We start from the raw sequence: 72,089 nt of genomic DNA, 5'->3' as shown, positions 1-72,089 counted from the left end.
TCCTCGCATTTGGCCCAACGATCTTCAACACTCAACTACCTCCGGCATTAGGCCCAACGATATTTACAGTGTTAACTTGGCATTTGGCCCAACGTTTTCAACACTTAACAACTACTGGCATTTTGCCCAACGATATTCACAGTGTTAATACTTATATCTCTGAGATTTTGTACGTGTATTCAGTTAATAAATTCAGTGACTATTGAACATTGAGTTTCTCAATCAAACTCCTGGACTGCAACCTCCATCCCGAACTGTCACTGAGGTAGACGGTATCCAGCGGAAGGAAGCAGCATCCACTCATCAGCCTAGTGAAGGGAAGCAGCCTTCACACACTAAGACATTTCAGACACTGGTAAATATCCGGCCACTTGTCATTAATCTAACCTTTAATTTCTACTAACAACTAAATTCAGTGAAACAGTGCGCGACAATTCGGGAACCTTACCTTTGATTACCCGTATCCCTTAATCCAATTATTCAACTTAGTAAATATCATTTCCAATTGGAAAATTTATCTGGGACTTATCTCTTTGATAAGACGACGCGATAGACAGTGAGCGAGTGCGAAACTGCAGCGGCAGGTCGAACCCAAGTCTGGCTCGGTGGAAAAATAATTATCTTGAGGAATTTATTCCCATGATAGAGGTTCTTTCTCAACCTAGAGCTGGTGAGGCAATAGAAAAAATAAGCGGCCTCCTGTCAATCGACGTCCGAGTAGGCGAAAATACAGTTTTCGATTAATAGGCAATTATCTTGAGGGATTTATCCCAATGATAGAAGTTGACCTTTTGATCTTGGATTGAATTTAGCCTTAACTTCAAAATACGAGATACATCCCAGGATTTAGAGACAATACACTGGCTTAGTTTTGAATCATTATCACTACTTGCAATTATAACCTAACCTTACGAGGTTAATACTAAGCCAGCCGTATGATAGGTGGATACCTTGTCAGCGTATCCAAACTCCTGATTTTTCCTCGAATCCTCTTTCGATTTTCAGAGAATCAAAATAAAATAAGAATCTTTTTGAAACCAAGATAACACATTAACATTTCAAACAAATAAATTCTCGATAATCCTAATTTACCATCAGTTGGTAATTTTTCCAATAGTCGTCAATCAAAACTTACCATCGGTCGATAACTTACCATCAGTCGATAACTTACCATCGGTCGGTAAAACAGAAAGTGACGCTAACCATCGGTCGGTAAAACAGAAAGCTAACTTACCATCGGTCGGTAAAACAGAAAGTGCCGCTAACCATCGGTCGGTAAAACAGAAACCTAACTTACCATCGGTCGGTAAAACAGAAATCTACATTACCGACGGTCGGTAATTTTCGGGAGTCAACGTTACCAACAATAAAATTTTTTATACTAATCTTTCTATTTCTGCCGGTCTATACTTCTATCAACTTTGGGGACATCTATCTGACTATACTCGGGATAACAATTATAAATTGAACATTCATATGGAATTCCCTTTTTCTTTTTTTTTATTAACAGGTATCGGGTATTCTTAAATTCAACTTTACGCAAAAGTAAGTGACTTCAAAATCACCAAAGTCTTAAATATTAAATAGACAGGTTTATAATTGGTTAATTAAACGACAGATGGTCCGAGTGAGACAAGGTAACTTCAATACCCGTCGAAATATTCTACGCCGTGTGAGACGAAATAGGCAAACGCGACGTACCTTCTTCCCTATCATCACTCTTGAGAATGAAATCATTGCACCAGTTCCCGAGATCATCGACTTAGAACCTCAGTCACCTATTCCCATAATCACTATTGAGGAAGAAAGCCACGAAATTATCCCAGTCCCACATAATCAATATTCTCCCTCCAATCTAGTAGAAAGAATTACCGAAGATAGAAGCAACTGTTCAACCATCTCGCTAAACTCCGACCAGGCATCCATCCCCGGACCTTCAGTGGATTGGAGTCAGAGTCCAGCGACTGCTTCCATCTCGGGGACATTCCAACATCTTGACACCGTACCCCTATACAACTACTATCCCGAGGAAAACAGCCTATATAGTCCTCCTAGCTATTCCCCCGTGGCATATGAAGACCCAGACCCCTTTGAGCCCTTAGAGATTTCCCTAGCTTCCCCAGAAAGACCCATCTCAACCATAAACATCGAATATTCTTACTTTCTACCAGAATTGTACGGTTACCCGAGGGAGGAATAAAAGGATATTCAAATTTGTAAAATAAAAATATATATATATACTTTGAACAAAATAAAATAAACTTATAAAATTTAGTATGAATGTTTATTCACTCTCCACCTAGAATCCTCTCTAAGCACAATAGACCTTCAATCTCTCGGCGTCCCAGGGTATAGCCGGCCTAGCAGGTTGCCCTAAAACAAATTGAGAGATTAATTGCGCCCAACTGGGAAAGTAAGACTTCCAGACCAGTCCTGAGGAACTGGGGACGTAACACATGCCAATTTTACCAGAAGAATGTAAAGGAACGCACAAGAGGCTATAAGACCAGTTACCGACGGATTTGTTCGTATACCAATTTATACGAAGTCTTGTTGCAAATGATTTGCTAAGAGTTTTTCTTGATAATAAAATTTCGAATAAATTTCTTTTCTTAGTAAGGTTAGTTATTAAGATTAATATCATTATATACGACCAGTACCAGTACTGCTAATTCATTGTAATATCTTTCTGGCTATATACCACATCAATCAATGTATTGTATTAATATGAGATTATGGCGAATATATATATAAATATATATATATATATATATATAGTATTTTACTATTGATTTATGAAATTTCATAAGCGATTTTAAGGTGATTGTGTGGGGCTTTTGCAGCTTTATTAAAATTGCATAAATAATAATTATATTTATATCGAAATTCTTTTACGATTATTATAAATGACTGTTTCAAAGAGCCTATTACTTTTTCTTGATTGATCGATGTGTATAAGTCCAGCTTTCGGTTAGTACTGGTGGTTACTAGTATTTTGACTACATGAGAACTGATTATTATTAAATTGATATATATATATATTGATTATATATAATATTATGGCGCAAATATATAGTGATTATATATAGTATCGCGCAAAGATTATATAGGATGAGAGAATAGGTAGGGATTATATTTTTATAAATAAGATTTTAAATTTTTTCGTTGCGGGACGTAACACGCAACTCAGTCTTCCGCGCATTTGACCAGGAGCTCTCTGAAGAACAAGAACAGTAGCAGTCACGAACCATTTAAAATCGAAATAAAGACTTAGTCTCAAAACATTATTCGACTTAAAAACTTAGTCGCGAGAGCTGTAAGACAGTAGTATACTTGAACAATAAAAGTGTTTTATCTGAACATCATCGCGGTCTTCTGCCATTTATTTACTACCGGCTCCTTCGACTCTCCTGCCAAGGCATCACTGAGGTCGACAGTCCACAGCGGAGGTTCGACGAGCACTTCCAACCGCAGTACTTTTGGGTAAGTACTCGTTTTAATTATTCAATATTTTCCTTTTTCATCTCTCGTGATCTGCAACCATCACCCGAATATTATTATTATTTTTGCATGACATATTGAAGAATTTTATTACACATATTAGTCAACAACTTACCTTCATACAATTCCAACGTCTTCTCCTTCCGATAACACGAGTACGTTGATTGCCTTTGAACGTTAAACGCTCAGTCTGTCTTTGGTTTTATCCACAAGAGTGAATCGTCGCTTTCGACTTGTCAATCGATGTGCATTGGGTAGTCTACTCTACCCCTCTGCCGTTTCCGCGAAGAATTTTCTTTAGAGGAAATTTCTTTACGGACTCTGTGCCGCTGTGACGTGACGTCTTGCACATCGAAACTCGTCGTAGAGCATGGGACGCGCTCTTTAAGGACCGACTGACACATAGTATGATAACTCTGGTTTAGTATCATATATTAGAAGAATTATTTAATAATAATAAAACTAAACCAGTAGGTACGGTATCCATCTTATATTCAAACATTCCTACACCCCCTTCCTTACCACGTCACTGCATGTGAGGTAACTAACTAATAATTTTCTCTTATAATAAATTAGGAGTCGCGATTTCAGAATCTGTCCTGTCTCTTTCTCTAAACCGGTTACGAAACTTTAGATTTACGCGGTACATTCTTTTTTGACAGGTGACCCCTCAAAATTTCCATCGTAAGTATTAGATGCCGCGAAATAATTTCAAATTATTCTTTCGATAAAACAAATTTTAAAACTTAAATTATTTCAATAATAGATGGTAAACGCATTACGCATCGATCCAGTTCTCCGTCGCGAGATCCCCTTCCATCGGGCGGGTATAAGGCGTCGCGAGTATTTCCGACAGCGTCTGTTGAGAGACCGACGTACTGTTCCTTACCATTTATACATAGACCGAGATGAAATTCCGAGCGAGATAATTCGGGCAGTCAATGATCGTGAAAACACCCCACACGACCTTTCATTTGCCCCTTTGCCCTCCGAACTAAACCCCGAGAACAGCAGACAACCCCAAGCGATACCGGCTGGAGAAGAACCGGAAGAAGAACAGGAATCATCAGATAGTTGCTCTGTCAGCTCAACAGCTTCCACGATTGTCCTCGACCCGGATGACCTTACTGCTGGAATACCACGGGGATTACTCCGAGCTTGGGAGGCCAACGCCGAAATAAGACGGGACAGGCAGGTCCAAACGTCTCCCCGTCGCCCCGATAGCCCGGCCTCATTTTCAGATTATTCAACCCCAGATTATTCCCCGGTTAGACCCGGAGAATTCGGGTTTGACCCCGTGGATATCTCCCCAGCAGAAGAAGGCTTGGTGGACCAAGCGGTTAATCATTTTCTGGATTATCTGAACAGCGAAGAATTCTTAGATACAGTCGATGACATATATCATACATAATTTGATTTCGCTAAAATTACCTTACAAACTAATGTAGAAGAACGAGGAAGGATAAAATAAATAAAAGGAAAAAATAGAAATTTATAACATAAAAATCTACATATTTATTTGTCAACCCTAAAATACCTCCGAAAAGAAGCGTCCTATAGATCCTAATCTCTCGGCGTCCCAGGGTATAGCCGGCGTGGCAGGTTGCCCTGAAAAACAAAATAGAGAGATATAATATTGTTCGTCCCTGCACGGTGCGCCCTGCAGAATCGTTGAATAAACGATCGAATAGTACGTAACAGCAGGATCAAAACGCTCGGGTCCATTCAAGTTTACTACTCGGGTCACCCTCTAGAGCTGCACGTAGTAAACGACAATTTTCCGATACCGCAAGAAGGTATCCTAGGCAACGATTTCCTCCGCGACGCGTCGAATATACACCTGCAGGAAAGATACGTCGCATGGCAAGGAATCCGAATACCCTTCACCGATCACGACACCGTCGTGATACCTGCTAGATCACGCGCAACCTTCTATATCAAAGTACCAAATCTAGATATCACGGTAGGCTACGTCCCGCGACTTAGCGTCGGTAAGGACATCTACCTAGGGGAAGCAGTGGTTGAGAACCGGAATGGCAGAGCATACCTACACGCGATAAACTCCGGTGATACCGACAGGGAACTGATCGTACCGACAGTAGAACTGCTGGAAATAGAAACCACATTAAGCGACCCACCCACTGAATCCGAAGCCAAACAGGCAGCAACCGGCCAAGCACTGGCAATCTCCACTGAATCGACCCCAGACAACTACGAACGCCTACAAGCCATCCGAGACGCACTCCGACTAGAACACTTAAACCCTGAGGAACACAGCCACGTGTCACGACTTATACAGAGACATAATGATTTATTTAGATTACCGGCGGACAAATTAGAACACACGACTATTATATCTCGTAAAATCCCCACGACCGACGAACAACCAATTAACACTAAACAATACCGCTTCCCACCGATCCACAAAGAGGAAATAGATAAACAAATCGGAGAACTTCTAAACAACGACGTCATTAAACCCTCAGATTCCCCCTATAACTCCCCCTTATGGATCGTCCCTAAGAAACCCGATTCCAAGGGCAACAAAAGATGGCGCATGGTAATAGATTATCGCGCTCTAAACGAAAAAACCATAGGCGACGCGTATCCCCTCCTGAACATTACGGAAATACTAGACCAACTGGGAAGTGCGAAGTACTTTAGTGTGTTTGACCTTGCATCAGGATTCCACCAAATACCAATGCACGAAGCACACGCGAAAAAGACCGCGTTCTCCACCCCTCACGGACATTACGAATTCAACCGTATGCCCTTCGGTCTAAAAAACGCGCCCGCGACATTCCAACGCCTGATGGATCAGGTATTATCGGGACTACAAGGCATAGAGCTCTTCGTGTATCTCGATGATATCGTACTATACGCGAGCTCCCTGCGTGAATACGAGCTCAAGTTCGATAAATTAGCGGAAAGATTGAAGAGAGCTAACCTAAGATTACAGCCCGATAAGTGCGAATTCCTAAGAAAAGAAGTCGGCTATCTAGGGCACATTATCAGCGATAAGGGAGTGAAACCGGACCCCGAGAAAGTCCGCGCGGTTAAAGAATTCCCCAGGCCGAGACATGCAAAAAACATTAAACAATTCCTAGGCCTCGCGGGATACTACCGTCGTTTCATCCCGAATTTTTCCAAACTCGCGCACCCCCTCACGGAATTATTAAAAAAGGACAAGGAATTTAATTGGAATCCAGAACAAGAGCAATCATTCATAACCCTCCGTGACTCCCTTTGCACACAACCCATCCTACAATATCCCGACTTCACCAAAGCATTCGTGCTCACGACAGACGCCTCGGGATACGCCATAGGCGGAATCCTGAGCCAAGGTGTCGTCGGAAAAGATCTACCCATCGCGTACGCATCGCGTTTACTCAACAACGCAGAGCAAAATTATTCCACGATAGAAAAGGAACTCCTCGCCATCGTGTACTGTGTCAATCACTTCCGACCCTATCTGTATGGACGGAAGTTCGTGTTAGTAACGGACCACAAACCGCTCGTGTGGTTACATTCGGTAAAAGACCCCACTTCGCGACTCGTACGCTGGCGTTTAAAACTAGCGGAATACGAATACGAGGTAATGTACAAAGCGGAAAAAACCAATGTAAACGCGGACGCACTCTCGCGAAATCCGACCCCCACACCTGCCGCGAAAACCCAACAAATCCTAATCCTCGAAAACGATCCTATATCATCCGACTCAGATGAATCTTTATTTTCCGCAGTGCCAAAACCAGGCACTAGAGAGACCGGCACGCCAATCAATGCGGAGGGAACGCCCTCGACCTTACCCTGCAACCAGCTAAACGAAGCTGAAGAGTACGCGAACAGCGAAAGCGAGGCTAACGCCGAAAGCGACGCGGAATCCGAAAGTAGCACAGAGTCCGATGACGACGAACGACCGTTTGAAAATCCAAATGAACCCGCTATCATACGAAACCCAGTGGGACCTAACGTAATAACGATACCTGATAACTTCACGACACGACGCGACAACTTAGTTATTTTTACCACGCAACAAGGCATTCCGATCGACCAAGGGGCTCGCATGCTTGCAGACACTAAGTCGCTCCCTCTAATTAAAAATGCGACGCTAGGCAGAGCCCGAGTCGACCGGAATGGCTCGCGACGCATTATATCACTAATCATTAAAGATAGAGTATCAGGAATCACGGAAAAAGAAATCGTGAAGGAAACGATGCATTCCTTGCTAGACGTCGTCACCGAACTTGGCCTACAATCTATCTCTATCGCCAGAGGTAACGTCGACAATGTACCTTGGGAAACGGTGTATATGCAACTCACCCGAACCCTAAGCGAAACTAGTATTAGAATCTTTATTTGTAAGAATGAAATTACGATACCCCCAGAAGAGAGTAGGCAACAGATCCTGTCGGAAAATCACTGTTCTGCCGTCGGCGGACACAAGGGCGTCACGAAAACATATAGACGAGTAAAGAAAAAGTATTTTTGGTCGGGAATGAAAGCCGACGTCCAATCATTCATAAAAAACTGCCGTGCTTGTCAACTAAAAAAGTTAGTAAGAACAAAAACTCGGCAACCCATGGTGCTTACGGACACCCCTGACTCCGCCTTCGACAAAATCTCCATGGATATCATGGGCCCATTACCAACGACACAGTCAAAAAACTGTTATATACTTACTATACAGGACCTCCTAACTAAGTACTCGCTCGCGATACCGCTCCAACACGCCGGAGCCATAGAAGTAGCCGACGCGCTCACCAACGAGTTTATATGCACATTCGGTGCTCCCAAAGCAATCCTAACCGACCAAGGATCGCATTTCTTAAATAGCCTTATGCGAAACATAGCACGTAAGTTTAGAATTAAGCACTACAGAACCACAGCGTATAGACCACAAGCCAATGGCTCGGTCGAAAGATCGCACCAAGTCTTGTGGGAATACCTGAAGCAGTTCGTGGATAAAAATAACGAATGGGATAAGTGCCTAAAGTTAGCGTCCCTCTCTTACAACACTAGCGTCCACGAAGGCACTCAGTACACACCGCATGAACTCGTGTTCGGTAAAACCGCGCGGACCCCTGCGAGCGATCCCGTTACTGCGGATACGACCAACGAGAGTTACGCGGAATATCTTACAACACTTTTCAACAGCATCAAAGACGCACAAACTATCGCACGCGAAAACCTAATGCGCGCCAAAGAAAAATCCAAAAGATACTATGATCGTAGAATTAGGACGCGTAATTTTAAGACAGGCGATAACGTATACCTCCTTAAAGAACCCTCGAAAGGGAAGCTAGGGGACCAGTACGTAGGCCCCTACAAAATATTAGAGGTTCTCAAGAGCCACAATGTAAGACTAGCAATAAGCGCTACCAGGACCCGTGTAGTACACGCAGACAAGCTCAAACACTCACCGCATCGCGCCCCCACTACGGAGGCCTCCCCCACTCCAGAGCCGCTATATCAAAGGAAGTCGGACGGAGGACCGACCACAACTCAATCAAACGCAGCACCATGAACATCGCCACCGTCACCATGGAAATCTTAGCGCATGCCATTGCCCTAATCCTGTTGTTACCTGCCGCATCATACTGTCTAATCGGATACGACTGCGGGGGACAAGGATTAAATATAACGTCATTATCGCTCCTAGACATCGGTAAATGCGCCGTCGACAACATAGAACCTAAGAGGGAAGCCACCTACGTACAGCTGTTACAAATGTCAACCCATGACCACACACACGTGATGCAGTGCAAAGTCGAAGTCGACCGCACGATATACTATTGTGGAATGCACTCGCACGTCTCGATAGTCCGAGGAGGACGCCGCCAATACACAATAGAACTCACCGAATCCATCTGCAAAAAGCTGCAAGACACGGGAACCATCGACATAGGAACAGGTCAACGAAGCATCCTCCAGTCATTCAAGAGGAACAGCACGGACGTGCGAAGCGTCACCCTCGCCGGCACCACCAGCATGGACGGAAGTTGCACCGGAACTCAATACGGAGATGCCTATGGAACATGGGAAAGTGCTGTCGTCCAGGCCGTCGTAAAAGTAACTCTTCGGAACTTCGACGCGGTCATCGATAGAAACACTAACGAGTTGATCCTACCATCCGGGGTGCACTACAAAGCACTCACGGGAGAATGCATGGACCACGACGGCTCGGAGACCTACTGGACTATCACGCCAAGGGACAGCTGCCACTTCGACCAATACGACGTGCTATACGAGGGCCCAGCCGATAAACTCACGGCACAGACAAACACCGAGACGCCAACCGTTTACACAGTGACAACGAAGGAAACGACCTTCGCCCTCACCAAAACCACTGAGATGACACTGTGTGGCTACAAACTCATGCTGACGGAACACCCAAAATTATTCGTACTAGAAACAGAAAAGGGAAGAACATTCAAAATCCGCACAAGAATATCCGTCAGTAACTTAGACATTTTCTCGTATGTAAATTCTAAATTTATATACGTAGAAAAACATATTAAAACACAACTGACGCGACTCTACCGCGACATAATGGAACAAAAATGCGCGCTCGAAAAAGAAATATTACAAAACGCGCTCTCGCTCGCCAGTTTCGCCCCTGACGAAATGGCGCATCGAATAATGAAGGCACCTGGATACACCGCAGTCATGGCGGGAGAAGCCCTACACCTGGTCAAATGTCTAGCTGTAGAATGCCGAGTACGACCAACGGACGTCTGCTATAACGAAATCCCGGTAACGTACAAAAATCAATCATTATTCATGCTACCGAGGACAAGGATACTCACCAAAAAAGGAACGCCGAGGGACTGCAACGAATTCCTGCCAGTTATGTACAACATACACGGCAGCTGGTACCGCCTGATGCCACGACCACAAGAGGCGGCGGCACCTTCGATCATCCAACCGCTCACGAAACCCACCTGGAAATACGTGAGCCCCTCCTCTCTCGCCACCAGCGGCATCTATACCAGCGAAGATCTAGACAGACTCCGCGACCACATAATGTTCCCTATGGAAAAACCTTCGATGCTGAATACAATAGCAAGAGGGGCCATGGGACGAGAAATACCAGCAGGAAGTATATCCATGCTAAACCTGCTAGACGAAAAATCCTTGGACCAGATCGCGGAGAACGCAGGGCAAAAATTGTGGACAGGATTTATCACATTCGGATCGGCCAGCGCAGGTGTGATCGGAATTTTCATAATAATCCGATTAATAAAGCTAATCGTGGACACCATCATCCACGGATACGCATTGCATTCGATATACGGATGGAGCCTGCATCTACTGGGAGCGGTATGGACTTCAATGACGAACCTGCTCCTGTACACAGGATCACCAAGACGACGAATGGACGACGAGAATCAGCGATCCTCCAAACCCCTTTCGACGCCAGAAAATCAGCCCCCTAAAGCCCTCCCAATAACCGAAGACATTCGACCAACCCCCATAGAGCCCCCAATAAGTGAAGTGCGTGACTACCGAGAACTTCGAAAACTTTTGAACGAAAACGTGTAGTGCACACAAAATAGTTCTAAGCATATTATACATAGAATATAAGAGCGTGCGAAATAATTTACATTACTTTAGATTATACATGGAAAATGTTGGAACATCGTCCAACATTTTCATCTAAGGGGGGAGGTGTTACATCCCGCGCCTGATTTTTCCACAAACTTTCATGTAAATCTTCTAAGTTTCTTTCAGCGCATTTGAAAAGCGCGCCAAGGCGCGCTATGACACCGAACTCTGACTAGCGGCCAAGCGCGGCACTGCGTTAGATTTAAGCCTCCGCCAAGCGCCCAGAGATGGCGCTCAGCTAGGGCCCCTCTCTCTCCAAGCTCCCCACTTTCGACCGCCGCAGCAGTCGAGCCGCCGAAATCGAGGGACCTCGGAGCGGGCCCAGACTCAAGCAGTCTAACTCGCGACACCGAACCGACAAGTCCTAAGCTGGACTCTAACTCTAATTCCATATCATAATCTTAACTCAAATTCCAAGTTCATTATAAATTCATTCTCGAATCTAAGTGCTAGTTTAAATATATTACATTTTGTGTATTAATTTAGAAATATATACTAGAGTGTGCTAAACTTCGTGATCATTCAAAAGAATCCTAATTCTATAAATCCACATCCCACGCGACGCGACGTTAATATACAGATATTCTTAACCAGGCACGTGCTACTAAATTATAACAACTAAATCGAGTTTTCGTATTTGAAGTGACGACAGAGAGGACAAGCCGCTCGTCGCCTACAGAAAATACGAAGCAAAATTGATTACTTCTGATTCAAAGTGACGACTCAGAGAGGACAAGCCGCTCGACGTCTACAGAAAATCCGAAGCATAATCAATCATTTCTGATTTGAAGTGACGGCTCAGAGAGGACAAGCCGCTCGACGCCTACAGAAAATCCGAATATGACTTTAATTTTCTACAATGCCTAAAACACGCCGTGCCGGTAGGAAAAATCAACTCCGTCGGATGATAGTGAGACATTACTACGCCGCGTCCACCAATTATATCGATATCGTAGAAACAAACCACTACGATAAAGAATACGAACAATTATTCGCGAGTGCAAATAAAACCACGTGCTTAATAAAGTGGCCAGAACGACTCATCTCCATCGACGTTGATAACCAGCCGCATCAACCCGCTTCCGTTCATCCCGGAGACCCGCGTGGAGCGCCGCGATCCCCGCCTACCAGTGCAGCCTGATTAATCAACGCGGCCAGGCCACGTGGAAATTAATCTTTGAAAGGAAATGAAGCGAAGCCATCTTGGAGGTAAGTGACGGTTGAAAATTCCTGTTTGTGCAAGTCACGACTTTTTGCCAGGCCCATCGTGTTTTTGTATAAGGTTTCACTTTTACGATCTTAGCCCGACCCTTCGGCGCCGCGGTACATTCCAGTGGTCAATCGAGTCTCTCTGTATTAAATCCCCGGCCTTATCTCCGCGAATTACCGCGAATACCGGCTCTATTCCGCGAATAATAGCCAAATATTAATAATAATAATAACAACAATTCGAATTCATAGTGATAAATGACCGCGGTCCTCTCCTTAAGCTGTAATTAACGAAATTATGAATTGGGATTTAATCCGACGCTTGGGATTTAACGCAACGACCTACTAACCTATTTTCAACTTTGGGATTTAACGCGATGACCCACTGACCCAGTGACCTAATTTTTATTTTGGGATTTAACGCGATGACCCACTGACCCAGTGACCTAATTTTATTTTGGGATTTAATGCGATGACCCAGTGACCTACATAAATTGACCCAATTACCCCGTGACCTACTTTCCCGAATCCCTTTAAACCGACGCTGCGTTAAAGGGACTTAGTCCCAACCGAGACCTACTTTCAAGAAAATCCCTGGAAAATCGGATTTCACCCGATAAAATCGCTCTCCCCCGATGCGATCCCGCGTGTTTCGTGATCGGATCACTCAAGCCCCCCTTAATACCCCCGATCTCTCCCTGAGCTTTTGCCAGAAAGCTTGCAGTTTCGCGAATAATCAAACTAGAGCCGCTCTGTGCGCATTCTGTTATTATTCCCTGCCCGCTGAAGAGCGTCTACGGTATAATTACGTGACGAAACATAGACTTATAATTGGCGAACCCATCGGATTCGGGTGTTACTCCTGTGGAAGTAGATTAAGCAGCATCAGAATTAGCGACGAATGCCCCGAGTGCCCTGAGCGACTTCTAGACTATTGGCTACACCCTGCCAATCATCCAGTAACTCAAGACGGTAATATAGTCATCCCTATCGTGTACCCCAACGAAGAGTCCACTGACTCCGAACCCGAACAATAATTCCGAGCGCTTCAGATCGCACGTATCCCCGGGAAGAGCCGCATAGGTTCGCTTGACCCGAAAAAGCGATCGAGCCCCGCGACGTCCGAATTCTCTTTTAGAGCCGCGACATCCCGGGACGTAACATTATCGGGGATTCTGTTGGTATACCAGAATCTTTTGTGATACATCGAAAATTCTTCTATATGAATAATGTTAGTATTGAATACATGTTTTTTTCTAAATCAAATTTTGTCGAATACATATATATTATGTATATAATATTTTTATTTCATTTTCAGTTTTTATTATAAATCTATTCATATTGAAACTACAGTTATACTTATAATTAATGGAAGAAAATTAGATGAAGAATAAAAAACCAAAAGTTAGATGTTAACGTATCCAGATTATAAATCAACATTGATGTATGCAGATAATATTATCTTTTATTTATATTGTATGTAAATATTAAACAAACAGTAGGAAATATTAAATAGTAAATATTGGATAAACAATAGTAGTACATATTCGACAACAGAATATTGAATTGTCCAGGTAAAAAATTCTTTATATATATATATATATAATTATACAATACTACATGTGTGTGTGTGTGTGTGTGTGTGTGCGTGTGCGCGTGTGTGTGTGTGCGTGTGTGCGTGTGTGCGTGTGTGTGTGCGTGTGTGCGCGTGTGTGCGCGTGTGTGCGCGTGTGTGCGCGTGTGTGCGCGTGTGTGCGCGTGTGTGCGCGTGTGCGCGCGTGTGCGCGCGTGTGCGCGCGTGTGCGCGCGTGTGCGCGCGTGTGCGCGCGTGTGCGCGTGTGTGCGCGTGTGTGTGTGCGCGCGCGCGCGCGCGCGCGTGTGTGTGTGTGTGTGTGTGTGTGTGTGTGTGTGTGTGTGTGAGTAAGTGAGAGAGAGAAATCTGTTCATATATAATTAGATATAATTATATTCCATAGAATATAGAAAGATTGCAAACATAATTAAAATGTTACAGTGTGATGCAACATATTATAAAGTATAGTCTTGTATATGATATATAACCTATAATTATATATGAGATCATTTTACAATATGTAAATTGCATCACTAACATTTTAATTATGTCTGCAATCTTTCTGTGTTATATGGAATATAATTATATCCAATTATATATATATATATATATATATATATATATATATATATGGATAGATTTTATATATAGTTTTGTATAAATTATATATTAATCAATTTATATATGATTATATATAATCAAAGGATCAATTAAATAATGTATTCGACCAAACTAGCCAGAAATTTTTGTTTATTAATACGACGTTTCGACCATATGGTTGTGGTCCTTATCAAGTATATACTGGAATAAAGATTTATAATTAATTAATTAACGGTTAGAATACATAGTACGCTCACGAAATTAGGGTGTGAACAATTCTCATACCGATCAGGAGACAGGCATAGACGATAATTTTGTGAACTACACAAGTCACATTTGCGAAACAAACGTTAACTAGATTTTGAACTTTAGAGACAAATTGGTGTGTCCATGTGAGACTTCATCAAGAAACTAAATACATCGGGAGGAAAAACGAAACTAAGTGACCTTTATTATTTTGTCGTAAATGTTGTTTAAACTCTCTGTGTCTTTCTGTAGGTTAATTAAATTATTGAGTTTCTTGATATAGAATATCTCAGCAATTTCCCTCTTTCGAACATATTTTTCATTATGCAAAATATTAGGATTCAACCAGTCAAAATCATGTCCAGCTTCCAATCTATGTTTGCTTATAACCGAGTGATTGGTTTCATGTAACTTTATATTATTACAATGTTCTTTCACTCGCGTACGTAAATGTCTTTTTGTTTGCCCAATGTATGATAAATTACAATTCTTACAGTTTAATTTGTATACAACACTTGTCTTATCATTGTTATGTAAGCTGTCTTTCCCGCGTCTTATTAAATTATTTAGTTTTTTTGTCATTTTGTAGACGACATTAAAGCCACTATTTCGCAATAGACGGTACAGGTCGTGACTCGTATTATCTACGTATGGTATTGTAATAAAATGAGTCTTGTCTAAACGAGTGGGATTCACGTCAACAGTATCATTATGGTCGCGATTTTTAAAAAAATTGATTCTTTTTTGAATGTGTCTGTGTATGATATGTTCTGGAAAGCAATTATTGATTAAGGTGTCATGTAAGCAAGAAAATATCAAGCTAGTACATTAATTAATTAATTATTAATTAATTAATTATAAATCTTTATTTCAGTATATACTTGATAAGGACCACAACCATATGGTCGAAACGTCGTATTAATAAACAAAAATTTCTGGCTAGTTTGGTCAAATACATTATTTTAATTGATCCTTTGATTAATTGACTAGCGATATTAAGACATTTTATATTTTTATTATATATAATAAATTATTTACGTGTAAAACACAACGTATTTTAATTTTTTTAACTGATTAAATTCGAGAAATTTTGTTTGGTAAATCCGATTCAATATTATTTTGTGTCCTTTTTATAATTGGTTTCGATCCTTGTAAACATTGAGCGAAAGTTATCGTTTCATAAATTTCTGTTAATTTCATATCAGAAGTTTTATCGACTTCTAAGTGGAAAATATTATTATCTATAAAATAAATTTTAATATTAACGTGAAAGAGAAAAAGATAAAGAATATTATAAATTAATTAAATAAACGTTTAAAAACAAAAATTTTATAAAAAGTAAAATAAATATAATCTTAAATTAATTTTATTAAATATAAAAATTAAATTTAAATTTATATTTTTATAATTTAAATTTATAACCAACTTGAAAGTTTCACATATCCTTTGACCTCGATTTTTTGTCCATTTTCAAAGCAATTAGTATTTTCATAATTTATGACTTGAATTTCCAGTTTGTAATATCCATCGGTAATGGATCCATAGCCATATGTTTTTAAATTATTAGAGAACGTATTAAAATTTGTTTTTACATAGCCTTGTACAGCTAAAACATATTTTATATTAATTATGTTATATTATATTAATTATATTAATTATAGAAATAAATAATAAATTAAGAATTTTTAATTGCATATTTGATATAATTTATTAAATAATGTTTAAATTCAGTATATTAAAATAATTCTTACCTATATAATTGTTTAAATTTTCTGGTATATCCTCTATTTTTATTAATTTTGGTTTTATATTATTAATATTTTTTTTCAAATCAAATATGCCTAAATTGTTTATAATAGTGTTAGATCGTATTAATAATTCGTATGGTAATGTTCCAATATTAAAATCTGTGATTTTTGGTTTTTTTGCTTTCGCACCATCAATGTGAATAATCTATAAATATAAAATATTGGAATTATTAGTGTATATATATAAATGCAATATTATTTAAAATTACATGTATACATATATACATATACCCATATATATATAATATAAATCCGCAAGACAGATGATATCCAGAAGATATTATGCAGGATTCACACTGCGTCCGATATCTGACGTACGACGTTTGGTATCCAATAAGAAAATTCGATTTCTGGAATCAATCAAAAATCAAATTTTCTAATTGGATTCTGGACGTCGTATGTCAAATATCGGACGCTGTGTGAATCCTACATTCTCCTGGACATCTTTTGAATATGTGTGCTTAGGGGGATATATAATTATTAATTTATAATAATTAAAATAGTTCAATTTAATAAATAAAAGGAAAAACATAATTCTTTAATTACCCGATTAGGTTTTAAGTGAAATTGAATTCGCTCAATCTCATTATTCCACGCAACAACCTGTATACGATGACGACTGTTATTGTTGACCATAAATTTTAACAATCTATATTGTTGTGCTTTTCCGATAATCTTGGGACCGTCAATTTCGTCCACATAACCGATAATTTCGCTGTAATATATTTTAAAATATATATTTGTTTGAATTATATGTAACACAGGCCGACATTAATTTTGATCCTTAGACCTCAATAGTCGTTCTCGAAGGATTTTGGCGTGCTAAAACCGAATCCGTTGTCTGAATTACTCTATCACGTCAAGTTTTGGATATATCTACATCTAAAAGTACTAGAAAAGCCATTTTTCGGATTTTTTTATGTTGAAATAACTATAAAACAGTACGTGTTAGCCTCATTTTCTCAACGAATTCGAATTCTGCAGAATAAATCTATAAAAACAATGTGTTAAACTTTAAAGAGTGATAAAAAAATACTACATTTACCAGAACATACCTAAAAGTGTTAAAAATACCATTTTTCGCTATTTTGACACTTTTAGGTGCGGCTTGGTAAATGTAACATTTTTTTATCACTCTTTGAAGTTTAATATATGATTTCTATAGATCTTTTTCTGCAGAACTCGAATCCATTGAGAAAATAAGGCTAACACGTACCGTTTTATAGTTATTTTAACATAAAAAATTTGAAAAATGGCCTTTTTGGTACTTTTTAGTGTAGATATATCCAAAACCTGATGTGATAGAATTACTATTCGGGCATTGGATTCGGTTTTAGCACGTCAAAATCCTTCGGAAACAACTATTAAGATCTGAGGATCAAAATCGATGTCCACCTATGTTATTAGATAAAAAATAATAAAAAAATAAAAATAATAGATAATTTTATTAAAGAGATATAAAAGATTGAAAATAAAAACTTACACAGTTGAATCTTCTATTTGTATACTTTCTAACATCTCGTCACTTGAAAATTGAATTGTTTCAATTATATCATTTTTGTTGAGAATTAAGACGTCTTGAGTTTCAGATGTTCTATATATGTAAATATTAAAAGATTTATTAAAAACATAAATATAAATGTATCATCAACTTATGTTTTATCTTTATATACATATAGATAGAACATAAATTGTGTGTATACAGAGTGATTCAAAACAACCTGATGTCTTTGAAATATGATATTCTTGAACGAATTTTAAGACTATTTTTCCTCTTGAAAAAATTTTTTTTAATTTTTTAATTTTTTAATTTTTTTAATTTTTTAATTGTTTTTTATATATTTTTTGATATTTTATTCTTAAGCGGTACGTTATAACCTTCCTAGACTGTAATAATATTGTTAAATATTGTGTGGAAACTGCAATAATAATTTAATACACTTCAAAGGATCAAATATTGTGCAATAAAATTGACTGTCTGGGGAAAAAATTAAGCTTTGGACAAAATTTTTCAAGAGGAAAAATAGTCTTAGAATTCGTTCAAGAATATCATATTTCAAAGACATCAGGTTGTTTTGAATCACCCTGTATATGTATATATATATATGTGTGTATATATATATGGGTGTGTGTATAAAAATATTTATAAAAAAATGTAGATAATTTGTATATTGTATAATTAAGTATAAACTTACGTGGGTGATTCTTCTGTGTCTGTTGACATTTCTTCCACTGAAGTAGTTGGAGTTGTTTTACTAACAGTTATTGGAGAATTCTTTTTAATGTCATGGGGCTTACTATAAATTAATAAGATTTAAATTAATATATAAAGTAGAACATAAATTGTGTGTGTGTCTCTTTTTATAAATATTATTTTATAAATAATATTTATAAAAAATGTAGATAATATTGTATGTGATATATAAATATATTTACATATATGTATACATTGTATAATTAAATATAAACTTACGTGGGTGACTCCTCTGTGTTTGTCAACATTTTTTTAATTGCAATAGTTGAAGATTTGATGTAAATTTTTGAAGAGTTTGTTTGAATATCTTGGGGTTTACTATAAATTAATGAGATCTAAATTAATATATATAAGTGAGACAAAGGTAGTAAGTAGAAAGAAAGCGAGCGAGCGAGCGAGCGAGAGAGAGAGAGAGAGAGAGAGAGAGAGAGAGAGAATGGGAGAGAGAATAGGAGAGAGAATGGGAGAGAGAGAGAATAAGTTAAATATTCACATGGTAATATCTTTAGAGTTTATTAAAACATTGGTTTTTGTAATTTCTTCTTCCAAGGATTTATCGTATTTCACTTTAACTGAAATAAAATGCGTTTTGAATTAGTTTTTTAATTTAAAATTAATTGTGTATTAATATATATGTACTACTTCTATAATATATATGTAATTATAATAAATATATAATTTTCATTACATATTTATTATAATACATAATATATATTTATTATAATATATACTGTTATAAAATTATATTTTATACATACCTTTCTTATCCGATATTCTCTTAGACATTTTTTAATAAACTTTTATCAAGACCGGAAAACGAATTCAAAAGCTTGAATTTAAATTTATTTATTTTTTGTTACCATAGTTTATATGTTACTATGGCAAATAATAAACTTTATATAAAATAAATTTTTTTATTAGATATTATATGAAGTATGTTACATGTTTAAAGTAACGCGTATTCTGCATAAAGCCGGATCTACATTGGTCGTATCGTAACGTCGCAAGTCGTAAGTCGTAGGCAAATTGAGCAATCATGGTTGATTATTTTTGAAATAATCGACTATGGTTGGTCAATTTGCCTACGATTTACGACTTGCGACGTTACGATACGACCAATGTAGATCCGGCTTTATATTATACTAAGTAGCTTATTGTGATAATATACGATGTATATATGTACGCGTAATTAATTCTTTATCTGTCTTATTGTTTGTCCAATATTTACTTACAATAGAATTGATAGTGTTATCTGCATACATCGATGTTGATTTATAAACTGGATACTTTTTTTGTGTAAAACTGAATACATTAACACTACATACATTAATATTATTTATTTTATGTATTTATTATGTTTTTAGTATTTATTTATTTTACAATTCAATGTATAATTATGTATAATTCAATGTATAATTAAACACAACATATTTTAAAATAATTTACAACTACGTTTAATTGAACATAACTATATATACATTGAACTATAAAACACATAACATATTTATATTTTTTTTATAATTATACATTGAACTGTAAAACACATAACATATTTTTATTCTTTTATAATTATACATTGAACTGTAAAACACAACATATTTTTATTTTTTTTATAATTATACATTAAATTGTAAAACACAACATATTTTGAAATAAATTACAACTACGTTTAATTGAACTTAACTATACACATTAAAATTGTAAAACACACATAACATATTTTTATATATTTTTTAATTTATTATATTCGAGTAATTTTATAAGTTTCGAACTTTGTAAACATTTTGTAACAAATATTATTTAAAATTTTTTAAATAATAAATGTAATAATTATATTATATTATAAGAAATTAAAATTTAACATTATATTATTGTTATTATGTATTTGTTTGAAAACATATAATAATAAATTAAATGAAATGAAGAAATATTTTTTAGATTATATTTTTATTTAAATTAATTTATTATAGCATTTTTTTATAATGAACAAATATTTTTTTAAACATTTAATAAATAATTTAATAAATTTTCTATAAAATTTTTCTATTAAATATTGTATGTCGTATAAGTCACATGTTAGAGAAGTAATGTTTTACATTATATTATATACTAAGTGGCTTCTTAGATTGAAATTGAAAAGATAATTTCGATAAATCGATTTCAGAAATATTTAAAATAAAATATATACATATAGGTGTGTGTGTGTATTTATAATTTTTCAAAGTTTTTCTTTAAAAATTTTATATATTTTATTTTATATTAACTTAAATATATAAAACTGACACGAATTTTTTTAAATTGAAAAAGTAATATGAGTACTATTATTTATTACTTAGTAATATAAACATAAAATAACAATTTAATCTCTTTTAAAATAATATTTTGATATCTTTGAAATTAATAGAATATTTAATTTTAAATAAATATGTTAAAAATCTCGAATATATCGAAATATTGAAGCTTCTATTTCATGATGTTAACGTATTATTTCGTTCACGACTTGCTTCATATTATTTACGTCTGTCAAATATCAAACTCAAATATATTAAAATTAATTCTAACATAGAAAAAATTTATAAAAGATTAAAGGAGACGTGTAAAAAGAGAAGAGGATAGAAAAAAAAGAGATAGAAAGAAAGGAGATAAAGTAAGAAGATATATAAAGAGCAGAGAAAATAAAAGTATGTAATAATGTTTATAATGTGTGTATAATAGTTAAATTCTGTTTACTAGATCATTACATAAATAATTATTTACGTATTATATATGTATATAAGGATATAATTTGTTTTATCATATAAAATATAATAAATAAATAATTATTTAAGGTTATTAAAAGTTAAAAAATAAGAAAAAAAAATTAAAGAAGACCATAAAATAGTGAAAAAGAAATAGAGAGAAAAGAAGATAGATAAAGGAAGATTTTTATCAAGAAAAAGAGAAAGAGAGAGAGAGAAAGAGAGAGAGAGAGAGAGAGAGAGAAAGAGAAGATATATAAAAGATAGAGAGAAAATACAAAAAAAGAAAAGTATGCATTAATACTAATTTAAACACACATTTTTTTAAGTAAAAATTTTGCTCGTCATATTAAATAATCATTAGCACATTATATGAGTAAATATCTAGCAAAAAAATATATAATATATTTTTTATTATATTTTATAGATGTATAATAAATCTTTCCTTTTAAATAAATAAAAACAAACACATATAGGTGTATGTGTGTATTTATAATTTCTCAAAGTTTTTCTTTAAAAATTTTATATATTTTATTTTATACTAACTTAAATATATAAAACTGACAGGAATTTTTTTAAATAATTTTTATAATATATTTTTTATTATATTTTATAGATGTATAATAAATCTTTCCTTTTAAATAAATAAAAACAAACACATATAGGTGTATGTGTGTATTTATAATTTCTCAAAGTTTTTCTTTAAAAATTTTATATATTTTATTTTATACTAACTTAAATATATAAAACTGACACGAATTTTTTTAAATTTAAAAAATAATATGTGTACTATTATTTATTACTTAGTAATATAAACACAAAATAACATTTTAATCTCTTTTAAAATAATATTTTGATATCTTTTAAATTAATAGAATATTTAATTTTAAATAAATATGTTAAAAATCTCGAATATATCGAAATATTGAAGCTTCTATTTCATGATGTTAATGTATTATTTCGTTCACGACTTGCTTCATATTATTTACGTCTGTCAAATATCAAACTCAAATATATTAAAATTAATTCTAACATAGAAAAAATTTATAAAAAATTAAAGGAGACGTGTAAAAAGAGAAGAGGATAGAAAAAAAAGAGATAGAAAGAAAGGAGAGAAAGTAAGAAGATATATAAAGAGCAGAGAAAATAAAAGTATGTAATAATGTTTATAATGTGTGTATAATAGTTAAATTCTGTTTGCTAGATCATTACATAAATAATTATTTATGTATTATATATGTATATAAAGATATAATTTGTTTTCGTACAAAACACACTTGATTTCCTTTAATTAACTTAAGAAAAACAATCAATAATGATTTTCCTCGCATAAACATATATTTTAATGTAGTTCAAGCGAATTTCTCAGCAATCGATTTGTATAATATAAAAATGACAAAATAAAGTATAATTTAAATCATTATTAGAATAATAAATCATTATTATTAGTATATTCGATATTGTTGTTCTTTTAAAAATTTTTGGAAATCTTTATAATTTTATAGTGGAAGCGTCGCGCGCGACACACATAGCCATATGTTAAACATTATTCTAATAATATATTACAGCAGTTACGTTCAAATAATTGCATATTTTTAACCAGTATAATGTTGTTTTAACTACAATATTATTAAAGTATATTATATATTATTATTTTTTGAAAATAATGTTAAATGTAATAGTTACAAATTAGATTTTCCATTAAAAAATATAACTTTCCTTTAATTATTTGAAAAAAATTTATCTCTTTTTCTTTGTCTACTGTCTATCTACATATTTAAAATTTAACATATCTTCCTTAGTCTTTTTAATTGAAAAGATCCTTTATATTGAAACTGATATACGGGGTGTTGAAAAAAAAGTGTAAAATATTTTAAGAGGATTTAGTATGACTCAAAATAAGTTAAAAAGTCTTAATAAACATGGGTCCGCAAATAAGTCATTTTTGAAATATTTGCAATATCTCATATAACTTAACTTACCTATAACTTAATTTAATTTACCTATATTCACGTGAATATTTCTTCATGAAGCAATGATCCCAATAATTATAGCAACGAGTTGACCTGGCAATAGTAAACAGTAAACATGTCTCAAGATAAACGTTTGTTTGTAATAATCCGCTCCGCCGTTTCTTTTGGCTGTTAGAGAATATCTAAATCAAATGTATCAAGAAAGATGGATAGAACGTGGAGATCCGGTTGCATGGCCTCCTAGATCTTCCGACCTAAACCCGCTTGACTTTTTTATTTGGGGCTATTTAAAGAGTTTAGTGTATGCAGAAGTAGGTATACAAGGCGGGTTCTAACTCGGGGATCTCAGGGGGGTGAGGGGAGAGGGGAACCGGGGGAAGGGTAATGACGTCACGCGGGGGGGTAATGACGTCACGCGGGGGTAATGACGTCACGCGGGAGGGGGGTTGATGACGTCACGCGGGGGGGGGGGGGTAATGACGTCACGCGGGGGGTAATGACTTCACGCGGGGGGGTAATGACGTCCCGCGGGGGAGGGGGGTAATGACGTCACGCGGGAGAGGGGTAATGATGTCACGCCGGGGGGGGGTAATGACGTCACGCGCGGGACCTCCCCGGTACACCCCTCACCCCCCTCACCCCAATATAAATAACAGCTCTCGCGGTACCCCCCCTCACCCCCCCTCACTCCCAAATCGCAAGTAATATTATATTACATACCCGGTTATCGCAATAAGTAATTTTATCACAATGATAAGTAATATTATATTACATACCCGGTTATCGCAATGATAAGTAATTTTATCGCAATGATAGGTAATATTATATTACATACCCGATTATCGCAATGATAAGTAATGTTATCGCAATGATAAGTAATATTATATTACATACCCTAACGCGTCGGAACATGTTTTCGCAAACAAACGGCGACCCCCAGAATCATCTTCCACGATTTTTTCTCGGAAGGAATACAACGCGTATCAGCGCCGATGTTCGGCTGCTTCGCGCCTTTGTTTCAAAGATAAGAAAGGATTAGATAAAATATGTATATAAGGAGAATTGGATGTTTTATCGCAATGATAAGTAATATTATATTACATACCCGGTTATCGCAGTGATAAGTAATATTATATTACATACCCTAACGCGTCGGGACATGTTTTCGCAAACAGAATAGCTCTCCCCGGTACACCCCCTCACCCCCTATAAACAATATAAACAGCGGTATTTCTTTGAAGAGGATTAGATTTTGAGGCTGACTAACGTGTCGGGACATGTTTCTTCGTGGATATTGCATTACAGTGAGCGCCGATGTCCGGCTGCTGGAATTTATAAACAGATAACTAATACTACGATATCTTTTATCTTAGGGCTGCTAAGATTACCTTTTATTTGGCGGTACCACCCCCATACGCGGAATTACGAGCGCCGAACTCGGCCGCTGGAATTTATAAACAGATATCTAATACTACGATAGATATTTCGAAGAATTATCTGAGGGATGGGAAGGATTGGACGAAATATATATTGAGGACTGCTACCGTGTTAAACCATAGTACGAATTGAGAGCGCATAGATCGGTCGAAAAGAATAGTTACTTGTTGCAAGTGCTCCGTAGAAAACTGTGACGTAGTGTTTTAAAAGTGTGAAAAAGACAGGAAGAAAATAGAAAATATCGAGCAGACTGAACGCGACCTGGTGGAGCAGTCCCGCCAAATTGCCACCTTGGGCGAGTATTTTGCATGGCTGCAGCGTTGCGAGGAATTTATCAAACAGCTTGTTACGTCCCGCAACAAAATTTTTATTTTTATTTAAACACGCAAAAATTGCCTCTATAATATTTAAACTGTAATTCCACCGACGAACATATAAATCTTAATCCCACCGAGTAACATATTATTGTTAATATAAATTAATATTGTTAATTAAAATTCCATCACGCCATCTATTGTCACCAATATTTCTTATTATAAAATCTCACCGCGCAATGTAATATCACCAATACTTATAGTACATCAATATCATTACGCCGCGCGATCTAATATTGTCAATATCTCCGAAAATAATCTTTCTTTGTTAAGAAGCTAGCTATACATAACATAACCTCACTTAGGAATGATAGAAATAATTTTAAGTATTTGCCCACATATAGTATCATCCGCATAAAAATTACCTACTTTACCGGCAATAGGCAAAATCACCCACACAAAAGTTACCGACAGTCGATAAAATAAATTCCTACTTTACCGAAAGAGTAAAAGTTACCGACAGAAAAATTACCGACGGAAGGTAAAATAAATTCCTACTTTACCGACAGAGTAAAAGTTACCGACAGAAAAATTACCGACGGTCGATAAGGAAGTTTTCTACCTTACCGACAGAGTAAAAGTTACCGACAGAAAAATTACCGACGGTCGATAAGGAAGTTCTCTACCTTACCGACAGAGCAAAAGTTACCGACAGAAAAATTACCGACGGTTGATAAGGAAGTTTTCTACCTTACCGACCGAGCAAAATTTACCGACAGAAAAATTACCGACCCATGATAACACAGTTACCGACGTTACCGACTGAGGATAAAGTCATTTCCTACCTTACCGACAGTGAATACTGTCCGTACCCACATTACCGACAGAGGGCAGCGCCATCTCTGGTGTAGCGATGATACTAACTTTACCGACATATAAGAGAATACCTCTTTCATTAATATGTAATCCTGATACACAAGAAATTTTACAAATCAAAAACCAAAAGACTTTATATACATATATATATATTTTTGAACATGTCTCGGCACCGACTACATGTATATCTAATTATTTCGGGGCCTAAATTATATCAAAAATCATTGATTCCAGATTAACTCGAAAAATACTATAAATAAAAATCTTATGACAATTTTCCCTTAAGGAGCATAAAAAGTCAGACCGACACATGTATACATAATTATGAAAACTCCAATACTACTAATTTTATAAACGAAGTTTTAAAATATAATTTTCCGTATGCGATATTATGAGTCATCATCACATTCCAAACTAAGACTATGGAATATTCCGCTCGAATATTATTGCACAACATTACGCAACATGATGAAATAATTAATTATCATTAAGTAACAAATGAATTTATTGTTATTAAGCGTATGCAATAACCTCCATTTATATATTAATCCACAAAAAATCCGTTCAAGAGAACATTGCGCAACATAACGAAATAATTAACTTATTGTTAAACATTAATATTAAGTACATGCAATAATTTTTATTCAAGAACATAATAGATATAAATATTAAAAATAAAAGCAAAGAATAAAAATTGTTGCACCATTTATTGAAATAATTTATAGTCTTTATATACTTATATTCCACCGCATAAATACTTATGTTAAAATAATTGTAATTATAATAATTATGATGTCAGAATTTATTAACAATATTTAAAAGCATTTTCCATAATAATACATAGAGACAAAAATGAACTTTCGAACGGAGCATGCTAGAAACTCCGTTGACATTTCTACAGCTAGAGCTTAAAAAACTACATTAGAAAATATATGCATATAAACTGCAAAGAAATTCTGATGGTCTAATAATTATTATAAAACTTATGTGTCAAAATACAATGCAACCAGTATAGCCGATTCTATACTGACCGCTCCGTCACCCCCACTCCAATTCTGAAGAGTCCCACCATCTACAAATTAAACTACGCCCAAACTACGCCCAATTCCTGCGGCAACGCCTAGCAGCGCGCGCATCTTCCCCACGCTCGTGCCAGCGGCGCGCGCAACCAGCCCGGAGAAGGGAACCAATGAGCGACCGCGCCGCCCACGCCGAGGCGCGCGCATCTTCCGAGGCGCGCGCATCCGTCACGTCAGCGGGAGCCAATCCCAAATCATTGCGCAACAATCACGTCAGAGAAAACCAATCACCCGTTGACAACGCGGCACATCCCTCGAGGCGGACGCATCTTTCGAGGCGCGCGCAGCCAGAAGCAGAGGAGGGAACCAATCACTGCTCGACTCCCTCCACGGAGAAGCGCATCTCCTACTATTGGGACCGTGTGCAAAACTGGGACTGACGACTATATAAACCCGTGCAGAGCGGTCCTCCTCGCATTTGGCCCAACGTTTTCAACACTTAACAACTACTGGCATTTGGCCCAACGATATTTACAGTGTTAACTTGGCACTTTGCCCAACGATCTACTACAGTGTTAATACTTATATCTCTGAGATTTTGTACGTGTATTCAGTTAATAAATTCAGTGACTATTGAACATTGAGTTTCTCAATCAAACTCCTGGACTGCAACCTCCATCCCGTACTGTCACTGAGGTAGACGGTATCCAGCGGAAGGAAGCAGCATCCACTCATCAGCCTAGTGAAGGGAAGCAGCCTTCACACACTAGGACATTTCAGACACTGGTAAATATCCGGCCACTTGTCATTAATCTAACCTTTAATTTCTACTAACAACTAAATTCAGTGAAACAGTGCGCGACAATTCGGGAACCTTACCTTTGATTACCCGTATTCCTTAATCCAGTTATTCAACTTAGTAAATATCATTTCCAATTGGAAAATTTATCTGGGACTTATCTCTTTGATAAGACGACGCGATAGACAGTGAGCGAGTGCGAAACTGCAGCGGCAGGTCGAACCCAAGTCTGGCTCGGTGGAAAAATAATTATCTTAAGGAATTTATTCCCATGATAGAGGTTGTTTCTCAACCTAGAGCTGGTGAGGCAATAGAAAAAATAAGCGGCCTCCTGTCAATCGACGTCCGAGTAGGCGAAAATACAGTTTTCGATTAATAGGCAATTATCTTGAGGGATTTATCCCAATGATAGAAGTTGACCTTTTGATCTTGGATTGAATTTAGCCTTAACTTCAAAATACGAGATACATCCCAGGATTTAGAGACAATACACTGGCTTAGTTTATAACAATTTGAATCATTATCACTACTTGCAATTATAACCTAACCTTACGAGGTTAATACTAAGCCAGCCGTATGATAGGTGGATACCTTGTCAGCGTATCCAAACTCCTGATTTTTCCTCGAATCCCCTTTCGATTTTCAGAGAATCAAAATAAAATAAGAATCTTTTTGAAACCAAGATAACACATTAACATTTCAAACAAATAAATTCTCGATAATCCTAATTTACCATCAGTCGATAACTTACCATCGGTCGATAACTTACCATCGGTCGATAACTTACCATCAGTCGATAACTTACCATCGGTCGGTAAAACAGAAAGTGACGCTAACCATCGGTCGATAAAACAGAAATCTAACTTACCATCGGTCGGTAAAACAGAAAGTGCCGCTAACCATCGGTCGGTAAAACAGTAACCTAACTTACCATCGGTCGGTAAAACAGAAATCTACATTACCGACGGTCGGTAATTTTCGGGAGTCAACGTTACCAACAATAAAATTTTTTATACTAATCTTTCTATTTCTGCCGGTCTATACTTCTATCAACTTTGGGGACATCTATCTGACTATACTCGGGATAACAATTATAAATTGAACATTCATATGGAATTCCTTTTTTCTTTTTTTTATTAACAGGTGTCGGGTATTATTAAATTCAACTTTACGCAAAAGTAAGTGACTTCAAAATCACCAAAGTCTTAAATACTAAATAGACAGGTTTATAATTGGTTAATTAAACGACAGATGGTCCGAGTGAGACAAGGTAACTTCAATACCCGTCGAAATATTCTACGCCGTGAGACGAAACAGGCAAACGCGACGTACCTTCTTCCCTATCATCACTCTTGAGAATGAAATCATTGCACCAGTTCCCGAGATCATCGACTTAGAACCTCAGTCACCTATCCCCATAATCACTATTGAGGAAGAAAGCCACGAAATTATCCCAGTCCCACATAATCAATATTCTCCCTCCAATCTAGTAGAAAGAATTACCGAAGATAGAAGCAACTGTTCAACCATCTCGTTAAACTCCGACCAGGCATCCATCCCTGGACCTTCAGTGGATTGGAGTCAGAGTCCAGAGACTGCTTCCATCTCGGGGACATTTCAACATCTTGACACCGTACCCCTATACAACTACTATCCCGAGGAAAACAGCCTATATAGTCCTCCTAGCTATTCCCCCGTGGCATATGAAGACCCAGACCCCTTTGAGCCCTTAGAGATTTCCCTAGCTTCCCCAGAAAGACCCATCTCAACCATAAACATCGAATATTCTTACTTTCTACCAGAATTGTACGGTCACCCGAGGGAGGAATAAAAGGATATTCAAATTTGTAAAATAAAAATATATATATACTTTGAACAAAACAAAATAAACTTATAAAATTTAGTATGAATGTTTATTCACTCTCCACCTAGAATCCTCTCTAAGCACAATAGACCTTCAATCTCTCGGCGTTCCAGGGTATAGCCGGCCTAGCAGGTTGCCCTAAAACAAATTGAGAGATTAATTGCGTCCAACTGGGAAAGTAAGACTTCCAGACCAGTCCTGAGGAACTGGGGACGTAACAGAAAACATAATTTTTGGTGGCAGCGGTGGGATCTGCCGAAGGATCTGTGCTTTTGAGAGATTCAGTGGATAAGAATAAACAATTTTCAACGTAATCATGCAAACTCGCTCAAGCTCTGCAAGCTCCGTAACCACAGGAGCTACGAAAAAACAATATAGCCCAGAAGAAATTGAAATTATAATGAAGAAGATGCACGAGAAGGAACAATTATTAAAAGAACAGTCAGAGGATCTACAAGTTAAACAAGAGCGTCTTAGAAGAGCTCAGGAAGAATTAGAACAAAGAGAATTTACCGAAGAATCCACAGGCATGGAACAATTAATATCATCGATGCATAAGATAGCTGATCAAATTGAAAGAATTAATTCAAGGATTACGAACTTGGAAAATTCCACTCAAGACACAAGGCATGATAGGCCTGAAACACAAACGACTCCGCAACTATCTCCGCATAAATTTGATGTGATGGATCAACCATCCCCCATACGATTAAAAGATGCTATCGACACGATTCCTAAATTCGATGGACATAAAATGTCCGTTTTCCATTTCAGTAAAATATGCGAACGCGCTCTTGAATTAATACCGCAGTATCATGAATATTTCTTAGTCCAATTAATAATGAATAAATTACAAGGACACGCTTACTCCGCAGTAGAAGGATCTGAATACCATACTGTTTTTGAATTAACACAAAGATTGAAGCTTATATTTGGACCGAATAAATCGGTAGACCAATATAGAGGAGAATTGGCAAATGTATACATGAAGCACAACGAAGATATTTTCGATTATATTGGAAGAGTACAAGAATTACGTGCTGCAATCGTCGATGGAGAAACAGACTATACTGGACATATAGATGAAAGATTAAAAGATGCAATCGAGATAACTACATTACACAGTTTCATTAACGGACTTCCATCTGATCTGCTAGTAAGAGTCAAGTTAGAACATCCGCATACTCTCAAAGATGGAATAAGCACTGCCATCCAATTATCAAAAACTATAGAAGCAGAGAACATACGGAAACGAACCGTGTTCCGTCCGAATTTCCAACCACGTGCAGATCGACCTAATAATTATAACAGCACTTCTCGCCAATTTCCTGTAGCTAACAACACTAATAATCAATCTAAACCGGGTAATGGGAATACAACTACATTATCACCAGCTCTTCCGACATTCTCAAGACCAGCAATGCCCACTGGACAATCTCCGCAGAATTATCAAACAAAGATTTGCCGCTATTGTAAAACTCCAGGCCACCTGATACAAGAATGCCGAAAACTAGCCTGGAGACGAGCTCAAGAAAGAATACAGCAACCAGTAAATTCGGGAAACGCTCAAGGCGTTCCGATAAATCCCGGCGTCCGTCGGAACGATCAGCAACAAGGGCGCCCGACTTATATCGTACAAGGAAAACCAAGCGCCACAGTCCCTCCGGAAGCAACAGTGCAAGCCTCCGGATCTGCCAATTGAATAGCAATCAGCATCCTACGGATTTACCTACGATTACATTAGCTTCTCCAGACTTGGCAAAAGAATGCAGATTTATGATTGATTCAGGATCCGGTTTAAACCTTATTAAGGAAGGATGCCTGAAACCATACGTTAATCTTGATACAACCAATCCCCTCTGCTTGCAAGGGATTGCCTCTGAAACCGTCGTCACTTTAGGCGTCATTTTTATGACGATACTCGGCAAAACGTCCGAATTCTATGTAATCTCTGACTCAATCGCATTCCCACAGGATGGGATCTTAGGCAACAAGTTCCTGAGGGAACGAGCCGTTACTATAGATTACAAAAATAATTTTATTCAACACGAGGATAAAAGAATTCCTTTTCTAAACTCAAATTCTATACTTCTTAAAGGAAGGAGCGTTACCCCTTGCTCTTTTCCAATCTCAAGTCACCAACAAGTCGGTTATGTGCCACGTCATACTCTAGCCGAAGGCATCTATTATGGGCAAGCAATCGTTACTAATAATAACGGGAAGGCATACATGCCTATCTTTAACACTTCCGAGGAAGAATTCATTTTCAATATCCCCGTTATTCAACTACAAGATTTTGACGTCTGTGAGCCAGACGTATCAGCTACTAACTCCGTTGGATTAGAAGAAACCCGAGGGAAATTCTCTAATGCCATCGACAATCCTATTTATTTTAATCAAGCATTGCCCCAATCTACTGAAAGAGCTACTGACGTTATAAACCTTCTTCGACTAGAACATCTGAACTCCGAGGAGTCAGCAAATATACAGTCTCTAGTATACAAGCACGCCGATAGATTTCATATTACTGGTGAACATCTTCAAGCTACTAATGCCGCGCAACACTATGTCCCTACTATTAATGAAGTACCAGTCCACACAAAACAATACAGGTTTCCCCCTGTACATAAAGAAGAGATCGATAAACAAGTAACCGAATTATTATCTTCAGATTTAATCGAAGCATCAACCTCACCTTATAATTCTCCACTTTGGATTGTTCCTAAAAAACCAGACTCTCTAGGAAACAAACGATGGCGAATGGTCATCGACTACCGTAATCTTAATGAAAAAACCATAGGAGACGCTTATCCTTTGCCGAACATAACAGATATACTCGATCAACTCGGGTCCGCTAAATATTTCTCTGTACTAGACTTAGCATCAGGATTTCATCAGATTCCTATGTCATCAAAAGATGCTCATAAGACTGCTTTTTCCACACCTTATGGACACTACCAGTTTAAAAGAATGCCGTTTGGATTAAAAAACGCACCCGCAACATTTCAAAGACTGATGGATAACGTGCTCTCTGGCTTACAAGGAAACGAATTATTCGTTTACATGGATGACATCGTTATATATGCAAGATCTCTAAAGGAACACGAAGTCAAATTCGAAAGATTAATGGAAAGATTGAGAACAGCAAACTTAAAGCTGCAACCTGATAAATGCGAATTCCTACGACAAGAAGTCATGTATTTAGGACATATAATCGGAGCTGACGGAGTCAGACCCGATCCTGCAAAGGTAAAAGCCATTATGAAATTTCCTACGCCAAGAAATCCCAAAAATATTAAGCAGTTCTTAGGATTAGCTGGATATTATCGAAGATTCATACCGAATTTTTCCAAAACCGCTAAGCCATTAACAGATCTTTTGAAAAAGAATAAGAAATTTGAATGGAAAGAAAATCAAGCAGAAGCATTTAATAAATTACAGCATTCATTATGTTCCAAACCTATATTGCAATATCCGGATTTTAATCAATCTTTTATATTAACCACCGACGCTTCTGGATATGCCGTCGGAGGCGTACTTAGTCAAGGAGAAATTGGAAAAGATTTACCCATAGCTTATACTTCACGCGTTTTGAATACAGCAGAACAAAATTATTCTACGATCGAAAAAGAATGCCTTGCAATTATTTACTGTGTAAACCACTTTCGACCATATTTATATGGCAGAACTTTTACAATTATCACGGATCACAAGCCTTTAGTGTGGCTACATTCCATTAAGGACCCTTCTTCGCGATTATGGAAATGGCGGATGAAATTATCCGAATACCAATACGAAATAAAATATAAAAAAGGAACTTTAAATAATAACGCCGATGCTTTATCTAGAAATCCTGCTGTCAACATAGCCGTACCTTTATTCATTGTTGACGAATATTCTTCCGATGAATCTATTTTCTCGCCTCAACCTCCAGGCATCTCTAGAAAACAGAACTTAAATCAAACGAATAAAAGAATCATTCAAGCTACAAGAACCTCTACCCCCATACAGCAACAAGAATTGGAAAACTCCAACATCAACTCTGAAGATCATGACGACAGTCAAGTTATCATCGAAGAAATAACAGACTCCGACGAAAGTACTGAGTCCGATTATACTGAAATAATAGATTCAAATATTATACCTCATCAACCGAAACCTCCAGAGCCATCGCCATGGAGCCAAGCTCAAGTCCGAGAAGTACGAGAAGGCTTATTAAAGCAAAAAGATAATCATGTAATATTTCTTTACCAAGATGGTACTCCTTACGATAATGGAGCTAAACAAGATCAAGAAGCCAACTTGCTTCCTAATTACGAAGAATTAACATTCGAAAGAGCCAGAATTCGTACAGTAGAATCCAACACGCTTATTGCTCTCCCTATAAAATTAAACAATCGCATTTTAATAAAAGCTCAAAATCTTAAAAACTGTTTGAAGTCTTTAGTAGACGTCATTACTGAACTCGATCTATCATCTTTCAGTCTTAGCAAAACCGACCGTTTCGACGATTTGCCATGGTCCTATATAATTAACCAGTTTAAAAAACATCTCCAAGAACTACCTGTCAAAATTACCATATGCCTAAATCTTATACAGACTCCTGAAATAGAGCAACGACTCTCCCTAATTTTAGAAAACCATGCCTCTGCGCATGGCGGACATAAAGGAGTGACAAAAACATATAATCGCCTCCGTTCTCGATATTGTTGGAAGACAATGAAGAAAGATATTCAAGATTTCATAAGGACTTGCCGTGAATGTCAATTAAAGAAATTAACTAGAGTTAAAACAAAGCAACCAATGGTTATTACTGATACGCCTGGAATGGCTTTCGACAAGGTTTCATTAGATATTATGGGACCTCTTCCCATCACGGATAACAATCATCAATACATATTAACTATGCAAGATTTACTAACGAAATATTCCGTGGCATCACCTCTACAAGAAGCCACATCTTTAACAATAGCTGACGCTTTTACCAAGGAATTTATTTGCATATACGGAGCCCCTCGTGCCATATTAACGGACCAGGGAACTAACTTTTTATCAGCTCTAATGAGACAACTAACGAAGAAGTTTGGAATACAACATCTTAAGACCACAGCTTATCACCCTCAGTCAAATGGATCACTAGAACGCTCACATCATGTACTAACGGAGTACCTAAAGATACAAATAAATAGAGAGGTAAATTGGGACGAATATATTAAACTCGCAATGTTTTCATACAACACTAGCGTACACGAAGGAACTAGATATTCACCCTACGAATTGGTTTTCGGGCGAATAGCTCGACTACCCTCTGCACATCCTATCATCGAAGAAAATACCGAACCTACTTACCATGAATATATCACGAACCTCTTTAATAAAATAAGAGATCTGCAAGCTCAAGCTCATTCAAATCTAGTACAAGCTAAAGAGAGAAGCAAGAGATATTATGATCGAAATATAAACCCTCGAGCTCTTGAACAAGGAACGTTAGTTTATTTATTAAAAGAACCGCGTAAAGGAAAATTCGCCGACCAATATACGGGTCCCCATGAGGTACTTGAATTATTACCTCCCAGCAACGTCAAACTCAAAATCGGAAATCAAACTCGAATTGTTCACGTTGACAAAGTGAAGCTCGCACATTCTAAACCCGGATGAAACATTAATGATAATTTCTCTTTTTATTTCAGATGCTTTGGCACCGACAGCCGATTCGGCCGCAGCCAAATATCCAGCAGGTACATCGAATCAGGGATTCATTCCTATTCGCTCACTGCACTCATGTCCACGGGGCAATCTGCCTCGAGGATGACACTAATTTTTGTGACCGGTGTTACGATCAAACTCACACCGCGATAATCCGGGAAAATTACCAGAAAATTCATAGACATTTTTTCGTAAATAGTCATCTAGTTAAAGAAGAATACTGCATAACTTGCGGTATAGTGGTAATAGAAACTCAAGATATAATTAATTGCATTCCCTGTGTCGCAACAGCTACTAAATTACTACAAACACTAGAAGAGACTTCGACTCATACCGATTATACATACCCCATAGTCGTAAATGTCTACGACAGAACCCCTGCGCTATAGGACATATCGAAAGAATGTCCGGTGTCTTTTGTTGCGCGATAACTCAAGGATACCGAGATCCATACTTCAATACATACTTCTGTGAGCCCTGCTATATCGAGATACAATTATCTCTACTAATTACTCAGCTTCCTCAATTCTTTGTTCACTATTTCTTCATTGGACCATTCCACGTGGAATTCCGTTGCGCCAACTGCTTACGAAACCTAACCACTCTGAGCCCTATACATCAATGTTCTATTTGCATCAGAGATCTTACTGAAATACTATCTATATATTTCCTTTCCACTATTTGTGATGTCTCGACAAATACCTAATGCCGCATGTATAAAATTACACGGGTATCTCCACATCCATAACCATAACCATTATTGTTGTCCTTGCTACTGTTTACTCTATACTCCTATTACCCAACGATTCTACCTACCCATAAATTCTCACGTAATATCCATTGCACCCCATGCAATACAGACACTCTGTGCTCATTGCTACAGGCCTATATCTATCATAAGGCCTTTAGCCACTTGCCCCACGTGCATAAGAAATATAGCCAGAATATTTCGGGATACACAACCTCCAACCGTTTCCATAAGTGAAGAAAGAACCCCCGAATCGTAAGAACATGCAATCCGAAATTAACACAGATACGTTGGCACATGTAGTACATGAGGAATGGAACGGATATCTTTGCCAGAAAGAAAATTTATATTTTTGCCGTACGTGCAAAGATCGCGACATCTGTACCCATCGTCTTGTTCAAATCAAATACCACAGTATATCTCAATTCTGCCCTTTGAACGATTTTCGCGAATTCGAATGTTGCATATGCACGACGAAAGTATGCCGTATAACTCCTATTACCACCTGCACTGAGCAGTGTTTTCTAAATTATATACAGGAGGAACGCGAACGCGAAAACAGTGACAAAGAAAATAGAGAACAAAATTAAAATCCAAGAACCAAAATTCTGTCATCACGATGGAAACTCCAAGCAGCACTACTTGTAATCATTTAATTCATGGCCTCTTAATTCATTTTCCTAAAATCCATGAGGCAAAATGTAAAAAGATCATATTTTATAAAAGACTTGTAGAATCTCGTGTAATACGCATGTGCTGTTCTTGTCATAGACTCAGCCGACTCAGAGGCCAAGCCTCCTTAACGGTCTGCCATTGGATTACCTCTGGCAATCTTAACTTCGCTGCATGCGAATTCTGCAATACTACTCTTGAAACTACTCGCTCTATCTTTAACTGTTCTGAATGCGTCTATACTTATCTCGAAAGAGCCATAATTGAAAGAAAACGTGGGAGGAACATAAATGACATAAATGCCTTCGCCTATTGCAGAACACATAATCAGGGTCAAATTTCCTGAATTCAAAGATGTGTCTACCAATTAAGGCCAAGACATCAGTCCACCCACTGCTCGACAATACTTTGTTCAATAGCTTAAACATAAAATGTACCATAACTCTGACACACGATGTCATGGGTTCCGAAGACCCTTACATAATCTGCGCTCAATGTTATAAGCCACGAATTTATAATAAGGTCTTAACGCAATATCTACATGCATTCCATTTTGGAAATGTGCCAGAAATCGCCTGTCGGATATGCGGAGGGAAATGCTATCAAAATAGACCACTTATAGAATGCTCAACTTGTACACGCGCATATTACCAATTCCTCCAACACGTATCTGGAGAGGAAGAAAATTGTAAACGATTAGTAGCTCTAATCGTAAATTCACAAACTCTGAGAATCGAATATAGCGTTCCTGAAGCAAATCTTGACTTAGAAACTAGAGACGATCTAGTAAATCGCATAGAATCACTATAAGAGTCTTAAAATTAATATTAATGCATGCATAATGCTTACCTCCATTTGAATAAGTCTTTATTATATACACTCATATATACCATATTTAGTGGAAAAAACGCATCAGTCGTATATAATTGTTTAACAAATACATATTAATTACTTTGGTGGCAGCGTACATATTTAAAATAATATAATTAACCATTTAGAGTATATACGTGTATGACTCGGGAAAAATAATAGAATAATAATAATAAAAAATTAATATATATATATATATATATATATATATATATTAATACAAATAAAATATTTTGGTGGCAGCTAATTTAAAGAAATAATCTCACCACGATAAAAAAAATAATATATATATATCCCACCGCAAATACATATATACATATAAACTAAATAACTTTAGTGGGAAATCTAACGCTTAAGGAAAAATAATAAAATTTTAGTGGCAGCGGTGTATTATGTTAAAACAATAATCTCACCGCAAATGAATACACATATATATTCCATATACTCTAGCAGTAATCATAAGTACTAGTTATTACTCATGTAATCATATAATACAAAAATACATATATATATATATATATCTTACGTTAGGGATCATTATTTCAGACATAATGACGTCCCTTATCCTAATAATCTTACTAAGTGAAGCATCCGCTTTAATTGGATTCGATTGCGGAGGACAAAACCTCAACGTCACTACAGTCTCTCTTCTTGACGTTGGCGAATGTGACTTAAAAATTCGAAAGCCAAATACATCTAGTGTCCATATTCAACTGTTACAACTATCTGACTACAGTCATACTGAAGTTATCCAGTGCAAGATTGAAATTTCAAGAACTATTTTCCATTGCGGAATGCACTCACACATCTCAGCCGTTCACAACGGAAAAGCCGACTATGTCCATGAAACCGGACATTCCCAGTGCTTGCGTATGTTTCAAGACGGAAGTATAACACTCGCCGAATACGTTTTAATCCTTGGGATCAAGGTTAATCAAACGACGTACCGAAGTGTCACCCTTAGGGGACGATTGCAAGTCGACGGATATTGTAAAGGAGCGCAATATTCCGATCCATATGGAACCTGGGACAATGTAGTTGTCCAAGCCGCTGTAAAAATTACTTTGAAATCAGCCTACGTACCAGTGCAAATAAATACTGGAAAAATTAAATTAAGATCAGGAACGGTATGCAATCTTGCTGCCGGTTCTTGTCTAGACGCCGACGATGGATATACTTACTGGAAACCCGTGCCTACGGATACATGTAATTTTCAACGATACGATGTCCTTTATGAAGGACCAGCAAACAAGATCTTCGAAGACAGCTCTCACTCCGATTCTCCAGTAATATACAGCCTAGTAACTCAAGAAATTACCTTTGCTCTTATGAAGACTAAGGAACTTCCCCTGTGTGGATACACACTGCTATGCACGGAACATCCGAAATTATTCATCCTAGAAGTAAAGCCAGGAAATACGTTCGCGAAACAAGGAACCATCGCCGTTAATAATTTAGACATCTTTACATATATGAATTCCAAATTCGTATACATCGAAAAACACGTCAAACAGCAAATGACATCCCTATATAATAACGTCATTTCTCAAAAATGCGAACTAGAAAGACAAGTAATAACAAATGCTTTATCTTTCGCCGCTCTCCAACCAGATGAATTCGCCTACCGGCTGATGAAAGGCCCTGGATACATGGCCGTCACTGCAGGAGAAGCCGTCCACATAGTTAAATGTATTCCTGTGGAAGCAATGGCAAGAAGAACTGAAAAATGCTATACCGAACTCCCTGTTACTATAAGAAATAATACTTTCTTCTTAACACCTAAATCTAGAATTATCACGGAACTCGGAAATGAACGAGAGTGCAGCATGGAACTACCCACCTTATACCGTATAGAGGATACCTGGATACAGCTTACACCTACGATTCAAGTCCGACAAGTATCGCCTGAACAATTTAAGCCTATGGCCTCTTTAACATGGAAGTATCTCACTCCCGGACCACTAGCCGTGAGTGGAATCTACTCCGAAGTCGATCTAAAAAAGTTAAGAGACCACATTATGTTTCCTGCCGAGAAACCAGCATTATTGAACACTGTAGCTCGAGGACTAACGGGCCACAGCGTCAATACTGACGGAATATCAGTGTATAATTTACTTAATGAAGATTCTTTAAACAAAATAGTCGAGAGCACCGCCTCTCGAATCTGGAGAGGATTCGTTAACTTCGGATCTGCGACCGCTGGACTCGTTGGAATATTCATGATTATTCGTATAATTAAATTATTAATCGATACTATAATCCATGGTTATGCCTTGCATACAGTGTATGGTTGTAGCCTACATCTATTAGGAGCCGTATGGAGCTCCCTCGCAAATCTGCTGCTCCATCTGGCGAAGGAACCCCCTTCCCGGAGATCAAAGGAAACTAACGGACACCAATCGGACAACGACGGAACTAATGTCACAATCAATCCCACCGCGGAAGCAAACGCACCTCCAGAAATAATCACACAGCAACCTCAACCAGTTAAACCGCCAAGGACATCAAAAGCTAGCAACGCAGAAAACACCGAAGAGGTGAATATTCAAAATCCTTACACTAACCTAAAGAATCGCTTGAACACAATAGATGAGAATATCTAACTCCCTCAAACAAAATCCTCTGAAAACTATCGGATTTTGTCTTCATTAGGGGGGAGGTGTTACGTCCCGCAACAAAATTTTTATTTTTATTTAAACACGCAAAAATTGCCTCTATAATATTTAAACTGTAATTCCACCGACGAACATATAAATCTTAATCCCACCGAGTAACATATTATTGTTAATATAAATTAATATTGTTAATTAAAATTCCATCACGCCATCTATTGTCACCAATATTTCTTATTATAAAATCTCACCGCGCAATGTAATATCACCAATACTTATAGTACATCAATATCATTACGCCGCGCGATCTAATATTGTCAATATCTCCGAAAATAATCTTTCTTTGTTAAGAAGCTAGCTATACATAACATAACCTCACTTAGGAATGATAGAAATAATTTTAAGTATTTGCCCACATATAGTATCATCCGCATAAAAATTACCTACTTTACCGGCAATAGGCAAAATCACCCACACAAAAGTTACCGACAGTCGATAAAATAAATTCCTACTTTACCGACAGAGTAAAAGTTACCGACAGAAAAATTACCGACGGAAGGTAAAATAAATTCCTACTTTACCGACAGAGTAAAAGTTACCGACAGAAAAATTACCGACGGTCGATAAGGAAGTTTTCTACCTTACCGACAGAGTAAAAGTTACCGACAGAAAAATTACCGACGGTCGATAAGGAAGTTCTCTACCTTACCGACAGAGCAAAAGTTACCGACAGAAAAATTACCGACGGTTGATAAGGAAGTTTTCTACCTTACCGACCGAGCAAAATTTACCGACAGAAAAATTACCGACGGTTGATAAGGAAGTTTTCTACCTTACCGACCGAGCAAAATTTACCGACAGAAAAATTACCGACCCATGATAACACAGTTACCGACGTTACCGACTGAGGATAAAGTCATTTCCTACCTTACCGACAGTGAATACTGTCCGTACCCACATTACCGACAGAGGGCAGCGCCATCTCTGGTGTAGCGATGATACTAACTTTACCGACATATAAGAGAATACCTCTTTCATTAATATGTAATCCTGATACACAAGAAATTTTACAAATCAAAAACCAAAAGACTTTATATACATATATATATTTTTGAACATGTCTCGGCACCGACTACATGTATATCTAATTATTTCGGGGCCTAAATTATATCAAAAATCATTGATTCCAGATTAACTCGAAAAATACTATAAATAAAAATCTTATGACAATTTTCCCTTAAGGAGCATAAAAAGTCAGACCGACACATGTATACATAATTATGAAAACTCCAATACTACTAATTTTATAAACGAAGTTTTAAAATATAATTTTCCGTATGCGATATTATGAGTCATCATCACATTCCAAACTAAGACTATGGAATATTCCGCTCGAATATTATTGCACAACATTACGCAACATGATGAAATAATTAATTATCATTAAGTAACAAATGAATTTATTGTTATTAAGCGTATGCAATAACCTCCATTTATATATTAATCCACAAAAAATCCGTTCAAGAGAACATTGCGCAACATAACGAAATAATTAACTTATTGTTAAACATTAATATTAAGTACATGCAATAATTTTTATTCAAGAACATAATAGATATAAATATTAAAAATAAAAGCAAAGAATAAAAATTGTTGCACCATTTATTGAAATAATTTATAGTCTTTATATACTTATATTCCACCGCATAAATACTTATGTTAAAATAATTGTAATTATAATAATTATGATGTCAGAATTTATTAACAATATTTAAAAGCATTTTCCATAATAATACATAGAGACAAAAATGAACTTTCGAACGGAGCATGCTAGAAACTCCGTTGACATTTCTACAGCTAGAGCTTAAAAAACTACATTAGAAAATATATGCATATAAACTGCAAAGAAATTCTGATGGTCTAATAATTATTATAAAACTTATGTGTCAAAATACAATGCAACCAGTATAGCCGATTCTATACTGACCGCTCCGTCACCCCCACTCCAATTCTGAAGAGTCCCACCATCTACAAATTAAACTACGCCCAAACTACGCCCAATTCCTGCGGCAACGCCTAGCAGCGCGCGCATCTTCCCCACGCTCGTGCCAGCGGCGCGCGCAACCAGCCCGGAGAAGGGAACCAATGAGCGACCGCGCCGCCCACGCCGAGGCGCGCGCATCTTCCGAGGCGCGCGCATCCGTCACGTCAGCGGGAGCCAATCCCAAATCATTGCGCAACAATCACGTCAGAGAAAACCAATCACCCGTTGACAACGCGGCACATCCCTCGAGGCGGACGCATCTTTCGAGGCGCGCGCAGCCAGAAGCAGAGGAGGGAACCAATCACTGCTCGACTCCCTCCACGGAGAAGCGCATCTCCTACTATTGGGACCGTGTGCAAAACTGGGACTGACGACTATATAAACCCGTGCAGAGCGGTCCTCCTCGCATTTGGCCCAACGTTTTCAACACTTAACAACTACTGGCATTTGGCCCAACGATATTTACAGTGTTAACTTGGCACTTTGCCCAACGATCTACTACAGTGTTAATACTTATATCTCTGAGATTTTGTACGTGTATTCAGTTAATAAATTCAGTGACTATTGAACATTGAGTTTCTCAATCAAACTCCTGGACTGCAACCTCCATCCCGAACTGTCACTGAGGTAGACGGTATCCAGCGGAAGGAAGCAGCATCCACTCATCAGCCTAGTGAAGGGAAGCAGCCTTCACACACTAAGACATTTCAGACACTGGTAAATATCCGGCCACTTGTCATTAATCTAACCTTTAATTTCTACTAACAACTAAATTCAGTGAAACAGTGCGCGACAATTCGGGAACCTTACCTTTGATTACCCGTATCCCTTAATCCAATTATTCAACTTAGTAAATATCATTTCCAATTGGAAAATTTATCTGGGACTTATCTCTTTGATAAGACGACGCGATAGACAGTGAGCGAGTGCGAAACTGCAGCGGCAGGTCGAACCCAAGTCTGGCTCGGTGGAAAAATAATTATCTTGAGGAATTTATTCCCATGATAGAGGTTGTTTCTCAACCTAGAGCTGGTGAGGCAATAGAAAAAATAAGCGGCCTCCTGTCAATCGACGTCCGAGTAGGCGAAAATACAGTTTTCGATTAATAGGCAATTATCTTGAGGGATTTATCCCAATGATAGAAGTTGACCTTTTGATCTTGGATTGAATTTAGCCTTAACTTCAAAATACGAGATACATCCCAGGATTTAGAGACAATACACTGGCTTAGTTTTGAATCATTATCACTACTTGCAATTATAACCTAACCTTACGAGGTTAATACTAAGCCAGCCGTATGATAGGTGGATACCTTGTCAGCGTATCCAAACTCCTGATTTTTCCTCGAATCCTCTTTCGATTTTCAGAGAATCAAAATAAAATAAGAATCTTTTTGAAACCAAGATAACACATTAACATTTCAAACAAATAAATTCTCGATAATCCTAATTTACCATCAGTTGGTAATTTTTCCAATAGTCGTCAATCAAAACTTACCATCGGTCGATAACTTACCATCAGTCGATAACTTACCATCGGTCGGTAAAACAGAAAGTGACGCTAACCATCGGTCGGTAAAACAGAAAGCTAACTTACCATCGGTCGGTAAAACAGAAAGTGCCGCTAACCATCGGTCGGTAAAACAGAAACCTAACTTACCATCGGTCGGTAAAACAGAAATCTACATTACCGACGGTCGGTAATTTTCGGGAGTCAACGTTACCAACAATAAAATTTTTTATACTAATCTTTCTATTTCTGCCGGTCTATACTTCTATCAACTTTGGGGACATCTATCTGACTATACTCGGGATAACAATTATAAATTGAACATTCATATGGAATTCCCTTTTTCTTTTTTTTTATTAACAGGTATCGGGTATTCTTAAATTCAACTTTACGCAAAAGTAAGTGACTTCAAAATCACCAAAGTCTTAAATATTAAATAGACAGGTTTATAATTGGTTAATTAAACGACAGATGGTCCGAGTGAGACAAGGTAACTTCAATACCCGTCGAAATATTCTACGCCGTGTGAGACGAAATAGGCAAACGCGACGTACCTTCTTCCCTATCATCACTCTTGAGAATGAAATCATTGCACCAGTTCCCGAGATCATCGACTTAGAACCTCAGTCACCTATTCCCATAATCACTATTGAGGAAGAAAGCCACGAAATTATCCCAGTCCCACATAATCAATATTCTCCCTCCAATCTAGTAGAAAGAATTACCGAAGATAGAAGCAACTGTTCAACCATCTCGCTAAACTCCGACCAGGCATCCATCCCCGGACCTTCAGTGGATTGGAGTCAGAGTCCAGCGACTGCTTCCATCTCGGGGACATTCCAACATCTTGACACCGTACCCCTATACAACTACTATCCCGAGGAAAACAGCCTATATAGTCCTCCTAGCTATTCCCCCGTGGCATATGAAGACCCAGACCCCTTTGAGCCCTTAGAGATTTCCCTAGCTTCCCCAGAAAGACCCATCTCAACCATAAACATCGAATATTCTTACTTTCTACCAGAATTGTACGGTTACCCGAGGGAGGAATAAAAGGATATTCAAATTTGTAAAATAAAAATATATATATATACTTTGAACAAAATAAAATAAACTTATAAAATTTAGTATGAATGTTTATTCACTCTCCACCTAGAATCCTCTCTAAGCACAATAGACCTTCAATCTCTCGGCGTCCCAGGGTATAGCCGGCCTAGCAGGTTGCCCTAAAACAAATTGAGAGATTAATTGCGCCCAACTGGGAAAGTAAGACTTCCAGACCAGTCCTGAGGAACTGGGGACGTAACACATGCCAATTTTACCAGAAGAATGTAAAGGAACGCACAAGAGGCTATAAGACCAGTTACCGACGGATTTGTTCGTATACCAATTTATACGAAGTCTTGTTGCAAATGATTTGCTAAGAGTTTTTCTTGATAATAAAATTTCGAATAAATTTCTTTTCTTAGTAAGGTTAGTTATTAAGATTAATATCATTATATACGACCAGTACCAGTACTGCTAATTCATTGTAATATCTTTCTGGCTATATACCACATCAATCAATGTATTGTATTAATATGAGATTATGGCGAATATATATATAAATATATATATATATATATATATAGTATTTTACTATTGATTTATGAAATTTCATAAGCGATTTTAAGGTGATTGTGTGGGGCTTTTGCAGCTTTATTAAAATTGCATAAATAATAATTATATTTATATCGAAATTCTTTTACGATTATTATAAATGACTGTTTCAAAGAGCCTATTACTTTTTCTTGATTGATCGATGTGTATAAGTCCAGCTTTCGGTTAGTACTGGTGGTTACTAGTATTTTGACTACATGAGAACTGATTATTATTAAATTGATATATATATATATTGATTATATATAATATTATGGCGCAAATATATAGTGATTATATATAGTATCGCGCAAAGATTATATAGGATGAGAGAATAGGTAGGGATTATATTTTTATAAATAAGATTTTAAATTTTTTCGTTGCGGGACGTAACACGCAACTCAGTCTTCCGCGCATTTGACCAGGAGCTCTCTGAAGAACAAGAACAGTAGCAGTCACGAACCATTTAAAATCGAAATAAAGACTTAGTCTCAAAACATTATTCGACTTAAAAACTTAGTCGCGAGAGCTGTAAGACAGTAGTATACTTGAACAATAAAAGTGTTTTATCTGAACATCATCGCGGTCTTCTGCCATTTATTTACTACCGGCTCCTTCGACTCTCCTGCCAAGGCATCACTGAGGTCGACAGTCCACAGCGGAGGTTCGACGAGCACTTCCAACCGCAGTACTTTTGGGTAAGTACTCGTTTTAATTATTCAATATTTTCCTTTTTCATCTCTCGTGATCTGCAACCATCACCCGAATATTATTATTATTTTTGCATGACATATTGAAGAATTTTATTACACATATTAGTCAACAACTTACCTTCATACAATTCCAACGTCTTCTCCTTCCGATAACACGAGTACGTTGATTGCCTTTGAACGTTAAACGCTCAGTCTGTCTTTGGTTTTATCCACAAGAGTGAATCGTCGCTTTCGACTTGTCAATCGATGTGCATTGGGTAGTCTACTCTACCCCTCTGCCGTTTCCGCGAAGAATTTTCTTTAGAGGAAATTTCTTTACGGACTCTGTGCCGCTGTGACGTGACGTCTTGCACATCGAAACTCGTCGTAGAGCATGGGACGCGCTCTTTAAGGACCGACTGACACATAGTATGATAACTCTGGTTTAGTATCATATATTAGAAGAATTATTTAATAATAATAAAACTAAACCAGTAGGTACGGTATCCATCTTATATTCAAACATTCCTACACCCCCTTCCTTACCACGTCACTGCATGTGAGGTAACTAACTAATAATTTTCTCTTATAATAAATTAGGAGTCGCGATTTCAGAATCTGTCCTGTCTCTTTCTCTAAACCGGTTACGAAACTTTAGATTTACGCGGTACATTCTTTTTTGACAGGTGACCCCTCAAAATTTCCATCGTAAGTATTAGATGCCGCGAAATAATTTCAAATTATTCTTTCGATAAAACAAATTTTAAAACTTAAATTATTTCAATAATAGATGGTAAACGCATTACGCATCGATCCAGTTCTCCGTCGCGAGATCCCCTTCCATCGGGCGGGTATAAGGCGTCGCGAGTATTTCCGACAGCGTCTGTTGAGAGACCGACGTACTGTTCCTTACCATTTATACATAGACCGAGATGAAATTCCGAGCGAGATAATTCGGGCAGTCAATGATCGTGAAAACACCCCACACGACCTTTCATTTGCCCCTTTGCCCTCCGAACTAAACCCCGAGAACAGCAGACAACCCCAAGCGATACCGGCTGGAGAAGAACCGGAAGAAGAACAGGAATCATCAGATAGTTGCTCTGTCAGCTCAACAGCTTCCACGATTGTCCTCGACCCGGATGACCTTACTGCTGGAATACCACGGGGATTACTCCGAGCTTGGGAGGCCAACGCCGAAATAAGACGGGACAGGCAGGTCCAAACGTCTCCCCGTCGCCCCGATAGCCCGGCCTCATTTTCAGATTATTCAACCCCAGATTATTCCCCGGTTAGACCCGGAGAATTCGGGTTTGACCCCGTGGATATCTCCCCAGCAGAAGAAGGCTTGGTGGACCAAGCGGTTAATCATTTTCTGGATTATCTGAACAGCGAAGAATTCTTAGATACAGTCGATGACATATATCATACATAATTTGATTTCGCTAAAATTACCTTACAAACTAATGTAGAAGAACGAGGAAGGATAAAATAAATAAAAGGAAAAAATAGAAATTTATAACATAAAAATCTACATATTTATTTGTCAACCCTAAAATACCTCCGAAAAGAAGCGTCCTATAGATCCTAATCTCTCGGCGTCCCAGGGTATAGCCGGCGTGGCAGGTTGCCCTGAAAAACAAAATAGAGAGATATAATATTGTTCGTCCCTGCACGGTGCGCCCTGCAGAATCGTTGAATAAACGATCGAATAGTACGTAACAGCAGGATCAAAACGCTCGGGTCCATTCAAGTTTACTACTCGGGTCACCCTCTAGAGCTGCACGTAGTAAACGACAATTTTCCGATACCGCAAGAAGGTATCCTAGGCAACGATTTCCTCCGCGACGCGTCGAATATACACCTGCAGGAAAGATACGTCGCATGGCAAGGAATCCGAATACCCTTCACCGATCACGACACCGTCGTGATACCTGCTAGATCACGCGCAACCTTCTATATCAAAGTACCAAATCTAGATATCACGGTAGGCTACGTCCCGCGACTTAGCGTCGGTAAGGACATCTACCTAGGGGAAGCAGTGGTTGAGAACCGGAATGGCAGAGCATACCTACACGCGATAAACTCCGGTGATACCGACAGGGAACTGATCGTACCGACAGTAGAACTGCTGGAAATAGAAACCACATTAAGCGACCCACCCACTGAATCCGAAGCCAAACAGGCAGCAACCGGCCAAGCACTGGCAATCTCCACTGAATCGACCCCAGACAACTACGAACGCCTACAAGCCATCCGAGACGCACTCCGACTAGAACACTTAAACCCTGAGGAACACAGCCACGTGTCACGACTTATACAGAGACATAATGATTTATTTAGATTACCGGCGGACAAATTAGAACACACGACTATTATATCTCGTAAAATCCCCACGACCGACGAACAACCAATTAACACTAAACAATACCGCTTCCCACCGATCCACAAAGAGGAAATAGATAAACAAATCGGAGAACTTCTAAACAACGACGTCATTAAACCCTCAGATTCCCCCTATAACTCCCCCTTATGGATCGTCCCTAAGAAACCCGATTCCAAGGGCAACAAAAGATGGCGCATGGTAATAGATTATCGCGCTCTAAACGAAAAAACCATAGGCGACGCGTATCCCCTCCTGAACATTACGGAAATACTAGACCAACTGGGAAGTGCGAAGTACTTTAGTGTGTTTGACCTTGCATCAGGATTCCACCAAATACCAATGCACGAAGCACACGCGAAAAAGACCGCGTTCTCCACCCCTCACGGACATTACGAATTCAACCGTATGCCCTTCGGTCTAAAAAACGCGCCCGCGACATTCCAACGCCTGATGGATCAGGTATTATCGGGACTACAAGGCATAGAGCTCTTCGTGTATCTCGATGATATCGTACTATACGCGAGCTCCCTGCGTGAATACGAGCTCAAGTTCGATAAATTAGCGGAAAGATTGAAGAGAGCTAACCTAAGATTACAGCCCGATAAGTGCGAATTCCTAAGAAAAGAAGTCGGCTATCTAGGGCACATTATCAGCGATAAGGGAGTGAAACCGGACCCCGAGAAAGTCCGCGCGGTTAAAGAATTCCCCAGGCCGAGACATGCAAAAAACATTAAACAATTCCTAGGCCTCGCGGGATACTACCGTCGTTTCATCCCGAATTTTTCCAAACTCGCGCACCCCCTCACGGAATTATTAAAAAAGGACAAGGAATTTAATTGGAATCCAGAACAAGAGCAATCATTCATAACCCTCCGTGACTCCCTTTGCACACAACCCATCCTACAATATCCCGACTTCACCAAAGCATTCGTGCTCACGACAGACGCCTCGGGATACGCCATAGGCGGAATCCTGAGCCAAGGTGTCGTCGGAAAAGATCTACCCATCGCGTACGCATCGCGTTTACTCAACAACGCAGAGCAAAATTATTCCACGATAGAAAAGGAACTCCTCGCCATCGTGTACTGTGTCAATCACTTCCGACCCTATCTGTATGGACGGAAGTTCGTGTTAGTAACGGACCACAAACCGCTCGTGTGGTTACATTCGGTAAAAGACCCCACTTCGCGACTCGTACGCTGGCGTTTAAAACTAGCGGAATACGAATACGAGGTAATGTACAAAGCGGAAAAAACCAATGTAAACGCGGACGCACTCTCGCGAAATCCGACCCCCACACCTGCCGCGAAAACCCAACAAATCCTAATCCTCGAAAACGATCCTATATCATCCGACTCAGATGAATCTTTATTTTCCGCAGTGCCAAAACCAGGCACTAGAGAGACCGGCACGCCAATCAATGCGGAGGGAACGCCCTCGACCTTACCCTGCAACCAGCTAAACGAAGCTGAAGAGTACGCGAACAGCGAAAGCGAGGCTAACGCCGAAAGCGACGCGGAATCCGAAAGTAGCACAGAGTCCGATGACGACGAACGACCGTTTGAAAATCCAAATGAACCCGCTATCATACGAAACCCAGTGGGACCTAACGTAATAACGATACCTGATAACTTCACGACACGACGCGACAACTTAGTTATTTTTACCACGCAACAAGGCATTCCGATCGACCAAGGGGCTCGCATGCTTGCAGACACTAAGTCGCTCCCTCTAATTAAAAATGCGACGCTAGGCAGAGCCCGAGTCGACCGGAATGGCTCGCGACGCATTATATCACTAATCATTAAAGATAGAGTATCAGGAATCACGGAAAAAGAAATCGTGAAGGAAACGATGCATTCCTTGCTAGACGTCGTCACCGAACTTGGCCTACAATCTATCTCTATCGCCAGAGGTAACGTCGACAATGTACCTTGGGAAACGGTGTATATGCAACTCACCCGAACCCTAAGCGAAACTAGTATTAGAATCTTTATTTGTAAGAATGAAATTACGATACCCCCAGAAGAGAGTAGGCAACAGATCCTGTCGGAAAATCACTGTTCTGCCGTCGGCGGACACAAGGGCGTCACGAAAACATATAGACGAGTAAAGAAAAAGTATTTTTGGTCGGGAATGAAAGCCGACGTCCAATCATTCATAAAAAACTGCCGTGCTTGTCAACTAAAAAAGTTAGTAAGAACAAAAACTCGGCAACCCATGGTGCTTACGGACACCCCTGACTCCGCCTTCGACAAAATCTCCATGGATATCATGGGCCCATTACCAACGACACAGTCAAAAAACTGTTATATACTTACTATACAGGACCTCCTAACTAAGTACTCGCTCGCGATACCGCTCCAACACGCCGGAGCCATAGAAGTAGCCGACGCGCTCACCAACGAGTTTATATGCACATTCGGTGCTCCCAAAGCAATCCTAACCGACCAAGGATCGCATTTCTTAAATAGCCTTATGCGAAACATAGCACGTAAGTTTAGAATTAAGCACTACAGAACCACAGCGTATAGACCACAAGCCAATGGCTCGGTCGAAAGATCGCACCAAGTCTTGTGGGAATACCTGAAGCAGTTCGTGGATAAAAATAACGAATGGGATAAGTGCCTAAAGTTAGCGTCCCTCTCTTACAACACTAGCGTCCACGAAGGCACTCAGTACACACCGCATGAACTCGTGTTCGGTAAAACCGCGCGGACCCCTGCGAGCGATCCCGTTACTGCGGATACGACCAACGAGAGTTACGCGGAATATCTTACAACACTTTTCAACAGCATCAAAGACGCACAAACTATCGCACGCGAAAACCTAATGCGCGCCAAAGAAAAATCCAAAAGATACTATGATCGTAGAATTAGGACGCGTAATTTTAAGACAGGCGATAACGTATACCTCCTTAAAGAACCCTCGAAAGGGAAGCTAGGGGACCAGTACGTAGGCCCCTACAAAATATTAGAGGTTCTCAAGAGCCACAATGTAAGACTAGCAATAAGCGCTACCAGGACCCGTGTAGTACACGCAGACAAGCTCAAACACTCACCGCATCGCGCCCCCACTACGGAGGCCTCCCCCACTCCAGAGCCGCTATATCAAAGGAAGTCGGACGGAGGACCGACCACAACTCAATCAAACGCAGCACCATGAACATCGCCACCGTCACCATGGAAATCTTAGCGCATGCCATTGCCCTAATCCTGTTGTTACCTGCCGCATCATACTGTCTAATCGGATACGACTGCGGGGGACAAGGATTAAATATAACGTCATTATCGCTCCTAGACATCGGTAAATGCGCCGTCGACAACATAGAACCTAAGAGGGAAGCCACCTACGTACAGCTGTTACAAATGTCAACCCATGACCACACACACGTGATGCAGTGCAAAGTCGAAGTCGACCGCACGATATACTATTGTGGAATGCACTCGCACGTCTCGATAGTCCGAGGAGGACGCCGCCAATACACAATAGAACTCACCGAATCCATCTGCAAAAAGCTGCAAGACACGGGAACCATCGACATAGGAACAGGTCAACGAAGCATCCTCCAGTCATTCAAGAGGAACAGCACGGACGTGCGAAGCGTCACCCTCGCCGGCACCACCAGCATGGACGGAAGTTGCACCGGAACTCAATACGGAGATGCCTATGGAACATGGGAAAGTGCTGTCGTCCAGGCCGTCGTAAAAGTAACTCTTCGGAACTTCGACGCGGTCATCGATAGAAACACTAACGAGTTGATCCTACCATCCGGGGTGCACTACAAAGCACTCACGGGAGAATGCATGGACCACGACGGCTCGGAGACCTACTGGACTATCACGCCAAGGGACAGCTGCCACTTCGACCAATACGACGTGCTATACGAGGGCCCAGCCGATAAACTCACGGCACAGACAAACACCGAGACGCCAACCGTTTACACAGTGACAACGAAGGAAACGACCTTCGCCCTCACCAAAACCACTGAGATGACACTGTGTGGCTACAAACTCATGCTGACGGAACACCCAAAATTATTCGTACTAGAAACAGAAAAGGGAAGAACATTCAAAATCCGCACAAGAATATCCGTCAGTAACTTAGACATTTTCTCGTATGTAAATTCTAAATTTATATACGTAGAAAAACATATTAAAACACAACTGACGCGACTCTACCGCGACATAATGGAACAAAAATGCGCGCTCGAAAAAGAAATATTACAAAACGCGCTCTCGCTCGCCAGTTTCGCCCCTGACGAAATGGCGCATCGAATAATGAAGGCACCTGGATACACCGCAGTCATGGCGGGAGAAGCCCTACACCTGGTCAAATGTCTAGCTGTAGAATGCCGAGTACGACCAACGGACGTCTGCTATAACGAAATCCCGGTAACGTACAAAAATCAATCATTATTCATGCTACCGAGGACAAGGATACTCACCAAAAAAGGAACGCCGAGGGACTGCAACGAATTCCTGCCAGTTATGTACAACATACACGGCAGCTGGTACCGCCTGATGCCACGACCACAAGAGGCGGCGGCACCTTCGATCATCCAACCGCTCACGAAACCCACCTGGAAATACGTGAGCCCCTCCTCTCTCGCCACCAGCGGCATCTATACCAGCGAAGATCTAGACAGACTCCGCGACCACATAATGTTCCCTATGGAAAAACCTTCGATGCTGAATACAATAGCAAGAGGGGCCATGGGACGAGAAATACCAGCAGGAAGTATATCCATGCTAAACCTGCTAGACGAAAAATCCTTGGACCAGATCGCGGAGAACGCAGGGCAAAAATTGTGGACAGGATTTATCACATTCGGATCGGCCAGCGCAGGTGTGATCGGAATTTTCATAATAATCCGATTAATAAAGCTAATCGTGGACACCATCATCCACGGATACGCATTGCATTCGATATACGGATGGAGCCTGCATCTACTGGGAGCGGTATGGACTTCAATGACGAACCTGCTCCTGTACACAGGATCACCAAGACGACGAATGGACGACGAGAATCAGCGATCCTCCAAACCCCTTTCGACGCCAGAAAATCAGCCCCCTAAAGCCCTCCCAATAACCGAAGACATTCGACCAACCCCCATAGAGCCCCCAATAAGTGAAGTGCGTGACTACCGAGAACTTCGAAAACTTTTGAACGAAAACGTGTAGTGCACACAAAATAGTTCTAAGCATATTATACATAGAATATAAGAGCGTGCGAAATAATTTACATTACTTTAGATTATACATGGAAAATGTTGGAACATCGTCCAACATTTTCATCTAAGGGGGGAGGTGTTACATCCCGCGCCTGATTTTTCCACAAACTTTCATGTAAATCTTCTAAGTTTCTTTCAGCGCATTTGAAAAGCGCGCCAAGGCGCGCTATGACACCGAACTCTGACTAGCGGCCAAGCGCGGCACTGCGTTAGATTTAAGCCTCCGCCAAGCGCCCAGAGATGGCGCTCAGCTAGGGCCCCTCTCTCTCCAAGCTCCCCACTTTCGACCGCCGCAGCAGTCGAGCCGCCGAAATCGAGGGACCTCGGAGCGGGCCCAGACTCAAGCAGTCTAACTCGCGACACCGAACCGACAAGTCCTAAGCTGGACTCTAACTCTAATTCCATATCATAATCTTAACTCAAATTCCAAGTTCATTATAAATTCATTCTCGAATCTAAGTGCTAGTTTAAATATATTACATTTTGTGTATTAATTTAGAAATATATACTAGAGTGTGCTAAACTTCGTGATCATTCAAAAGAATCCTAATTCTATAAATCCACATCCCACGCGACGCGACGTTAATATACAGATATTCTTAACCAGGCACGTGCTACTAAATTATAACAACTAAATCGAGTTTTCGTATTTGAAGTGACGACAGAGAGGACAAGCCGCTCGTCGCCTACAGAAAATACGAAGCAAAATTGATTACTTCTGATTCAAAGTGACGACTCAGAGAGGACAAGCCGCTCGACGTCTACAGAAAATCCGAAGCATAATCAATCATTTCTGATTTGAAGTGACGGCTCAGAGAGGACAAGCCGCTCGACGCCTACAGAAAATCCGAATATGACTTTAATTTTCTACAATGCCTAAAACACGCCGTGCCGGTAGGAAAAATCAACTCCGTCGGATGATAGTGAGACATTACTACGCCGCGTCCACCAATTATATCGATATCGTAGAAACAAACCACTACGATAAAGAATACGAACAATTATTCGCGAGTGCAAATAAAACCACGTGCTTAATAAAGTGGCCAGAACGACTCATCTCCATCGACGTTGATAACCAGCCGCATCAACCCGCTTCCGTTCATCCCGGAGACCCGCGTGGAGCGCCGCGATCCCCGCCTACCAGTGCAGCCTGATTAATCAACGCGGCCAGGCCACGTGGAAATTAATCTTTGAAAGGAAATGAAGCGAAGCCATCTTGGAGGTAAGTGACGGTTGAAAATTCCTGTTTGTGCAAGTCACGACTTTTTGCCAGGCCCATCGTGTTTTTGTATAAGGTTTCACTTTTACGATCTTAGCCCGACCCTTCGGCGCCGCGGTACATTCCAGTGGTCAATCGAGTCTCTCTGTATTAAATCCCCGGCCTTATCTCCGCGAATTACCGCGAATACCGGCTCTATTCCGCGAATAATAGCCAAATATTAATAATAATAATAACAACAATTCGAATTCATAGTGATAAATGACCGCGGTCCTCTCCTTAAGCTGTAATTAACGAAATTATGAATTGGGATTTAATCCGACGCTTGGGATTTAACGCAACGACCTACTAACCTATTTTCAACTTTGGGATTTAACGCGATGACCCACTGACCCAGTGACCTAATTTTTATTTTGGGATTTAACGCGATGACCCACTGACCCAGTGACCTAATTTTATTTTGGGATTTAATGCGATGACCCAGTGACCTACATAAATTGACCCAATTACCCCGTGACCTACTTTCCCGAATCCCTTTAAACCGACGCTGCGTTAAAGGGACTTAGTCCCAACCGAGACCTACTTTCAAGAAAATCCCTGGAAAATCGGATTTCACCCGATAAAATCGCTCTCCCCCGATGCGATCCCGCGTGTTTCGTGATCGGATCACTCAAGCCCCCCTTAATACCCCCGATCTCTCCCTGAGCTTTTGCCAGAAAGCTTGCAGTTTCGCGAATAATCAAACTAGAGCCGCTCTGTGCGCATTCTGTTATTATTCCCTGCCCGCTGAAGAGCGTCTACGGTATAATTACGTGACGAAACATAGACTTATAATTGGCGAACCCATCGGATTCGGGTGTTACTCCTGTGGAAGTAGATTAAGCAGCATCAGAATTAGCGACGAATGCCCCGAGTGCCCTGAGCGACTTCTAGACTATTGGCTACACCCTGCCAATCATCCAGTAACTCAAGACGGTAATATAGTCATCCCTATCGTGTACCCCAACGAAGAGTCCACTGACTCCGAACCCGAACAATAATTCCGAGCGCTTCAGATCGCACGTATCCCCGGGAAGAGCCGCATAGGTTCGCTTGACCCGAAAAAGCGATCGAGCCCCGCGACGTCCGAATTCTCTTTTAGAGCCGCGACATCCCGGGACGTAACATTATCGGGGATTCTGTTGGTATACCAGAATCTTTTGTGATACATCGAAAATTCTTCTATATGAATAATGTTAGTATTGAATACATGTTTTTTTCTAAATCAAATTTTGTCGAATACATATATATTATGTATATAATATTTTTATTTCATTTTCAGTTTTTATTATAAATCTATTCATATTGAAACTACAGTTATACTTATAATTAATGGAAGAAAATTAGATGAAGAATAAAAAACCAAAAGTTAGATGTTAACGTATCCAGATTATAAATCAACATTGATGTATGCAGATAATATTATCTTTTATTTATATTGTATGTAAATATTAAACAAACAGTAGGAAATATTAAATAGTAAATATTGGATAAACAATAGTAGTACATATTCGACAACAGAATATTGAATTGTCCAGGTAAAAAATTCTTTATATATATATATATATAATTATACAATACTACATGTGTGTGTGTGTGTGTGTGTGTGTGCGTGTGCGCGTGTGTGTGTGTGCGTGTGTGCGTGTGTGCGTGTGTGTGTGCGTGTGTGCGCGTGTGTGCGCGTGTGTGCGCGTGTGTGCGCGTGTGTGCGCGTGTGTGCGCGTGTGTGCGCGTGTGCGCGCGTGTGCGCGCGTGTGCGCGTGTGCGCGCGTGTGCGCGCGTGTGCGCGCGTGTGCGCGTGTGTGCGCGTGTGTGTGTGCGCGCGCGCGCGCGCGCGCGCGTGTGTGTGTGTGTGTGTGTGTGTGTGTGTGTGTGAGTAAGTGAGAGAGAGAAATCTGTTCATATATAATTAGATATAATTATATTCCATAGAATATAGAAAGATTGCAAACATAATTAAAATGTTACAGTGTGATGCAACATATTATAAAGTATAGTCTTGTATATGATATATAACCTATAATTATATATGAGATCATTTTACAATATGTAAATTGCATCACTAACATTTTAATTATGTCTGCAATCTTTCTGTGTTATATGGAATATAATTATATCCAATTATATATATATATATATATATATATATATATATGGATAGATTTTATATATAGTTTTGTATAAATTATATATTAATCAATTTATATATGATTATATATAATCAAAGGATCAATTAAATAATGTATTCGACCAAACTAGCCAGAAATTTTTGTTTATTAATACGACGTTTCGACCATATGGTTGTGGTCCTTATCAAGTATATACTGGAATAAAGATTTATAATTAATTAATTAACGGTTAGAATACATAGTACGCTCACGAAATTAGGGTGTGAACAATTCTCATACCGATCAGGAGACAGGCATAGACGATAATTTTGTGAACTACACAAGTCACATTTGCGAAACAAACGTTAACTAGATTTTGAACTTTAGAGACAAATTGGTGTGTCCATGTGAGACTTCATCAAGAAACTAAATACATCGGGAGGAAAAACGAAACTAAGTGACCTTTATTATTTTGTCGTAAATGTTGTTTAAACTCTCTGTGTCTTTCTGTAGGTTAATTAAATTATTGAGTTTCTTGATATAGAATATCTCAGCAATTTCCCTCTTTCGAACATATTTTTCATTATGCAAAATATTAGGATTCAACCAGTCAAAATCATGTCCAGCTTCCAATCTATGTTTGCTTATAACCGAGTGATTGGTTTCATGTAACTTTATATTATTACAATGTTCTTTCACTCGCGTACGTAAATGTCTTTTTGTTTGCCCAATGTATGATAAATTACAATTCTTACAGTTTAATTTGTATACAACACTTGTCTTATCATTGTTATGTAAGCTGTCTTTCCCGCGTCTTATTAAATTATTTAGTTTTTTTGTCATTTTGTAGACGACATTAAAGCCACTATTTCGCAATAGACGGTACAGGTCGTGACTCGTATTATCTACGTATGGTATTGTAATAAAATGAGTCTTGTCTAAACGAGTGGGATTCACGTCAACAGTATCATTATGGTCGCGATTTTTAAAAAAATTGATTCTTTTTTGAATGTGTCTGTGTATGATATGTTCTGGAAAGCAATTATTGATTAAGGTGTCATGTAAGCAAGAAAATATCAAGCTAGTACATTAATTAATTAATTATTAATTAATTAATTATAAATCTTTATTTCAGTATATACTTGATAAGGACCACAACCATATGGTCGAAACGTCGTATTAATAAACAAAAATTTCTGGCTAGTTTGGTCAAATACATTATTTTAATTGATCCTTTGATTAATTGACTAGCGATATTAAGACATTTTATATTTTTATTATATATAATAAATTATTTACGTGTAAAACACAACGTATTTTAATTTTTTTAACTGATTAAATTCGAGAAATTTTGTTTGGTAAATCCGATTCAATATTATTTTGTGTCCTTTTTATAATTGGTTTCGATCCTTGTAAACATTGAGCGAAAGTTATCGTTTCATAAATTTCTGTTAATTTCATATCAGAAGTTTTATCGACTTCTAAGTGGAAAATATTATTATCTATAAAATAAATTTTAATATTAACGTGAAAGAGAAAAAGATAAAGAATATTATAAATTAATTAAATAAACGTTTAAAAACAAAAATTTTATAAAAAGTAAAATAAATATAATCTTAAATTAATTTTATTAAATATAAAAATTAAATTTAAATTTATATTTTTATAATTTAAATTTATAACCAACTTGAAAGTTTCACATATCCTTTGACCTCGATTTTTTGTCCATTTTCAAAGCAATTAGTATTTTCATAATTTATGACTTGAATTTCCAGTTTGTAATATCCATCGGTAATGGATCCATAGCCATATGTTTTTAAATTATTAGAGAACGTATTAAAATTTGTTTTTACATAGCCTTGTACAGCTAAAACATATTTTATATTAATTATGTTATATTATATTAATTATATTAATTATAGAAATAAATAATAAATTAAGAATTTTTAATTGCATATTTGATATAATTTATTAAATAATGTTTAAATTCAGTATATTAAAATAATTCTTACCTATATAATTGTTTAAATTTTCTGGTATATCCTCTATTTTTATTAATTTTGGTTTTATATTATTAATATTTTTTTTCAAATCAAATATGCCTAAATTGTTTATAATAGTGTTAGATCGTATTAATAATTCGTATGGTAATGTTCCAATATTAAAATCTGTGATTTTTGGTTTTTTTGCTTTCGCACCATCAATGTGAATAATCTATAAATATAAAATATTGGAATTATTAGTGTATATATATAAATGCAATATTATTTAAAATTACATGTATACATATATACATATACCCATATATATATAATATAAATCCGCAAGACAGATGATATCCAGAAGATATTATGCAGGATTCACACTGCGTCCGATATCTGACGTACGACGTTTGGTATCCAATAAGAAAATTCGATTTCTGGAATCAATCAAAAATCAAATTTTCTAATTGGATTCTGGACGTCGTATGTCAAATATCGGACGCTGTGTGAATCCTACATTCTCCTGGACATCTTTTGAATATGTGTGCTTAGGGGGATATATAATTATTAATTTATAATAATTAAAATAGTTCAATTTAATAAATAAAAGGAAAAACATAATTCTTTAATTACCCGATTAGGTTTTAAGTGAAATTGAATTCGCTCAATCTCATTATTCCACGCAACAACCTGTATACGATGACGACTGTTATTGTTGACCATAAATTTTAACAATCTATATTGTTGTGCTTTTCCGATAATCTTGGGACCGTCAATTTCGTCCACATAACCGATAATTTCGCTGTAATATATTTTAAAATATATATTTGTTTGAATTATATGTAACACAGGCCGACATTAATTTTGATCCTTAGACCTCAATAGTCGTTCTCGAAGGATTTTGGCGTGCTAAAACCGAATCCGTTGTCTGAATTACTCTATCACGTCAAGTTTTGGATATATCTACATCTAAAAGTACTAGAAAAGCCATTTTTCGGATTTTTTTATGTTGAAATAACTATAAAACAGTACGTGTTAGCCTCATTTTCTCAACGAATTCGAATTCTGCAGAATAAATCTATAAAAACAATGTGTTAAACTTTAAAGAGTGATAAAAAAATACTACATTTACCAGAACATACCTAAAAGTGTTAAAAATACCATTTTTCGCTATTTTGACACTTTTAGGTGCGGCTTGGTAAATGTAACATTTTTTTATCACTCTTTGAAGTTTAATATATGATTTCTATAGATCTTTTTCTGCAGAACTCGAATCCATTGAGAAAATAAGGCTAACACGTACCGTTTTATAGTTATTTTAACATAAAAAATTTGAAAAATGGCCTTTTTGGTACTTTTTAGTGTAGATATATCCAAAACCTGATGTGATAGAATTACTATTCGGGCATTGGATTCGGTTTTAGCACGTCAAAATCCTTCGGAAACAACTATTAAGATCTGAGGATCAAAATCGATGTCCACCTATGTTATTAGATAAAAAATAATAAAAAAATAAAAATAATAGATAATTTTATTAAAGAGATATAAAAGATTGAAAATAAAAACTTACACAGTTGAATCTTCTATTTGTATACTTTCTAACATCTCGTCACTTGAAAATTGAATTGTTTCAATTATATCATTTTTGTTGAGAATTAAGACGTCTTGAGTTTCAGATGTTCTATATATGTAAATATTAAAAGATTTATTAAAAACATAAATATAAATGTATCATCAACTTATGTTTTATCTTTATATACATATAGATAGAACATAAATTGTGTGTATACAGAGTGATTCAAAACAACCTGATGTCTTTGAAATATGATATTCTTGAACGAATTTTAAGACTATTTTTCCTCTTGAAAAAATTTTTTTTAATTTTTTAATTTTTTAATTTTTTTAATTTTTTAATTGTTTTTTATATATTTTTTGATATTTTATTCTTAAGCGGTACGTTATAACCTTCCTAGACTGTAATAATATTGTTAAATATTGTGTGGAAACTGCAATAATAATTTAATACACTTCAAAGGATCAAATATTGTGCAATAAAATTGACTGTCTGGGGAAAAAATTAAGCTTTGGACAAAATTTTTCAAGAGGAAAAATAGTCTTAGAATTCGTTCAAGAATATCATATTTCAAAGACATCAGGTTGTTTTGAATCACCCTGTATATGTATATATATATATGTGTGTATATATATATGGGTGTGTGTATAAAAATATTTATAAAAAAATGTAGATAATTTGTATATTGTATAATTAAGTATAAACTTACGTGGGTGATTCTTCTGTGTCTGTTGACATTTCTTCCACTGAAGTAGTTGGAGTTGTTTTACTAACAGTTATTGGAGAATTCTTTTTAATGTCATGGGGCTTACTATAAATTAATAAGATTTAAATTAATATATAAAGTAGAACATAAATTGTGTGTGTGTCTCTTTTTATAAATATTATTTTATAAATAATATTTATAAAAAATGTAGATAATATTGTATGTGATATATAAATATATTTACATATATGTATACATTGTATAATTAAATATAAACTTACGTGGGTGACTCCTCTGTGTTTGTCAACATTTTTTTAATTGCAATAGTTGAAGATTTGATGTAAATTTTTGAAGAGTTTGTTTGAATATCTTGGGGTTTACTATAAATTAATGAGATCTAAATTAATATATATAAGTGAGACAAAGGTAGTAAGTAGAAAGAAAGCGAGCGAGCGAGCGAGCGAGAGAGAGAGAGAGAGAGAGAGAGAGAGAGAGAGAATGGGAGAGAGAATAGGAGAGAGAATGGGAGAGAGAGAGAATAAGTTAAATATTCACATGGTAATATCTTTAGAGTTTATTAAAACATTGGTTTTTGTAATTTCTTCTTCCAAGGATTTATCGTATTTCACTTTAACTGAAATAAAATGCGTTTTGAATTAGTTTTTTAATTTAAAATTAATTGTGTATTAATATATATGTACTACTTCTATAATATATATGTAATTATAATAAATATATAATTTTCATTACATATTTATTATAATACATAATATATATTTATTATAATATATACTGTTATAAAATTATATTTTATACATACCTTTCTTATCCGATATTCTCTTAGACATTTTTTAATAAACTTTTATCAAGACCGGAAAACGAATTCAAAAGCTTGAATTTAAATTTATTTATTTTTTGTTACCATAGTTTATATGTTACTATGGCAAATAATAAACTTTATATAAAATAAATTTTTTTATTAGATATTATATGAAGTATGTTACATGTTTAAAGTAACGCGTATTCTGCATAAAGCCGGATCTACATTGGTCGTATCGTAACGTCGCAAGTCGTAAGTCGTAGGCAAATTGAGCAATCATGGTTGATTATTTTTGAAATAATCGACTATGGTTGGTCAATTTGCCTACGATTTACGACTTGCGACGTTACGATACGACCAATGTAGATCCGGCTTTATATTATACTAAGTAGCTTATTGTGATAATATACGATGTATATATGTACGCGTAATTAATTCTTTATCTGTCTTATTGTTTGTCCAATATTTACTTACAATAGAATTGATAGTGTTATCTGCATACATCGATGTTGATTTATAAACTGGATACTTTTTTTGTGTAAAACTGAATACATTAACACTACATACATTAATATTATTTATTTTATGTATTTATTATGTTTTTAGTATTTATTTATTTTACAATTCAATGTATAATTATGTATAATTCAATGTATAATTAAACACAACATATTTTAAAATAATTTACAACTACGTTTAATTGAACATAACTATATATACATTGAACTATAAAACACATAACATATTTATATTTTTTTTATAATTATACATTGAACTGTAAAACACATAACATATTTTTATTCTTTTATAATTATACATTGAACTGTAAAACACAACATATTTTTATTTTTTTTATAATTATACATTAAATTGTAAAACACAACATATTTTGAAATAAATTACAACTACGTTTAATTGAACTTAACTATACACATTAAAATTGTAAAACACACATAACATATTTTTATATATTTTTTAATTTATTATATTCGAGTAATTTTATAAGTTTCGAACTTTGTAAACATTTTGTAACAAATATTATTTAAAATTTTTTAAATAATAAATGTAATAATTATATTATATTATAAGAAATTAAAATTTAACATTATATTATTGTTATTATGTATTTGTTTGAAAACATATAATAATAAATTAAATGAAATGAAGAAATATTTTTTAGATTATATTTTTATTTAAATTAATTTATTATAGCATTTTTTTATAATGAACAAATATTTTTTTAAACATTTAATAAATAATTTAATAAATTTTCTATAAAATTTTTCTATTAAATATTGTATGTCGTATAAGTCACATGTTAGAGAAGTAATGTTTTACATTATATTATATACTAAGTGGCTTCTTAGATTGAAATTGAAAAGATAATTTCGATAAATCGATTTCAGAAATATTTAAAATAAAATATATACATATAGGTGTGTGTGTGTATTTATAATTTTTCAAAGTTTTTCTTTAAAAATTTTATATATTTTATTTTATATTAACTTAAATATATAAAACTGACACGAATTTTTTTAAATTGAAAAAGTAATATGAGTACTATTATTTATTACTTAGTAATATAAACATAAAATAACAATTTAATCTCTTTTAAAATAATATTTTGATATCTTTGAAATTAATAGAATATTTAATTTTAAATAAATATGTTAAAAATCTCGAATATATCGAAATATTGAAGCTTCTATTTCATGATGTTAACGTATTATTTCGTTCACGACTTGCTTCATATTATTTACGTCTGTCAAATATCAAACTCAAATATATTAAAATTAATTCTAACATAGAAAAAATTTATAAAAGATTAAAGGAGACGTGTAAAAAGAGAAGAGGATAGAAAAAAAAGAGATAGAAAGAAAGGAGATAAAGTAAGAAGATATATAAAGAGCAGAGAAAATAAAAGTATGTAATAATGTTTATAATGTGTGTATAATAGTTAAATTCTGTTTACTAGATCATTACATAAATAATTATTTACGTATTATATATGTATATAAGGATATAATTTGTTTTATCATATAAAATATAATAAATAAATAATTATTTAAGGTTATTAAAAGTTAAAAAATAAGAAAAAAAAATTAAAGAAGACCATAAAATAGTGAAAAAGAAATAGAGAGAAAAGAAGATAGATAAAGGAAGATTTTTATCAAGAAAAAGAGAAAGAGAGAGAGAGAAAGAGAGAGAGAGAGAGAGAGAGAGAAAGAGAAGATATATAAAAGATAGAGAGAAAATACAAAAAAAGAAAAGTATGCATTAATACTAATTTAAACACACATTTTTTTAAGTAAAAATTTTGCTCGTCATATTAAATAATCATTAGCACATTATATGAGTAAATATCTAGCAAAAAAATATATAATATATTTTTTATTATATTTTATAGATGTATAATAAATCTTTCCTTTTAAATAAATAAAAACAAACACATATAGGTGTATGTGTGTATTTATAATTTCTCAAAGTTTTTCTTTAAAAATTTTATATATTTTATTTTATACTAACTTAAATATATAAAACTGACAGGAATTTTTTTAAATAATTTTTATAATATATTTTTTATTATATTTTATAGATGTATAATAAATCTTTCCTTTTAAATAAATAAAAACAAACACATATAGGTGTATGTGTGTATTTATAATTTCTCAAAGTTTTTCTTTAAAAATTTTATATATTTTATTTTATACTAACTTAAATATATAAAACTGACACGAATTTTTTTAAATTTAAAAAATAATATGTGTACTATTATTTATTACTTAGTAATATAAACACAAAATAACATTTTAATCTCTTTTAAAATAATATTTTGATATCTTTTAAATTAATAGAATATTTAATTTTAAATAAATATGTTAAAAATCTCGAATATATCGAAATATTGAAGCTTCTATTTCATGATGTTAATGTATTATTTCGTTCACGACTTGCTTCATATTATTTACGTCTGTCAAATATCAAACTCAAATATATTAAAATTAATTCTAACATAGAAAAAATTTATAAAAAATTAAAGGAGACGTGTAAAAAGAGAAGAGGATAGAAAAAAAAGAGATAGAAAGAAAGGAGAGAAAGTAAGAAGATATATAAAGAGCAGAGAAAATAAAAGTATGTAATAATGTTTATAATGTGTGTATAATAGTTAAATTCTGTTTGCTAGATCATTACATAAATAATTATTTATGTATTATATATGTATATAAAGATATAATTTGTTTTCGTACAAAACACACTTGATTTCCTTTAATTAACTTAAGAAAAACAATCAATAATGATTTTCCTCGCATAAACATATATTTTAATGTAGTTCAAGCGAATTTCTCAGCAATCGATTTGTATAATATAAAAATGACAAAATAAAGTATAATTTAAATCATTATTAGAATAATAAATCATTATTATTAGTATATTCGATATTGTTGTTCTTTTAAAAATTTTTGGAAATCTTTATAATTTTATAGTGGAAGCGTCGCGCGCGACACACATAGCCATATGTTAAACATTATTCTAATAATATATTACAGCAGTTACGTTCAAATAATTGCATATTTTTAACCAGTATAATGTTGTTTTAACTACAATATTATTAAAGTATATTATATATTATTATTTTTTGAAAATAATGTTAAATGTAATAGTTACAAATTAGATTTTCCATTAAAAAATATAACTTTCCTTTAATTATTTGAAAAAAATTTATCTCTTTTTCTTTGTCTACTGTCTATCTACATATTTAAAATTTAACATATCTTCCTTAGTCTTTTTAATTGAAAAGATCCTTTATATTGAAACTGATATACGGGGTGTTGAAAAAAAAGTGTAAAATATTTTAAGAGGATTTAGTATGACTCAAAATAAGTTAAAAAGTCTTAATAAACATGGGTCCGCAAATAAGTCATTTTTGAAATATTTGCAATATCTCATATAACTTAACTTACCTATAACTTAATTTAATTTACCTATATTCACGTGAATATTTCTTCATGAAGCAATGATCCCAATAATTATAGCAACGAGTTGACCTGGCAATAGTAAACAGTAAACATGTCTCAAGATAAACGTTTGTTTGTAATAATCCGCTCCGCCGTTTCTTTTGGCTGTTAGAGAATATCTAAATCAAATGTATCAAGAAAGATGGATAGAACGTGGAGATCCGGTTGCATGGCCTCCTAGATCTTCCGACCTAAACCCGCTTGACTTTTTTATTTGGGGCTATTTAAAGAGTTTAGTGTATGCAGAAGTAGGTATACAAGGCGGGTTCTAACTCGGGGATCTCAGGGGGGTGAGGGGAGAGGGGAACCGGGGGAAGGGTAATGACGTCACGCGGGGGGGTAATGACGTCACGCGGGGGTAATGACGTCACGCGGGAGGGGGGTTGATGACGTCACGCGGGGGGGGGGGGGTAATGACGTCACGCGGGGGGTAATGACTTCACGCGGGGGGGTAATGACGTCCCGCGGGGGAGGGGGGTAATGACGTCACGCGGGAGAGGGGTAATGATGTCACGCCGGGGGGGGGTAATGACGTCACGCGCGGGACCTCCCCGGTACACCCCTCACCCCCCTCACCCCAATATAAATAACAGCTCTCGCGGTACCCCCCCTCACCCCCCCTCACTCCCAAATCGCAAGTAATATTATATTACATACCCGGTTATCGCAATAAGTAATTTTATCACAATGATAAGTAATATTATATTACATACCCGGTTATCGCAATGATAAGTAATTTTATCGCAATGATAGGTAATATTATATTACATACCCGATTATCGCAATGATAAGTAATGTTATCGCAATGATAAGTAATATTATATTACATACCCTAACGCGTCGGAACATGTTTTCGCAAACAAACGGCGACCCCCAGAATCATCTTCCACGATTTTTTCTCGGAAGGAATACAACGCGTATCAGCGCCGATGTTCGGCTGCTTCGCGCCTTTGTTTCAAAGATAAGAAAGGATTAGATAAAATATGTATATAAGGAGAATTGGATGTTTTATCGCAATGATAAGTAATATTATATTACATACCCGGTTATCGCAGTGATAAGTAATATTATATTACATACCCTAACGCGTCGGGACATGTTTTCGCAAACAGAATAGCTCTCCCCGGTACACCCCCTCACCCCCTATAAACAATATAAACAGCGGTATTTCTTTGAAGAGGATTAGATTTTGAGGCTGACTAACGTGTCGGGACATGTTTCTTCGTGGATATTGCATTACAGTGAGCGCCGATGTCCGGCTGCTGGAATTTATAAACAGATAACTAATACTACGATATCTTTTATCTTAGGGCTGCTAAGATTACCTTTTATTTGGCGGTACCACCCCCATACGCGGAATTACGAGCGCCGAACTCGGCCGCTGGAATTTATAAACAGATATCTAATACTACGATAGATATTTCGAAGAATTATCTGAGGGATGGGAAGGATTGGACGAAATATATATTGAGGACTGCTACCGTGTTAAACCATAGTACGAATTGAGAGCGCATAGATCGGTCGAAAAGAATAGTTACTTGTTGCAAGTGCTCCGTAGAAAACTGTGACGTAGTGTTTTAAAAGTGTGAAAAAGACAGGAAGAAAATAGAAAATATCGAGCAGACTGAACGCGACCTGGTGGAGCAGTCCCGCCAAATTGCCACCTTGGGCGAGTATTTTGCATGGCTGCAGCGTTGCGAGGAATTTATCAAACAGCTTGTTACGTCCCGCAACAAAATTTTTATTTTTATTTAAACACGCAAAAATTGCCTCTATAATATTTAAACTGTAATTCCACCGACGAACATATAAATCTTAATCCCACCGAGTAACATATTATTGTTAATATAAATTAATATTGTTAATTAAAATTCCATCACGCCATCTATTGTCACCAATATTTCTTATTATAAAATCTCACCGCGCAATGTAATATCACCAATACTTATAGTACATCAATATCATTACGCCGCGCGATCTAATATTGTCAATATCTCCGAAAATAATCTTTCTTTGTTAAGAAGCTAGCTATACATAACATAACCTCACTTAGGAATGATAGAAATAATTTTAAGTATTTGCCCACATATAGTATCATCCGCATAAAAATTACCTACTTTACCGGCAATAGGCAAAATCACCCACACAAAAGTTACCGACAGTCGATAAAATAAATTCCTACTTTACCGAAAGAGTAAAAGTTACCGACAGAAAAATTACCGACGGAAGGTAAAATAAATTCCTACTTTACCGACAGAGTAAAAGTTACCGACAGAAAAATTACCGACGGTCGATAAGGAAGTTTTCTACCTTACCGACAGAGTAAAAGTTACCGACAGAAAAATTACCGACGGTCGATAAGGAAGTTCTCTACCTTACCGACAGAGCAAAAGTTACCGACAGAAAAATTACCGACGGTTGATAAGGAAGTTTTCTACCTTACCGACCGAGCAAAATTTACCGACAGAAAAATTACCGACCCATGATAACACAGTTACCGACGTTACCGACTGAGGATAAAGTCATTTCCTACCTTACCGACAGTGAATACTGTCCGTACCCACATTACCGACAGAGGGCAGCGCCATCTCTGGTGTAGCGATGATACTAACTTTACCGACATATAAGAGAATACCTCTTTCATTAATATGTAATCCTGATACACAAGAAATTTTACAAATCAAAAACCAAAAGACTTTATATACATATATATATATTTTTGAACATGTCTCGGCACCGACTACATGTATATCTAATTATTTCGGGGCCTAAATTATATCAAAAATCATTGATTCCAGATTAACTCGAAAAATACTATAAATAAAAATCTTATGACAATTTTCCCTTAAGGAGCATAAAAAGTCAGACCGACACATGTATACATAATTATGAAAACTCCAATACTACTAATTTTATAAACGAAGTTTTAAAATATAATTTTCCGTATGCGATATTATGAGTCATCATCACATTCCAAACTAAGACTATGGAATATTCCGCTCGAATATTATTGCACAACATTACGCAACATGATGAAATAATTAATTATCATTAAGTAACAAATGAATTTATTGTTATTAAGCGTATGCAATAACCTCCATTTATATATTAATCCACAAAAAATCCGTTCAAGAGAACATTGCGCAACATAACGAAATAATTAACTTATTGTTAAACATTAATATTAAGTACATGCAATAATTTTTATTCAAGAACATAATAGATATAAATATTAAAAATAAAAGCAAAGAATAAAAATTGTTGCACCATTTATTGAAATAATTTATAGTCTTTATATACTTATATTCCACCGCATAAATACTTATGTTAAAATAATTGTAATTATAATAATTATGATGTCAGAATTTATTAACAATATTTAAAAGCATTTTCCATAATAATACATAGAGACAAAAATGAACTTTCGAACGGAGCATGCTAGAAACTCCGTTGACATTTCTACAGCTAGAGCTTAAAAAACTACATTAGAAAATATATGCATATAAACTGCAAAGAAATTCTGATGGTCTAATAATTATTATAAAACTTATGTGTCAAAATACAATGCAACCAGTATAGCCGATTCTATACTGACCGCTCCGTCACCCCCACTCCAATTCTGAAGAGTCCCACCATCTACAAATTAAACTACGCCCAAACTACGCCCAATTCCTGCGGCAACGCCTAGCAGCGCGCGCATCTTCCCCACGCTCGTGCCAGCGGCGCGCGCAACCAGCCCGGAGAAGGGAACCAATGAGCGACCGCGCCGCCCACGCCGAGGCGCGCGCATCTTCCGAGGCGCGCGCATCCGTCACGTCAGCGGGAGCCAATCCCAAATCATTGCGCAACAATCACGTCAGAGAAAACCAATCACCCGTTGACAACGCGGCACATCCCTCGAGGCGGACGCATCTTTCGAGGCGCGCGCAGCCAGAAGCAGAGGAGGGAACCAATCACTGCTCGACTCCCTCCACGGAGAAGCGCATCTCCTACTATTGGGACCGTGTGCAAAACTGGGACTGACGACTATATAAACCCGTGCAGAGCGGTCCTCCTCGCATTTGGCCCAACGTTTTCAACACTTAACAACTACTGGCATTTGGCCCAACGATATTTACAGTGTTAACTTGGCACTTTGCCCAACGATCTACTACAGTGTTAATACTTATATCTCTGAGATTTTGTACGTGTATTCAGTTAATAAATTCAGTGACTATTGAACATTGAGTTTCTCAATCAAACTCCTGGACTGCAACCTCCATCCCGTACTGTCACTGAGGTAGACGGTATCCAGCGGAAGGAAGCAGCATCCACTCATCAGCCTAGTGAAGGGAAGCAGCCTTCACACACTAGGACATTTCAGACACTGGTAAATATCCGGCCACTTGTCATTAATCTAACCTTTAATTTCTACTAACAACTAAATTCAGTGAAACAGTGCGCGACAATTCGGGAACCTTACCTTTGATTACCCGTATTCCTTAATCCAGTTATTCAACTTAGTAAATATCATTTCCAATTGGAAAATTTATCTGGGACTTATCTCTTTGATAAGACGACGCGATAGACAGTGAGCGAGTGCGAAACTGCAGCGGCAGGTCGAACCCAAGTCTGGCTCGGTGGAAAAATAATTATCTTAAGGAATTTATTCCCATGATAGAGGTTGTTTCTCAACCTAGAGCTGGTGAGGCAATAGAAAAAATAAGCGGCCTCCTGTCAATCGACGTCCGAGTAGGCGAAAATACAGTTTTCGATTAATAGGCAATTATCTTGAGGGATTTATCCCAATGATAGAAGTTGACCTTTTGATCTTGGATTGAATTTAGCCTTAACTTCAAAATACGAGATACATCCCAGGATTTAGAGACAATACACTGGCTTAGTTTATAACAATTTGAATCATTATCACTACTTGCAATTATAACCTAACCTTACGAGGTTAATACTAAGCCAGCCGTATGATAGGTGGATACCTTGTCAGCGTATCCAAACTCCTGATTTTTCCTCGAATCCCCTTTCGATTTTCAGAGAATCAAAATAAAATAAGAATCTTTTTGAAACCAAGATAACACATTAACATTTCAAACAAATAAATTCTCGATAATCCTAATTTACCATCAGTCGATAACTTACCATCGGTCGATAACTTACCATCGGTCGATAACTTACCATCAGTCGATAACTTACCATCGGTCGGTAAAACAGAAAGTGACGCTAACCATCGGTCGATAAAACAGAAATCTAACTTACCATCGGTCGGTAAAACAGAAAGTGCCGCTAACCATCGGTCGGTAAAACAGTAACCTAACTTACCATCGGTCGGTAAAACAGAAATCTACATTACCGACGGTCGGTAATTTTCGGGAGTCAACGTTACCAACAATAAAATTTTTTATACTAATCTTTCTATTTCTGCCGGTCTATACTTCTATCAACTTTGGGGACATCTATCTGACTATACTCGGGATAACAATTATAAATTGAACATTCATATGGAATTCCTTTTTTCTTTTTTTTATTAACAGGTGTCGGGTATTATTAAATTCAACTTTACGCAAAAGTAAGTGACTTCAAAATCACCAAAGTCTTAAATACTAAATAGACAGGTTTATAATTGGTTAATTAAACGACAGATGGTCCGAGTGAGACAAGGTAACTTCAATACCCGTCGAAATATTCTACGCCGTGAGACGAAAC

The 72,089-nt window shown here is 36.8% G+C and overlaps 2 protein-coding genes across 2 annotated transcripts; both read left to right on the top strand.

Annotated features, from left to right (window-relative positions):
- The first annotated feature begins 10,053 nt into the window (after positions 1–10,053).
- On the top strand, positions 10,054–11,189 carry LOC145976233 (uncharacterized). The gene has a single exon (XM_083107293.1). It carries the CDS (start codon positions 10,054–10,056, stop codon positions 11,044–11,046), a length of 993 nt encoding a protein of 330 aa, XP_082963419.1. The 3' UTR covers positions 11,047–11,189.
- A 41,697-nt stretch (positions 11,190–52,886) lies between these two features.
- LOC145976234 (uncharacterized) lies at positions 52,887–54,022 on the top strand. Its single transcript, XM_083107294.1, has one exon. The coding sequence runs from the start codon at positions 52,887–52,889 to the stop codon at positions 53,877–53,879; it is 993 nt and encodes a 330-aa protein (XP_082963420.1). The 3' UTR covers positions 53,880–54,022.
- The last annotated feature ends 18,067 nt before the right edge of the window (positions 54,023–72,089 follow it).

The sequence above is a fragment of the Camponotus vicinus genome, unplaced genomic scaffold (genome assembly GCF_025532165.1).
Source record: "Camponotus vicinus isolate PSW18456_S1 unplaced genomic scaffold, iyCamVici1.0 SCAF_8, whole genome shotgun sequence".
Classification (NCBI taxonomy): domain Eukaryota; kingdom Metazoa; phylum Arthropoda; class Insecta; order Hymenoptera; family Formicidae; genus Camponotus; species Camponotus vicinus.
This window is presented reverse-complemented; position numbering and strand designations above follow the sequence as displayed.

Bases quoted from the DNA above. Each gene is read 5' to 3' on its own strand.
- LOC145976233 (XM_083107293.1), top strand. From the start codon at position 10,054: ATGGAACAAAAATGCGCGCTCGAAAAAGAAATATTACAAAACGCGCTC.
- LOC145976234 (XM_083107294.1), top strand. From the start codon at position 52,887: ATGGAACAAAAATGCGCGCTCGAAAAAGAAATATTACAAAACGCGCTC.